This window comes from Argopecten irradians, chromosome 7 (assembly GCF_041381155.1).
Source record: "Argopecten irradians isolate NY chromosome 7, Ai_NY, whole genome shotgun sequence".
NCBI classification, from domain to species: domain Eukaryota; kingdom Metazoa; phylum Mollusca; class Bivalvia; order Pectinida; family Pectinidae; genus Argopecten; species Argopecten irradians.
The window spans coordinates 37,427,437-37,491,373 of NC_091140.1; the positions used below are offsets into that span (position 1 = coordinate 37,427,437).

At 35.2% G+C, this 63,937-nt stretch overlaps 3 protein-coding genes across 3 annotated transcripts; 2 read left to right on the top strand and 1 right to left on the bottom strand.

Annotated features, from left to right (window-relative positions):
• Positions 1-4,517: 4,517 nt before the first annotated feature.
• On the bottom strand, positions 4,518-10,479 carry LOC138328320 (uncharacterized). The gene is made up of 4 exons (XM_069275072.1): positions 8,192-10,479; positions 7,759-7,864; positions 6,292-6,474; positions 4,518-5,677 (listed from the first exon to the last, which is right to left on the bottom strand). Exons 1-4 carry the CDS (start codon positions 10,454-10,456, stop codon positions 5,316-5,318), a joined length of 2,916 nt encoding a protein of 971 aa, XP_069131173.1. The 5' UTR covers positions 10,457-10,479; the 3' UTR covers positions 4,518-5,315.
• Positions 10,480-30,244: 19,765 nt separating this feature from the next.
• On the top strand, positions 30,245-52,715 carry LOC138328321 (piRNA biogenesis protein EXD1-like). Its single transcript, XM_069275073.1, has 11 exons — positions 30,245-30,371; positions 31,390-31,458; positions 32,042-32,111; positions 35,169-35,314; positions 38,440-38,540; positions 39,273-39,464; positions 40,885-40,965; positions 42,241-42,387; positions 44,577-44,768; positions 45,504-45,714; positions 48,034-52,715. The coding sequence occupies exons 1-11, from the start codon at positions 30,260-30,262 to the stop codon at positions 48,801-48,803; spliced, it is 2,091 nt and encodes a 696-aa protein (XP_069131174.1). The 5' UTR covers positions 30,245-30,259; the 3' UTR covers positions 48,804-52,715.
• Positions 52,716-54,716: 2,001 nt separating this feature from the next.
• Positions 54,717-59,395, top strand: LOC138327195 (uncharacterized). Its single transcript, XM_069273176.1, has 4 exons — positions 54,717-54,939; positions 57,669-57,868; positions 58,163-58,246; positions 59,240-59,395. The coding sequence occupies exons 1-4, from the start codon at positions 54,846-54,848 to the stop codon at positions 59,393-59,395; spliced, it is 534 nt and encodes a 177-aa protein (XP_069129277.1). The 5' UTR covers positions 54,717-54,845.
• The last annotated feature ends 4,542 nt before the right edge of the window (positions 59,396-63,937 follow it).

Sequence of the window (63,937 nt, forward strand, 5' to 3'; positions counted from 1 at the left end):
TATTTGTATAAAAAATCAATGTTTGGTTTGATTAGTTTAACGTATATTAAAAGCCAGGGTCATAGAAGGACATCCCGGGTATGTTGGTGGAGAAAAGCCAGAGTACCCGGAGAAATACCAACGACCAGCAGTCAGTACTTGGCAACTGCCCCACATGGGATTCGAGCCCGAATCCATAGGTGGATGGCTTGTGGTAAAGTCAAATCAATATAGCGGTGCTATTGTAGGTCTGATGTTTCCGTTTCACGATCGTAAGAGGTGACCATTTGTGATATTATCTTTTCTCTTCTTCCTATCCGACTTTCCTCTTCCTATCGTATCTCTTTACAACACCTCGCTTTTTGGGCATAAGTTAAGCGCTCGCTCCTGTAAGGAAGACTGTGGGTTCTCTCCTCTAGTCGAGACACAGTCAAAAAAGTGGTAGCTCTTGTTCTTGCGCGTGTCGGCCAATGCTCGATTATAACCGGAACAAGGACGTTAAGCAAAAGTCAACCTGCTTAGCGATCAGTATAAAAAGAGTAGGACGACTAATTTGACGGTTGTCACTTGAATGTGACGGAATGAGGTGTGCTGTTGTCACTAGAATGTGACGGAATGAGGTGTGCTGTTGTCACTAGAATGTGACGGAATGAGGTTGTGCTGTTGTCACTAGAATGTGAGGGAATGAGTGTGCTGTTGTCACTAGAATGTGACGGAAATGTTGTTGTGCTGTTGTCACTAGAATGTGAGGGAATGAGTGTGTGTGTGTTCACTAGAATGTGACGGAATGAGGTGTGCTGTTGTCACTAGAATGTGACGGAATGAGGTGTGCTGTTGTCACTAGAATGTGACGGAATGAGGTGTGCTGTTGTCACTAGAATGTGAGGGAATGAGGTGTGCTGTTGTCACTAGAATGTGAGGGAATGAGGTGTGCTGTTGTCACTAGAATGTGAGGGAATGAGGTGTGCTGTTGTCACTAGAATGTGAGGGAATGAGGTGTGCTGTTGTCACTAGAATGTGAGGGAATGAGGTGTGCTGTTGTCACTAGAATGTGAGGGAATGAGGTGTGCTGTTGTCACTAGAATGTGAGGGAATGAGGTGTGCTGTTGTCACTAGAATGTGAGGGAATGAGGTGTGCTGTTGTCACTAGAATGTGAGGGAATGAGGTGTGCTGTTGTCACTAGAAGATGAGGGAATGAGTGTGTTGTTGTCACTAGAATGTGAGGGAATGAGGTGTGCTGTTTTCACTAGAATGTGAGGGAAAGAGGTGTGCTGTTGTCACTAGAATGTGAGGGAATGAGGTGTGCTGTTGTCACTAGAATGTGAGGGAATGAGGTGTGCTGTTGTCACTAGAATGTGAGGGAATGAGGTGTGCTGTTGTCACTAGAATGTGAGGGAATGAGGTGTGTGTGTGCTGTTTCACTAGAATGTGAGGGAATGAGGTGTGCTGTTGTCACTAGAATGTGAGGGAATGAGGTGTGCTGTTGTCACTAGAATGTGAGGAATGAGGGTAAATGGAATGAGGTGTGCTGTTGTCACTAGAATGTGAGGGAATGAGGTGTGCTGTTGTCACTAGAATGTGAGGGAATGAGGTGTGCTGTTGTCACTAGAATGTGAGGGAATGAGGTGTGCTGTTGTCACTAGAAGTGAGGGAATGAGGTGTGCTGTTGTCACTAGAAAGTGAGGGAATGAGGTGTGCTGTTGTCACTAGAATGTGAGGGAAAATGTGAGTTGTTCACTAGAAAGTGAGGGAATGAGGTGTGTTGTCACTAGAATGTGAGGGAATGTGAGTTGTCACTACAATGTGAGGAATGAGATGTGATGTTGTCACTTGAATGTGAGGGAATGAGGTGTGCTGTTCCCTCTCTTCGGATACATGTTCCAGAGAGATTGCACAATAATAGTTCCAAGGAGATTCGATACTTAAATACTGCAGCCTCCAAAAACGTAGACACTCACACACACCACATATTATATACAGGAGAGACTGTCCTTAAATATCCTTAATTATTGATAGGACGATGAGCCGAATCAATCAACCAACAAACAAACAAGCAAATGCTTAAATAATTAAACGAACAATTTCCATCTGGCACTTTGTATTTTCATTAAAATCCATAAAGAACGGTAGACTCGAAGTAGTTGCTCTCAACGTGAGTTTATCTTGATAATATCGTTCACAAGGGATCTGAGAATTAGTTACAGATTATATAATTATGGGTCCCTCCATGTGGGCCCATACAATATGATTATAATAATGTGTAACTTATTCTCAGATCCCTGTGATTCCGTTTTAGTTTTTAGATTGCTTTCTTTCCTTTAAAGGGACAATTCACTCACGCTAATTCTTTTACATAACCAAGAAGCAAAATAATGGCATAAATGTATTGTTATACATTTCTTATGAAACATATAACATAAGATATTGACGAATTCCACGTCATTGTTTAGTATTTTAATTGATACCGTTTTGTAATTACAAATCGTTGATCAATACGATTAAGCAGGTACAAGTACCAATATCCTGTCACGCACTAACTACTGTGGAGGTGATATAATTATCCTTAATTATTGATAGGACGATGAGCCGAATCAATCAACCAACAAACAAACAATTAAAAAATTCTTAAATAATTAAACGAACAGTTTCCATCTGGCACTTTGTATTTTCATTAAAACCCATAAAGAACGGTAGACTCGAAGTAGTTGCTCTCAACGTGAGTTTATCTTGATAATATCGTTCACAGGGATCTGAGAATTAGTTACAGATTATATAATTATGGGCCCTCCACGGGGGCCCATACAATATGATTATATAATGTGTAACTTATTCTCAGATCCCTGTGATTCCGTTTTCAGTTTTTCTATTGCTTTCTTTCCTTTAATAGTATAATGAAGGTGCAAGACCTTCCTCTGTCTGTGATGTATTGCAAATGATACATGCGTGTGTTTTGGGAGGCTGTTGTATGCTCATTGTCGTGTCATTCTGCATAATAGAGGGAACTCTTATCTATTTTATAGTGCTATCGTACTGAAATATACAGTTAATGGCATTGAACATCACGTCCCGGTCGGTAACATTACATTGATATGGACAATGGGTCTTTGTACAGTGTGTGGATGTTCATTTTCTCCATATACATGTAGAGTTGTAGAGGATATATTCAAAAAAATCTCGGATTAAATTATAGGTGAAATAAAGCTGAAACCACAAGGACAGAATGCGGAGTTAATAAAATCACTGGATTTGATTGGTTTAAACGCAATGTACCAGTTAAACCATTTACATATACATGTGTTAGTGATTTATTGTATACGGATAATTTAAACGTTACGGAAGTAGAACTTGTAAAGTTTACCACAACAGCATCCTCGATACTCCAGGGGTTCCGATCACTTTCGACCCCTGGACTATCTCATAGTAAAATTGAAGGCAGCTCAGCTGAACCAATCACGGGCTAGTGAAGATTTCCTTTGAAGACAACAGAGAGAGCGACGCCCAACATCAAAGCCACACAGTCAACCCTAGTATATCGTTAAACGGTTCAGTTGATGTATATCAAACGACTAAATTATATGTTCTTTTGCTTCCAATTCTACTATGAGATAGTCCAAGGGTGTAGAAATCGTAAGTGTTAGGAACCCCTGGTGTATCGAAGATGCCACAACTGTGGTACATACTGTTGCATCAACAAGAGCTTAAATTGACGGGACTACGTTTTACTTGACCTTAAACTCTTGACGTGAATGCGTAATAACTTCCCTTACATGGTAAAAAGAGAACGAACAATCATATATGGTCATGACCATTGCAAACTTGCAAAAGTGGCGTGGAAATTAATGCCATTTTAATATACGCATTTAAAAAGAATCCAGAATTGTTTTTTTTATTATTATCATTACTGTTCTTGTTTTTATGGCGATCTTGAACTGTAAAATACCACATGGAGCTGGCCCGAATTTTTTACCAAAAGTATACACTTATATATATATATTAGTGATACTATAATATATACATATATACACTGTTGATTAAAAAATCGTGCCAGGTCCCTGTGTAAAATACTAACCACGTATATTCTTTGTATTTTTATCTTCGCTCTATTTATGTTATGCATTGCCCACCTTGGGTTTGTTAAGAAGAGTTGTCCCTCTTTCATAAGGTTTCTTTTCGCAGTTTTAATTTAATTTGTTTACTAATTAAATTTAACTTGTAAAATGCTTATTTCTGTAATCGTGACAAAACTACAAGTACGGCATGGATATTCGGGTTATGTAAGCGTGTAGTATAACTGAATCAAGAACTGATCTTTGCGAAATTAATAAGGCCATGCCATACTCCGCTGGTAAAAGCTGTATTACTTATAAATCTGCAGAATCAGAAACCTTATAAAAGTAAGAGAATACTTGTATCATTAGCAAGTCAGTAAAGTATCTACCATACTGCTATTGAAGCATGACTGGGTCTGCCACCACGACTGATCTCGCTTGTTAACTGTTTAAAATACAAGAATAAAAGACGCATTTTTGTACTGAAAAGTTTAACTTTATTTCAGCAAATGAAAAAATATTTCATGAACAAGAAAAACTAAATCCGTGTAGCACCAGACCGTGAAAAAAATCATATAAAGACGTGGTATGTCACAATACAGAGTATAGGACGTCTGTAACGAAAAATAAAACAAAAAAAAGGGGGGGGGAGAAAACTTATTCCATTTACGAATCTATTTGATTTGCCATTTACTTTGTGAGACGAAATAATACTATTGCACATACAAAAAAAATCTGGGAATCTGAAGGCGATTGAAATATAATTCAATTTCATAGTTACAAAAAACACAAGTCATAAATAGCATATACCCCTTGATGCTTTCAAACAAAGTGAGACAGTTTCGACTTAACATCAAATTATGTATTATAAAGTAATTGGAATGCATAATCTAATTGTTATGTGGGACAAGGTAAGAGAGTAAGAGCGACAAACACAAAAATGGATTGACTAAATTTTTCGAAACAAAAATAACAAAACGTAAAATCATATTATGTATATAACAAAGTTCACAACAGAATAGACATTTATATATTTCCTGGCAAGCTTCAAATCAAATGACTGGACCATGTGTATAGACGGACATTTCTATCTTAACCATAACTCCTAAATCGGAGACATAAATAGCCATATATCGTTTTCACGTTTCTACCAGAAACGATCGCTTTTGTTTCAAAAACAATTGCTTTTGAAACATGATTGTCTAGTTGAGATAAAAGTCATTGTCTTAAAGAAACCTCACTTCCGACTTTTAAACTTAATTATACTTCACACTTTAGAATTAAGTCTATCTCATACTCAAAAATCGTTCAATATGTAACTTCCCTTCATTTCTAGATTCCGGTTTGAGTTCACTTTCACTGCGCGGACGGGATGCAATGTTCATTCGATCGTTCCGGAATTTGAAATGACGTTTGTCATGAGGTTTCGCGAGAACTGGACAGTTTGGATGATTTTGTCGGAGATGGATGTAATACGTCTCGGCTTCGTCTGTAGAGAATCCACACTCTTCACACACATACATCTTGTTTCGACGTTGTTTGTATTCATACTCGTATTCCGTGTTGTGGACTTTCCGACAGTGGGACTCCAGGGAACAGCGTTGAGTGAATGATTTGTCACAGCGGTTACATTTGTAAGGCTTCACTCCTGGAAACAACACAAAAATACTGTTAACTACCACATGAAGCCCAGATAGCAATGTAAATTTATTTTCTTTTTTTCCTACTTCTGTCAACCAACTTTCTTTTTGAGCAATTTATTTTCACGATAAAGCTATATTCGTGGAAGTTTGTCTCCGCTAATATCTTCCAAACTTGCAAAATTCAATTCAAAGGAATTTCCATACTATTAAAATCCTCTAAACTTAATTTTCCGCGAAAATGTTTGAAACGGAAACCATGGGATTTTGAAGCAGCGAAAAAAAGTTGGGCGACAGTAATTTAAACCCACACACGTTGTGTGAGTGAAATTTCATCGAAAGACGAAAATGTTTTTTGGCGGGAAAGAGGTGTATGAAGTTGAATTACGCCCAGTTATTGGAAATACAGTCTATAATTTATGTTATTGTGTTATTAAAAGATTTAAAGAATTTGTGTAGATGAAAAAAAAATATGTGAGTTGTTTGATCATGTAGTGATGGTTTTATTTATTCCATCGATTATTATATTAATTCATTAGTTGATAATTTCGACATTTAGCACAACTGACTAGGAGTTATCCCCCTTAGAACATGTTCCTCCTGGCGCTCTGCATCCTCTTACCTGTGTGAATCCGTGTGTGCCTCTTAAGGTCAAACGTATCGTTGAATCCCTTCCCACAGAATGTACAGAGGTACCTTTTGACGTCACTATGGCATTTAAGATGGCGGTTGAGCAATCTCTGTAGTTTGAACTCCTTCCCACAAACTTTACAGCGACAGGAACCGTTTAATACTGTCGGTACATCTGGAAACACGTAACAACAAAACGTTAACAATATTTTAACGGGCATATCGTTCCGATAGTTTTATGTTAAAAAAAGACTAAATTTTGTACTAAAATTGTATTTACACTTCGTTTTTTATTGCATGTACATTGTAAATACCGGTCCCCAAATCTACGCTAATCTGTTACCGATGATAGATACTGGGACAGTCCACTACAAGTGTTGAGAAATGAACAGCTGTCGTTCAAAGTGCTTCTTAACGTTAAGTAAACAACCGTCAATTGATGTAAGAGCTGTAACGCTTAATACCAAGCCGTGTCGAGAGCAGCTTTCCGATAGGAACAGGTAGAAGTATGTCATTTTAGGCGAGCAGTCATGTTTGTGTAGGACAAACACACTATTGACCTTCTGCATTTCAGAACCCATAATCTACTGAAAGACGGCAGATGTTGTCAAAAATTTCATCATACATTGCAGGAAATAGATCTTAAAATTTAAGTACACACATCGGTTTTTTAACAATCGACCAATAGGAAATTGTTGAACTGTTAAACAATTACCTCGAAATGCCTGCTTCATTGGTTACATAAATAGGGAACTATGTATTTTTTTGATTTCATAAAAAAGTTGAAATATGAAAAGCGGTTAGAATTTTTGAAATAAGCGAATACTTAGTTCCATTTCACTTCGATCAGTGACTATGATCTGAAATGCTCTAGACAGCAGTAACTACAAGTATTCTGATTCTTCTGGGTTTTTTTGTGTCAAAAATATTCTTTCGTACTCTTTACTAAAGTAAAATTAGTGTAATTACCGCAGAAATAACTAATACGCATATTTACCGTCGCCAAAAATATCACTCACAAAAATTACGACATTGACAGTATCCTTTGTTGAAGTTCTCGGATGCTATTGTAGTATCTGAGACATACACTGCAAATAATTTCGTGCTCATGGTTTGATAATTAAGGATTTTTTTTGACAGCTTGCTAACATCAAATAACGGTAATGGTCAGGACGTCCATACAGATAAACCACAGGGCCATGTATAGTTTCTATATAAAAAAAATAGCCAGAAATACGTATTTCTGGCTATTTTTTTCATATAGAAACTATACATGGCCCTGTGGATAAACTGTACATGTACACTAGCTTTTTTCACAAACCAATTTCTGAAACATTTTTTCAAAAAATACAGTGTAGTATATAGTAACTACGGCTTATTTATGTTCTGAAAGTTTGTAATTAGTATATACTAATTAGGACAATGATAATTATGTTGTTATATCCTAATATGGTCATACCTTGATGGGTATTGGTGATGTCGGCCGGCTTAGGAGCGATAAATGACGGATTCTTTATCCCGTTCCCGCCATTGACAAATTCGATGTTCTGCAAGCCATGTTGCCTCTGAAATAATAAAGATGCTTCATTGGTGAACAAAATCAACATTTAAAACCATTATTAATCCAATCTTCATTTGTATTATATGAAAAAAGGCGATATTTGCATAACCTAATTACTACATTTGAAATTGTTCATAGTCGCATGAATGTATTCTCTCGCGGTTATCTCAATCTTGATTCAAAGTAATCTACCCCAGTGCTCATTTCGGTTCCCTGAACGTAAGGACCGCAATGAGTCCTGGGGGAACAGGGATTCAATGAGTTAAAGATTATCAACAACGTATTACACGATAAACTACAAATTATGGTCAAATAAAATATTTAGACTTACCTGCAACATTTTCAAAAACGATGAATTGGCGTAATCCGTATTTGATTCCTCACCGTCTTCCGTTTTACTGTCGCTGGAGTTAGAGTCGTTGACAATCGATTCTTGTCGAATGCTCTCGGAAGTAGGATGGACTGGAACATGCCCAGAGCCTTGCGTATAAGAGTTGTCTTTCAATGTCGGTCCTTGGTCAACACAAACAGATGCTAGTTGTTGTAAAGGGTTAAAGGGAGGAGTCTGTGTGGTGTATGTTGGTTCCGACTTGAATCTTTTCCCAGTGTTAAACAAGGGAGTTGATGGTCTCTTTGCAGACAGGGTTGAGTATTCGTTTTGAGAATCCATCTTTTGATATGTGAATGGATTGGTAGAAAATATTGTCTTTGTTTCCGCCACATTGCATCTCTGTTGCAATGGAAAACTTGGTTTATAGAGGTGCACATTCGATTGCTTGGTGGGATCGAAATTGTCTTTGAAAATTTCTGGGACCGGACTTTGCCTCAGTTCCAACGCCAGCGGATGTCTTGGAGTATGTAAGAGAGGAACTGCTGAATGTGCTGGTGATAAGTTGGAATCTTTTGGCGGAACAGGCGATGCTTGGCGATAATTCTGGACTAAGTATTGCTGTCTTTTATGCGCTAGTGAGCTATCAAACATGGGTTGTGTTTGAAGGTCTGATATTCGACCAGACTCGACAACAGATGGCGTAAGAGGTCGAGATCCCAAAGCAGTAGTAGTCACAGGTGAAATTATATTTGGGAAAAGCTGATCACGTATTGGTGTATCTGGACCTTCTCTGGATTCCACGGGGTTAGTGCATCTAGTAGCAATATCCGGTGTAGATGTTATTTGCGGCGATACTACAACCGGACGCGACGCCAATCTCGGTGAGTTCATTGTGTCTTGCACAAAGGTAAAGGATCGGAATTTCTTGGCATCAAACACGTGGTTCAAGGGATTCCAGATTTTTGGCTTTGGTGTTGAGATGTTTTGTTGATCCTGGGATTCGCCTTTTTCTAGTTTAACTTCCCGATATTCATCCGCCTTAGGGAAACTATCGGCTAACACGTGACACCGTTGTTCTGCCCTTTTCATCTGAAGTTTTACTGGGAGTTTAACTTCCTGTGACTGAAAGTTTGCGCGAGTTGAATCAACATTCTCCTTACCCTGTGGTAACAAAAGAGGAAGACGAAGAGTTGTAGGAGAATTTGAGCCGACATCAGCGAAAGAAGACATGTGGCAGTTTCTATTCTCCGAGTTCAGATGAACTTGTCCGAGTGCTTTCCTTGGTGATGTTTTTCGCGGACTTCTACGTTGTACAGGCGAGACAATGGAATTGATTGAATGCGATAAGCGACAAGCTGATACAGATGGCTTCTTTGGCGAATTACTTTGTTTAAGAGGTCTTGGCGACAGTCCGGAGGACGGATTATTGCTTGTTTCCATCGCTGACTTGCATGGAACATTATGCGTTGTGTTGCTGAAACTTCGGAAAGGTTGGGCCTTTCGGGGCGACTGCCTGGTTAAATTGTTTGACTCCGACACTGATTTAGCAGGAGAAAGAGATATGTTGTTAGCGTTTGAGAACGGCTGAATATTCCCAAGAGGTTGCCGTGTAGTACCTTCACTTAAATGTTTCAGTGGTCCAGACGACATATTTGGAGGAGCGGAAGCACTGGTAGAATCGCGCACCGACGCACATGTCCTTTTCAATGTTGAACTGCCGATTCCGATTGCTGGTGAGTATAGAGGAATTGATGGAAGTTTAACACCATATTCATTGTTCGAGGTAGCATTGGAGTTGGTCTGCATATTAGAAAGACACACACCGAGAGCAAGTGAGGCAAAAGGCGGAAGTGTTTGCTGGGGACGAGATGGACCGGAAGTTGACGATGGTTCCGGTGACTTTAGCACAGAATCGTCAGCACTGGTGTAGGAATCTATGTCTTGGCAAACATCTGATGTGTCTGACACAGAGGAAAGTAAACTGTCGTCCGGCAGTGACGATGAAAATGAAGATGACGATGATTCCTCTTCATTGATCTCAACGTACTGGACACTTCTAATTACACTCATATCAGCTTTTGTAGTGGATACTATTCGGGACTGTTCGAGTTGCGCACATCTTATTTCATTGTCTGATGTACCGGAAGTCACTGGCGCATTCTGGGATGTCACTTTGATAATTTGAGACTCGTTGTCGACTTTCTCCGATAGCTTCGTAGCTGCAACGACGTTCATTTTTCCTGAAATAGAAAACACGCATTTCATTTATTTCAAAACGATTTTAAAAAGAATGACCCGTCAAAGACGTGTTTTATAAGCGTAAATCAGAAATCCAGCCGGGCCGTTTAACCTATATAATTAGTATTTCTATACAACATCTGATAATTAAACTGCTCCTCTATCTGTATGCAAATATTTACACCTCTAATATTTACGACGAGGGATACATCAATAGCAATTAAAGTTTATTGTCAAGATGCATTTCTCATTTTGACTTAGGCGTTACAATGAATAACACGTAGATAATTGACAAATTTCTCCCCCATCTACATCCTTCCATTGCCGAGTCGACTTATTACTTGGATAGCTAATTATTTCCGAAACTGTAGCTTGACGTCTCGTGCTAAGTAACACCAAGCCTCCATATATAAGATACAGATAAAACACACGTCGGTGTTTATTCGGTGTACCAGGTGAACCAATATTCCTCGCCACTGAATTACCATCATACATCAAACTAATGCTATCTACTTTTTTCTTTGCTTTTCGCCGAGAAATGAATTAATTCGGAGACCTAAAAGCAGATTTTGTCTCGCTTCATATATGTTCTCGATACATTTTGACATATCTCACGAGTTTCAAGGCTGAAGCATATGAGAATGTGTTTCGGAGCTGATTAACTTTTAAGTTACAATACCATCTGCCTATCCCCCAGTAGCACCAAGTGATGAGTCACGTCGAGCCAAGTTTTCATAACAAATATATATCAATTACCAACATTTGATCGATTTTCATTCCTTAAATTTTATTCCTCGTTCATACGATGCGATACTATCATTTTTTTTATTTCACTTATTATTTTCGCAATTAAGAGAAAAGAATATCCGATTATTCTTTTATTTGAAACATTTCACATTTAAAACGTGGAGTTGAAATTTGTCAAATACTATTCTATTCAATAGCGCTGAGGTATTTCAATATTAGCCTGCGATTTTATAAATTTTTACAATAAACCATATTATTTCATTTGAAAGAGCATTCCTTAGCGTTTCAAACCATAAACGCGGAATGCAAATTATTCCCAAGGGGTTGCCCGTGTAGTACCTTCACTTAAATGTTTCAGTGGTCCAGACGACATATTTGGAGGAGCGGAAGCACTGGTAGAATCGCGCACCGACGCGCATGTCCTTTTCAATGTTGAACTGCCGATTCCGATTGCTGGTGAGTATAGAGGAATTGATGGAAGTTTAACACCATATTCATTGTTCGAGTTAGCATTGGAGTTGGTCTGCATATTAGAAAGACACACACCGAGAGCAAGTGAGGCAAAAGGCGGAAGTGTTTGCTGGGGACGAGATGGACCGGAAGTTGACGATGGTTCCGGTGACTTTAGCACAGAATCGTCAGCACTGGTGTAGGAATCTATGTCTTGGCAAACATCTGATGTGTCTGACACAGAGGAAAGTAAACTGTCGTCCGGCAGCGACGATGAAAATGAAGATGACGACGATTCCTCTTCATTGATCTCAACGTACTGGACACTTCTAATTACACTCATATCAGCTTTTGTAGTGGATACTATTCGGGACTGTTCGAGTTGCGCACATCTTATTTCATTGTCTGATGTACCGGAAGTCACTGGCGCATTCTGGGATGTCACTTTGATAATTTGAGACTCGTTGTCGACTTTCTCCGATAGCTTCGTAGCTGCAACGACGTTCATTTTTCCTGAAATAGAAAACACGCATTTCATTTATTTCAAAACGATTTTAAAAAGAATGACCCGTCAAAGACGTGTTTTATAAGCGTAAATCAGAAATCCAGCCGGGCCGTTTAACCTATATAATTAGTATTTCTATACAACATCTGATAATTAAACTGCTCCTCTATCTGTATGCAAATATTTACACCTCTAATATTTACGACGAGGGATACATCAATAGCAATTAAAGTTTATTGTCAAGATGCATTTCTCATTTTGACTTAGGCGTTACAATGAATAACACGTAGATAATTGACAAATTTCTCCCCCATCTACATCCTTCCATTGCCGAGTCGACTTATTACTTGGATAGCTAATTATTTCCGAAACTGTAGCTTGACGTCTCGTGCTAAGTAACACCAAGCCTCCATATATAAGATACAGATAAACACACGTCGGTGTTTATTCGGTGTACCAGGTGAACCAATATTCCTCGCCACTGAATTACCATCATACATCAAACTAATGCTATCTACTTTTTTCTTTGCTTTTCGCCGAGAAATGAATTAATTCGGAGACCTAAAAGCAGATTTTGTCTCGCTTCATATATGTTCTCGATACATTTTGACATATCTCACGAGTTTCAAGGCTGAAGCATATGAGAATGTGTTTCGGAGCTGATTAACTTTTAAGTTACAATACCATCTGCCTATCCCCCAGTAGCACCAAGTGATGAGTCACGTCGAGCCAAGTTTTCATAACAAATATATATCAATTACCAACATTTGATCGATTTTCATTCCTTAAATTTTATTCCTCTTTCATACGATGCGATACTATCATTTTTTTATTTCACTTATTATTTTCGCAATTAAGAGAAAAGAATATCCGATTATTCTTTTATTTGAAACATTTCACATTTAAAACGTGGAGTTGAAATTTGTCAAATACTATTCTATTCAATAGCGCTGAGGTATTTCAATATTAGCCTGCGATTTTATAAATTTTTACAATAAACCATATTATTTCATTTGTCACGCATTCCTTTCCGGTTTCAAACCATAAACGCGGAATGCAAATTACGGCGGTTATACAAAGTATTCCGTTCTTGCTCGCAACTCAACTGAAATTATTTTGAATTTCGTTTTATTTCTATGACAAATTACTCTTCAGGTTTTTAAACCAATAGTGCACTTAACTCCAAACTGCCGTTATTAACGGCGAGGCTGACACGAGTGAACGTGTCACAGACTTGTCAGCATGGACATTCATTGTATCCATTCACGATCGGGCCGGACTCTCGCGCTCCGTCCATTGATAATTTTTAGTGTTTTTCATTGATAAAGTTTCCCGTTTTAGGTCAAATCTAGGGCAGTACAGAAATTCCCCAGATTCCGTTACGTTTGAAAAAGTGTTTAAATCTGGGCACAATGGACGCGAGCCGATGGATCCCCTACCTGTATGGGGACGGATTCCTGGCCGACAGGTGCGCGCTACAGGTAGTTTAAATGCCGTCTTAAGTCTACAATCTGTCCTTTTTGTGGACAGGTAGCCGGTTCAAGGACGGGATGACAATATGATTATAGAGGGGAAAGGAAAAGACTACCTGTATCTTCCGGCCTCCGACTCTTATTGTTATGTGACACGGTCCAGGTGAAATCGACCACGAAATCAACACCGTAGTTATTCGGTTAAAAACTTTTGGAAACTTTTAAAACTTTCTCGTGAACTCTGTGACTACGACTGGAATGACGTCATAGTACCTGACAATAAGTACTTCACGTTATCAATAAAAGGATTTGACAGGAATAATTACATCTATTCACATGTACTGTTAAAATAATTACATTCCAGAGAGTTATGATCCCATGACCAACTTTCTGAATAAATAGATATTGAGAAATTAGAAACTGCAATGCAAACTGTAAAATTACAAAAAGCAACAGGCATCGATACTGCACATCCAAGACCGACTTAATTAATGAACATTTCTAAATTATTAAAGCGAAAAAGTAGTTTTAGTTGTGAAATAGCAGGAACTTAAGATTTATTACGTAAATTGCTTTTGTTGTCATTGACGAGTATACATGTATATTTTCTTTAATTAGGTCAACATTCATTTAAAATTCTATAATGATTAATTGATTTTTAAGGTAATAAATTGATATTAAGGTATTGATTTTTCAATTTATTGATTATTTTTAAGGAAGTGCCGTTGTAATATCGTGGGTTTTTTATTGTTATAATTACACATGGAAATGGTGTCCAGTCCTTTACGGGGCGCTAACTACAGTAACTATGTGAAGCCGAGATGTAAGTACCGTCTGGGGTTAATCTAGCGGGCAGTTTTATCTGAGATGACCAATGATTTATACAAACATTCAACAGATGGTGACTTTAACTTTCCCACAACCTTATTTAGATAAAGATATCAGGGATATAAAACAACTCTAAAGTTAACTGATTTATGAATAAATACCATTTCACTTTCATTGCTCCATTTTGTCGTTGATTTGTTATGCTTCAGTTTAACGTGAATATATCAATAATTTATTACTGGTTATAAAACTACCTAATTCAGATATTCTTTTTCAATAACGCGGTGAATGGCTAATGGTTAATCAATTTTAAAAGGTTTTCCAATTTCGGGATTTAAATTGATTGATGATCGTGTGGTGTTGATATGTGCGTTTAATAAATGGAAACATGCTGTTTAAAGTACAAAATTAGAATAATGACTATAAATTTTCATTAAGATATGTCAAACGAGATTAATTACATGAAAATCTTAAATCTAACTTTGAGCAGTTTTTGGATAAGGATAATCTTTTCTGCATCTTATTAAATGGCTTTTCTTTTTTTCTTTTTTTTTTTTATATTTCATTTATTTATTTCATTTTTAACCAATTTAGAAAAATGAAAAGGTTAAAAGAGTAGCCTACTATCAGATAAAGAAAAACCGTTGGAGAAAAACTTTTAAATCTTCGAAATTGAACTTTATTTTGTACGCAACACCTGTCGCGTCCGTCTTCCGGCCCGACAATTAGAATGAGCTACTTCCTGCTATTTCACATTTAAATGCTGACCGCGGCCCCTCGACGGCCCGCACACCCCGAAATCCCTAATACAGACGTGCCCCGAGTATTGATGTCGAGGCCCAACAGCAACTTACTTATGCAGACAGGATATTTATTCAATTTCTTTACCTTTAATTAAAAGTGGTCCCACTGTGAAGCGGTGACATAACTGGAGCAATATCGTAACAAATATACGATAAGGTGCCGTTATAGAATAAACATAGGTCAAGTTTGCGACTTTGAAGTGAAAATAAAGAACAAAAAACATTTCAAAAGTTTCGATTCAGATTGAGAGGCGAATTCAAAGCTTAAAAAATGTTGTCAAAATCAACGTCATTTTGAAATAACAGAATTATAAGTTGGCTGCTATTTTCGTAATAAATGTTCGTGTCTCGCAAAACACTAGTCATCTAATCTATTATAAGTCTATGATAATCTTTGTCTTCTGGTAAATTTATTATAACAAAATTTTAAATAAGCAGTTCGTAAAAAAGGTTTAAGTCTAAGTGGGAAAAAATAATGCCATTCTTGTTTCATCTGCCTCGTAATACTTACGTTAGATGCTACCAAATCGATTTCTTCCTGAGTTATAACCATCAAGTTCAGTAAATTACCCCTATATACTTACTCAGCACAAACACGGAAATACGGGTCTCACAACTTTCGTCACAAAACCCGTGATCCCTGTCACTTTCACTTTCCGTAACAGCATTGTGTGAACAAGTTGTTTTAACCTCGTCTCTCAACCGTCATGTTATCTTTAGCTCAAAAAACATTTTATAATACCCACCCGACGTACATTGCTCTTAGGCATACGATCTAGATATCTTAATTGCCCGTGAAACATCAAAGGCATCCGACAAAGGCCAATTTACCGGTGCCTAATGCCTAAACTTATTGACCCTATGTTTTTTATGAAAGCGATATCAAGCTTTTCGCCGCAAGGGATTAAAAACATACGGCAGATCACGATTTAATGTGTTTTCAATCCGCCAGAGGGCAGTGGATCTTTTACTCTTGACGGATTAATTGTCGAAGTTATAGATACGACATTCAACATTAATTTTTCATTGTTAAATCGATAAGTCCTTTTAAGTACGCTATTACGTCATCATACAAATAAAAATTTGTACTCCTTTTGAATATAAGAGCTCGAAGGCATAAGACGAGTTACGGCGCGTGACTAAAGAAAATGTTTGTCTTGAGAAGGAAATGTGAAATTGATTACCCAACGAAAAGAATCGGCGACAGAGCCGCCGAAATCGATATCATCGATGTGATATCAATATTTATTTAACGATGTCATCGGTGACAATTACGGGTTTGTGATCTTAGATGTGCTTCATTATTAACACATTTGAATTTGAATTTTCTTTATTTCAAATCTTTTTACACACGCTTGTTATTTTTTTCTCTCTTGTTATTTTTTTCTCTCTATAATTAATTACTCAAGGCGCATGTCATGCGTTTATACAAAAAAAAAAAACGTTACGTAAAAATATAAATTTATTAAAATAATTCTTCATTTCAAAATTCATTTTGGACTATTTTGTCTTGAAATCATTCAATCAGAAGCAATTTATATTTTCTTTTTGTAATATTATAAAGAAGTTGATGTTATAAAAAAAACAAAGATATATAACTATTATATATCTCATTTCGAAATGATTTGGCATTCTAATTAAGTTCGTTACAAACTTTGCAATTAGATGTAGGTGCATACATGCAGGTGTATACATGCATTACAAGACATTAAACGACATCCTAATTAATAAATTTATCAGCGATGTCATGTATTTCCAATTGACATTTTAATGTGATGCAATATGATATCGGTCTTATCCACAACATAAAAACATAATGTCTAGATGAAAAGCAGAATGTCAAAAAAATCTTTTACCTTTTTTTATTTAAAAAAAGCAGTGAATATAGCTACCAGTAAAAGAACATTTACATAAACGATTTCTTGTCCGTCACCGTCATTTTCGCGCCAAAATGATATCAATTTGGCGACTTCTCTTCCTTTAACATTAGCCTCCTGCAGAGCTACACATCGTAACACCGCTGTGTGACAAAGCTTTTGTTACCACACGAAATGGCCCACGAAATGTTAATTTAATGTTACGCAATTGTTCTTATTGAAAAGGGAAAATTCGCGGAAAAAATAAATAAAAGAGAAAGACCATTCTGTGTCGATACGGCTGACCTTTTATCGAGCCCGGGGCTTGTGTTGGGTTTTCTTTCCATGGAAGAAACGAAGACTATCTGATCTAGACTCGAATGAAAGTTTTACAATTAATGATCAACGGAGTGTGTCGACGTAGCGGGAGAGATGACGGAATATACCGCTAGGCGTAAGGCTACCGTTAGCAAAGGCCCATTAGTCATTTGACAGGTACCCGGTCAAATAACTGATACTCGTATAGATAATATCTACATAGTGATGGAACATATTGACATTACACATGTGTCTGTTTTCTTAACATGAAAATATTGTCCATCACCACCCTTTCATCATCTCTGTTAAAACAAATATTGATTTTTGCAAGTAATTATCTGTCTTCGTAGCCCATGTGTGGATTTGAAGTGGATGGTGCAATTTTAGATGTCTTTGTTAATTTGTAATATTCGTTTAATTATGAACACTTCAAAGGAAATTTAAAGATCTAATTTTCAAACTCGTAATATTCCATATCTTGAAACTGTATCAAATGCAAGGGTTTCGATTACTTTGTATCCGTTAGATATTTGCAGTAAGACATTATCAAACAGCTACAGATTAAACATGTACACTTATAAAATTGTTTGCCGACGTGTCGCGTCAACTTCATTTAGAAGCATATATTTGCTTTGGAAGGATATATTTGCCTTACATTTATCTCGTCATGGAAGGATATATTTGCCTTACATTTATCTCGTCATATAAAGAGTGTCATCTTTTCACTAATCCAATTTAACTTTGACACAAATCTTTTCTGCAAAAGGTCTCGCGAAATCCGCTAAGAAACTTTACTAAAGAAAGTTTAGTCTGACAGAATACACGTGTTACATGCTCAATGGAGAATCATCGCCTAGTAGACTGATTAATTCCTCCGTACAGTTAACTACAGTTAAACCAGGTACATATATTATCACTAGATCGACAATACAAATCCGCAAGTTTTATCTTAGATAATTCCCCAAACTTTGTTGTGGGATCCCGGAATAAACCTGACAGGAGGGTTCCTATCTCGGGGTCTATGTCCCGGGAAACACTGCTAGTCACTAACAAACACCTATTCAGGCCTCAGACGAAACAGTAGATTAGCACTGTAAATTTGGTCTGTTTATATTTTGTTTGGACAGGGTTTATCTTAATTCAACAAAGTCTCGGCTTTATTTACGATACATATCAAACGATGTACACATCTTTATACGAGAATGGAATGGTGTTTAGCAAACACATTTTGAATGCGAACCAACACCCCCCCCCCTCCCCCATCACAAAATAGACAACCATAGAGGATGTTGTTAATATTGTATTTAACTGTTCGATAGCCCCACACCCCGACCCCACCCTTACCCCTCCCAACCCATCGACTTTTTTTATAGAAACTCTGTTCAACTGTTCAAACGCGACCCCCTCCCCTCTCCCCCTACCTCATAATTCTGTGAGTATCGTGTAACCCCCGTGTTTCAATCAGGTGGTTGTCATCCCCTCCCACTCTTTCTCAATAGGACTTTTATGACAAGTATATAATTATAACTCCAATCTAATTATGGGTATCATTAGATCATGACGTATGTTGTTTACAACACATGTACACAGGTAGTCTATGATTACAAGTTAATTACCTATAATATCATATACATTATACCTATTTATTACTAATTTATGACCGTCGTAAATACCTGCCACTACCCAAAGTCGTAAGAAATCAACCGTCTCACAGTAGTAGTTTCGTCCCCCGGGGTTAACTTACAATATACAAGCCCGCCCAGGGGTCGCTCACTGAAACCGTCACACCTGTTCTTGACTTAGTTCGAATATTTAGAACTCACGACCTCGAGTGTATTGGTTTAGTTGTCTATACACCTGTTGTTATATAGGTTCAATAACACGCCATATGGTCACCCTCCCGGCATTTAACGAGTCTCACTCCGTATCTCTTTGATTACAGGTAAAATTAGGGGTTCAACTAAAATTTTGCTGAGGTTATTTTCTGAGTCATGGCACTTTGAATAACTATGTCATTTATATTTCATAAGAAAATCATTGCACCCATTTTAAAGTTTGTTCAAGCACGGAATATTTAGCAACAGCAGCTGGTTGACGGAAACAAAAGATGGCAACTACTTCGTAAAATACCATTGTAAAACAATATCTGTTGTAAAACGCCTAGCTATGAATTATTCAAGATGTTTCTTCGGTGTATTATCAATTGAAAACATCTAGCCGCTCTTGCAGTTTTAATATTCATATCGAATCGGTTGTTTCCCGCGCACCCCCTCATTATATATTGATTCAGTAATTAAAAATTATCTTTTTTTTAAAAAAAAAAAAACATGAGATTCAGAAGTTGAGAACCTAAATATAGATCTTGCGAAATTCTGTGTTAAGTCTGCCATGATATAAATCATACATAGCTTGTTACATTTATTTACTTATTTATAATTCTCAATTTTGATTACGTTGTGAAATATCGTTCATTATGTAACTTTACATATAAATATTTTGTAAAAAGTACCTCGAAAATTACACGAATGAGTGGAATGAAATTGGAAGACGGCTAAACAAAAGTATTATTAATACAAAAGTACATTTACTACTGTCAACCTGTTTTTATCAAATTTACACCCCGGTATATTGACAGGCGAATTTAACTGATGAATGGGGTGTTATTTTTACATGGAAGTGCAATAACTTCACGTGTGCATGTTAAAACTTTCCAACACTAGACCGGTCCCTTTTCAACACATTTCCCTGTTTAATCAGTCTAGAGGCGACAGCTTCAGACAGGTGAGCTCTCCTTAGGGAGCCAGGTAACCAGATAGACGATCGATCGTCGCCATTAAATTGTTAATTAGGGACTCCGTCCAGGTAGACCAATTGTTCTTTAAAGAAAACGGAGATGTGGTAGTCATGTGACTAGCACCTAATCGAAAAGCCGATTGTGTCTTTAACGGTTTTTTAGCCCGGCTAACACCTCCGCCTATACAACTGTGGACACGGCCGTGGTCGCCGGCATGGTAAATAGTTTTGTGGATTAATATGACGTAATCGTAGGACCCTAACGTACGGGGAAGGGGTTTTCTACAACCCAATTAATGTACAATAGAACAGGTGCCCCGTAGAAGGAACTTATATTCAAACGTACATTTGTTACATGTTGTATACACACAATCATATATGAGAGAAATAGTTAATTAAAAAACATCAAATGTTAAACTATTTTTACATAGTTTAAAAGACAGGAAATATCAAATGTATAAATTAATCAACTAAAAATAAATTATAAGAAATATTTTACATATAGGTACAGTATGCATGGTTATATATTTTTCGTTCATAGAAAAAATATTGAAATCATAACCATTAACGGGTTTTTTTCATAGGATATACTTTACATGATTTAAATAAAATACCGTAAAATATAAAATATAAGAATTTTACCTGGGGATTTTTTAGAATCAAAACCCTTTCAAACTCATACAATATGTGACAGCCGACACATGCCGTTATAGCTTTCTAAATTAGGCGGTTTATCTAAAAAGCTGATTGATTTTTGACTCTGCAGCCTCCCCTAAAATCGATGACACAGCTGTCAAATGTGTGTACTGTACGCGCACGTGTGTATCAAATTCCCACATGTCACTTACTACCGTAAACCCCTACTGTAAATATATGGTATTCATGCAATAAATTGTCATATTACTGAACGTTTTAATTTTCTAAAATGATATATAAAAGTAAATGAAAAACGTATTTCGTAAAATTATGAATTTGGAGATATATGAAAATTATGAGTGGACACATCATATCGATCTGTATCGGCGGCGGGAGCCTGCACAGCTGCTGTACGCATTTGAAAATAGGCACAATGGGCTGTTACAACATATGTATATTTTCATTCAGAAAACTTGTAGAACACGCACATATATCGCCGAATCATACATAAATATCACAAGCACATGTTTCAGTAAGTACCGGTAGAATAAATATACAGGTCACTTTCCACTCCAGTGGCTCGTCTTGTATACACTTACCTGTACAAATGTCATCGATATTTTCTTTGTTGTTGTCTTCTAATACAACTCCGGTATTTGTATCTTCATTTAAAGTGTAGTTCTCTTCTTCAGCTCGACGGACGAGGAATGTCCGAGGCATCTTGACCGGTATCTGACCACAGAGTTGAAGCTCACGCCTTGTCACTGTTTCACGAAAAGCTAACTGTGTTTACGAAAGTGTGCGTTTGTATTCAGCGCCGTTTCGGGCACTGAACAGGCTGCGCATGCGTCACAAGAATCAAACTGTGAACAAACAAATTGCTCGAGCTAATTTAAATAACAATGAAGATAACGTTATAACTGCGATCGTGTAACGACTCCGCTAACTGTCAGATGTTCCGCGTGAAAACCGTTGAAGACACACAAAGCGGAAGACTGATGGGTAAATAGTGAGGCGGGTTTCTAATTGTTACGAATTCACGTTCTATGGAAAAGGATGTTTGGTTTAGGCGATAACAATGTTTATGCCGTCATGACACGGATAGACTTTGGGGAAACAAAGTTAGAAAGTTTGTCAATAAATCTATTGACTTTGTTTACCGTAAATTAGTACGGAAGAGGAAACACGGCTAAAATTAATTGCAGTATCTTCCCTTAGTCAATCTGACACTTGCTGCCATTAACGAAATACGAAGATAAACCAAATTCCAATTAAAGCGCTGGGTTTTCGAGATAGGCTAATTTCATTCTGGCGTTATACTATATCAAAGAGATGCGGAATTGTTTTATGGGATATAATTATGTGATGGACAATTTAATTTTATTTGATTTCAGAGAGTAGTGATATTATTTGTTTTACTATTTTTTGAAAATTGTTCAATTACCATTAATTGTCCGGATATGGCTTACTCTGATGTTTTAAATGAAACACAAAGACAAGAAATAGAATTTATAGTGAATAACCTGAACACATGCGCTAAGGTTAAACGTGACAATTAAGACTAAACCACCAAACTAATGAAGGACTAAAATTCGTAATTAATAATTAAAATAATTGAAAACAATAAATATTAATAATACATTATATGTATGCGATGATGACCTATTATAAAATAAAAGGATATTTCTTCCATGTAAAAATTTATATTTTTATGGTGGATTATCAAAATCGCTGCTGCCGCCATTTTAATTTACATTAATTCGATTTTAATTAACACAATCAAAAAATCAGTAACAAAAATATAATCATCTTATCCCATTAATTGTATATAAAAAAATCTACAGACACAGGCTAGGTCCACACATATATGTAGACTGTTACTAATTTTCATATCTCTGTGGTAAATACGATCATGTTTACAATTTGATGCAAATATTTCATTGCTTTTAGAAAATATTCTTTTAAAAAATGCACGAAATGTTTAACCAATATGAAAAAGTTGATCGTAATATTTTCAGTACCGGTGAAATCTACATGGACTTGGCACGAATTTTTCATATACATATATATATTAACCGTTGATTGGAAATTCGTCCTTGTGGTAAAAACCTCGTCCGGAACTCTTATTTTAAGATTTTAAAGTGTTGCTTTAAAAAAATGTTTGTTGATTTTTGTAAAGTGCCGTGTCTTACAACTTTTAAGCAATGTTTTATACATTTAAGAATCATATGGAAACACAATGTGATGGTGAGATGACGATGACAAAGACGATAATTATGATGATGAGGGGGAAGAGCGTGACGAGAATAGTTGGTAATTTTTAGAGGGTTTATAAGGTATGCTAGATATGCTGATTTTCAACTATTACATGGTTACGTGACGTTCAATGTATAGCATATAAACTCGGTGTTACCATTTTTAGAAATTTTTCTGATAATTTATAGGCACATTAGAGATTGTTTTTGAATTTTTTTAAGAAACGACCTATCTCATATAAAAATGAAGGACCTTGTTTGTTTCGGTTCATATGGTGTTATATCGCTCTTGTATTATTTGAAATAATGACCTCGAGATCGACCTACCCCCTCGGTTATTATTTATCCTACTCGTGCGATATAGCACCATACGAGCTTCCAACAAGTGTCCATAATATGTTATTTTATTAACGTCTCAAACTCCATTACATAAAATACAATGTATCATATCAAAACAGTTACATATAAAAATGAAGGACCTTGTATGTTTCGGTTCATATGGTGTTATATCACCCTTGTATTATTTGAAATAATGACCTCGAGATCGACCTACCCCCTCGGTTATTATTTATTCTCCTCGTGCGATATAGCACCATACGAACTTCCAACAAGTGTCCATAATATTTTGTTTTATTAAACTCTCAAACTCCATTGCATAAAATACAAGGTATCATATCAAAACAGTTACATATCCAAAACCATGCATGTAGATCCTAGAATTTCAATTACAAGAGTCATTTAATAAATGAATTATTAAGAGACGATGAATACAGACTATTAATAAACTGCTTTAAATGCATTAATCAATTTATTTATATAATAATAAAATAAATAATAATAGTATCTATATATGTATATTTATCAATAGTCTACTTAGGATACTAAAATTAGTAAATGAAATCTATTTTGTGACATTAGAAAATATGTACACAATATCTTGTTATAAGAATGAAATATTTTAGAATATATGTAAATAAGCTATACTTTATATCACTATTAATATTTACATTAGGATGACATACATAATTATATACACCAGACATATCAATATAAAAAGGATAGAATGTGCATACAAAGGATGAATAAAATATATTTCATATTTAATTACTTGTTTTTAAAAAAGGATTATCTCTTTTTTTAAATATTAAAACAGTTTTTGGAAGCTAGTATACATAGTTCATTGTCTGATAAAATAAAACAAAGCTTGTCACTATCAGACAAATTTATAAAAACACTGTTGAGGGAGTGAGCTTTGGTAAATAATTAGTTCTGTCCTTGTAAGATTAGTATATTCAGAGTCGATCTGTCATTTAAATATATAGATATACTGTATACTATTGAAGCCAGAGTCGATCATGAATTTGAGCTATCATTTCGGATTTAAATTAAGAGTATATAGTTATCGGTCCACAGTTATCGGCCCATCATATAACGTTACTAATACGCAAAAAAAAAAAAACAAAAAAAACCTCTTTATTTACGTTAGTGTATTTTTTTCATTGTCACTAGATTTTATTTCATATTTTATACTCCCTCTCAGATTTTGAGCTAATACATGTATTATTAGGATTGACCCGAGAGTCACAAAATATAGTAAAACCCGAGGTCACAAAATATAGTAAAACCCGAGGCTTGTCGAGGGTTTTGCAACATTTTGTGATCCCGAGGGTAGAATATCCACTTATGAAAGAGTATTTTTCTTTCATACCTCGACGTTTTATAGCAATTTTACATTTATAATAGTATTGCATGGGTAGCCATGCAATACAGCCTCAGGCGGCATGTGTGTATTGCTCTAGATCAAAGAATATTGTTTACAACAGATTTAAAGAAAACTTGTCACAACGGAACCCATATATAGCTGACACTTGACTATAACATAATTTTCTACAAGTATGCCAAATTTGATTAAAATCCGCGCCTAGTTGAGATCAGGAAAAATCTAAGAAAAAATGTAAGAATACATAGAGTATATAAGGAAAAATAAAATTACGAAGACTTTTGGCACACGGCTGTACCTTTCCATAGTGGATACCCTCATATTATAGCAAATTTCTGTGGTACACAGACCCCACCAGTAGAACTGATATATCTAGCACCTCTATATAGCGGACACTTGTCTACGAGTCAGGTGATTGGCCTAAATGAGAACCTCCGATCATATACCATCAGCGATAAGATTGAAAATTTATGAAGTAGTAAAATATGTACAATTGTGGCATTTTAACCCTTTAAAGTGTCATTTAGGATTTACATGTGGAAAGTAGCGATCATGTTTTCAAAGTCGACCAGAGTAGAGCAAATATATAAAAGATATTACTTGTTTATCAAAATTGATATTTTCACTGGAATGAAGTACGTGTATTTCGCTTTTAGGTTCACCGTAAAACCACAGGGATCTGAGAATTAGTTATATGTTATATAATCATGGACCAACCAGAGTGCCCTAAGACCATTTTTAGACGTTTAAGAGGTCTAGATCATGGTACTATATCGTTTAGTACCATGTAGAGTATGATTTTTATCGTTTTTTAATCTAGACCTCTTAAACGTCTAAAAATGGTCTGAGGGCACTCTGGTGGGTCCATGATTATATAATCTGTAACTAATTCTAATATCCCTGTGCGTAAAACCTTATATTTCACTCCGAAAAATGTAATAAACTGAAATGAAAATGAGATACGAGATTCAAATGGCATGAAAACAATGTGGAACCCAAGACACAATACATATATTTAGACCCCTTCTTCATAAAGTTGACACGCGTCATGCAAATCTTCATGTATATGTCAAAGCCGCGAATATTATCTCTCAGTTAATCGGATCTCTTCTATGGAATCACAAGGCTTGTACGGCAGCACAAAACATTCAACTGATAGGGGCAAAACATTCGCACGAGATGAAGTTGGCAGTTCTTTGATATTCTTTCCCGTCATGTCTATCTTTGAGAGGAAACCAAAGCTCTGGCTGTTGCTAGTATGTCAAATTATCTTGGACTCTGATTACGCCCTAAGTTTTGAAATATATGTACAGGGATGCTACTATCATGAATGGAATTCAATAGTTTCAAAATTCAAACCATCATTGGTCAAAATTCATGCACCCTTCAGCGTGGATTACTGCCCTAGTATGTCAAATTCAGACACTCCTAATTCATGCACGTTCATTAGATCACTGTCCTAGTTTTGTCTCCCCAAATTCACACAATTTAATTAGATAACTGTCCTAGTTTGTCTCCTAAAATCACATCCTCGATACTCCAGGGGTTACTACATAACTTGCGTTTTATCCACAACGTCACTTGAGTATCGATGATTCATAAATTCGCGCAATTTCGTTACTTTACTGTCCTAGTTTGCCACCACAAATTCACGCACTTTCATTAGATTGCTGTCCTAGTTTGTCTCACAAATTCACGCACTTTCATTATATTACTCTCCTAATTTGTCTGCCCAAATTCACACGCTTTCATTATATTGCTGTCCTAGTTTGTCTGTCCAAATTCACGCACTTTCATTACTTTACTGTCCTAGTTTGCCTGCCCAAATTCACGCACTTTCATTACTTTACTGTCCTAGTTTGTCTCACAAATTCACGCACTTTCATTACTTTACTGTCCTAGTTTGTCTCACAAATTCACGCACTTTCATTACTTTACTGTCCTAGTTTGTCAGCCCAAATTCACGCGCTTTCGTTACTTAACTGTCCTAGTTTGTCTGCCCAAATTCACGTACTTTCATTATATTACTGTCCTGGTTTGTCTGCCCAAATTCACACGCTTTCATTATATAACTGTCCTAGTTTGTCAGCCCAAATTCACGCACTTTCATTACTGTCCTGGTTTGTCTGCCCAAATTCACGCACTTTCATTGTATTACTGTCCTGGTTTGTCTGCCCAAATTCACGCACTTTCATTATATTACTGTCCTAGTTTGTCAGCCCAAATTCACGCACTTTCATTATATTACTGTCCTGGTTTGTCTGCCCAAATTCACGCAATTTCGTTACTTTACTGTACTAGTTTGTCTGCCCAAATTCACGCACTTTCATTATATTACTGTCCTGGTTTGTCTGCCCAAATTCACGCAATTTCGTTACTTTACTGTCCTAGTTTGCCTGCCCAAATTCACGCACTTTCGTTACTTAACTGTCTTAGTTTGTCTGCCCAAATTCACGCACTTTCATTATATTACTGTCCTAGTTTGCCTGCCCAAATTCACGTACTTTCATTATATTACTGTCCTGGTTTGTCTGCCCAAATTCACGTACTTTCATTATATTACTGTCCTGGTTTGTCTGCCCAAATTCACGTACTTTCATCATATTACTGTCCTGGTTTGTCTGCCCAAATTCACGCACTTTCGTTACTTAACTGTCCTAGTTTGCCTGCCCAAATTCACGCACTTTCGTTACTTAACTGTCCTAGTTTGTCTGCCCAAATTCACGCACTTTCATTATGTTACTGTCCTAGTTTGTCAGCCCAAATTCACGTACTTTCATTATATTACTGTCCTGGTTTGTCTGCCCAAATTCACGTACTTTCATTATATTACTGTCCTAGTTTGCCTGCCCAAATTCACGTACTTTCATTATATTACTGTCCTAGTTTGTCAGCCCAAATTCACGCACTTTCATTATATTACTGTCCTAGTTTGTCTGCCCAAATTCACGTACTTTCATTATATTACTGTCCTAGTTTGTCAGCCCAAATTCACGTACTTTCATTATATTACTGTCCTGGTTTGTCTGCCCAAATTCACGCACTTTCGTTACTTTACTGTACTAGTTTGTCTGCCCAAATTCACGCACTTTCATTATATTACTGTCCTGGTTTGTCTGCCCAAATTCACGCACTTTCATTACTTTACTGTCCTAGTTTGCCTGCCCAAATTCACGCACTTTCATTATATTACTGTCCTGGTTTGTCTGCCCAAATTCACGCACTTTCATTATATTACTGTCCTAGTTTGTCTGCCCAAATTCACGCACTTTCGTTATATTACTGTCCTAGTTTGTCTGCCCAAATTCACGCACTTTCGTTACTTAACTGTCCTAGTTTGTCTGCCCAAATTCACGCAATTTCGTTATATTACTCTCCTAGTTTGTCTGCCCAAATTCACGCACTTTCGTTACTTAACTGTCCTAGTTTGCCTGCTCAAATTCACGTGAAAAGGCCTTTTCGCATCCTCGATACTCCAGGGGTTCCGATCACTTACGATCTCTACACCCCTGGACTATCTCATAGTGAAATTGAAGGCAGCTCAGCTGAAAATATTTGACCAATCACAGACCAGTAAAGATTTCCTTTGAAGACTACAGAGAGAGCGACTCCCAACTTCAAAGCCACATAGTCAACCACAGTGTACCGTTATACGGCTCTTTTGATGTACATCAAAGGACTAAATTACCTGTTCTGTTCTGTTGCCTCCAGTTTTACGATGAGATAGTCCAGGGGTGTAGAGATCGTAAGTGATCGGAACCCCTGGAGTATCGAGGATGTTCTTTTCGTGAAACTCACACTATAAGTGTATTGTACTTGTTTCCGAATCTAACCTCTCAGTAAATGTGCTTCATTAGCTGCAATATTGTAGCTCAAAAGACTTTTTGATAGAAAATGGTGTCGTCTTTAGACCGGCCGAAAGGTATAGTAGGCCGGGTACGTATATTCGTTCTAGTGCTCCATCGCCAATAACGTGTAAACGATACTCATTATTTAAAGAAAAAATAATGTGTTTGATCGTGTGTATATATGTCTAATTAATACAATAATATAAAATAATTTATCTGCTTGGTGCATGCACAATACACATATATAATAAGTACTTCATTTTATATAGGATAGTGCAATGGATGTTTTTCCGGCGCAATTAATTATTTTTAATATTTTTATCTAGAAGTAAAAATAGAATTTCAACCTTTTCAATGGTGGTAGGCCTATGGTATGAAGTAAGTAACTTTTGTCACTGAAGAAAAATGCTACTCGTCTTCTTTGTCTGGATTGAATAAAAAATCATTTAAACTAAAGGGCGACTTTTATTTAAAAAAAAAAAAAAAAAAAAACAACATTACACGAAAACGACAATATTGCAAAGTTGGATAAAGATTAGAAAGGAATTCACAACTTTTTATTTAAAAGTAGCCTACATCTCTTTATTTTCACAAGATGATACCACAATATGCTCCACTATGATAACTTAGTCTCTTTATTTCTTCCAAAATAAAGATTACATAAAGAATGTCATTTAACTTTAAAACTTTAAAAAGCAAACAGATATTTACAAAATATGTACAAGTTGAAGTCTAATAATAAGTAATTATTTGAAATTTAATCGTAAAAATAAAGAAAAATTCTCCGAAACCGTTATGACTACTGCTTAGTCTTCTCTAATTTAGAAATGATTCGCAAATAAAAAGGGAAAAGCAAAAGAGAAAAACCTTCGTCCAGCAAAACTCCTGAATTAGTTACAAAGAAAAAAGAAGCATTAGTAGATTTTGCCCGTCACATTTCAGTATATGCTAGATACATGGTCATAAAAATAAAAGAATTTAATATCTGGGGTCAATGTTTGAAGAGGAATTAACTTATTGAAAACAATGATATTTACTTTGATGATTTATTTTCTGTTTAGTTGGAAATTTTTAATGCTAATTCTCTGATCAGTATCTGCTAGGAATGTTAGGCTAATAATATTCCGATATTTATCGAGTAAAATGACTTCCAAAAAATAAATGACACATGGGGTTGAACGCAGTCTACATTTTTGTGATGAGTTAGGTCTGGGCCCTGAATGATTAAAAAATCTAACTTATAAATAAGGTGATAGATATTGGAATGAATTGTACAGTAATTATGATTCCGCATTCATTGGAGAGCAGACAGCGCTGTTATAGAAACACTTTAGGTCTTCCAGAGTTACTTCCCTTCCTGTCGTCGTTAAAAACGGGTGCTTCTCCTTTTTATCAATTGCAATTTTCATTAATTGACATGATTATGCAATTAACATAAAACTTATGTTATATCTGCTTTCATAATCGATATAAGGATATAGGCCTAAGCCTGATTGAATATTTTTTTTCTTTAAAGTAGACTATTCAGTACTTTTTCAGAACATGTTTCCTAAGAGTAATATCAGTTATCTCCCTTGACGGAAGCGCACCAAAGAAGAAATGGCCGAGTTCGTAGGCAGACGGGTTAAGATCTTACTCCAGAATGGCACAGATTATGAAGGATTCGTACATTCCATGGACCAGTCATGTGGGAAACTTACTCTCGAGAAAGGTATACACAACCTTACAACCTGCATTGCATCTTTATTTCAATTCGCAAAGTTGAATGCAATTTAACAATTATGGACAGTAGGACCTAACAGTTTTGTTACCCGTTTTCTTCGTAGGCTAGGCCGAATTTTCTAGTCGGTTGCGCCCTACAGTATTCTACTAACAAAAAATAATTTTGACACACTAATTGGCAATATTATATTGCCCTTGGACGAATGTAAAATCGATTGTGTCTATATACATCTTGAACTTACAGTTTGGGGACACTCCCGTACATGCAGGATAATCCTGCATTTGAGTAACCGTCTTGTATTAATTTGAGTGTTAACTTTGTAACACAAATGCAGGATTCTGTTTAATGAAATTTGATAAGTTGTTTAAACATTGCTATCCAAAAAAAGTTAATAATTTCATAATTTTTGCATGGCATCATCACTAATACAACTTTCCACATTATTACTCATAAAAAACAAATTTCATTATCTAAATGTTTGTAAAATCACTTACAAAATCACCTCTATTGCTTAGTATGGGGCTAAAAATAGAACACAGGTAAAAGTCAATCAACCATGACATTTGCACAAAATTTCCCTTACGACTATATACACTCTAGTCTGTGGAGAGCACCTAAATTGTCACTTTATTTACAAAGTGAGATAATAGAATTCAATAGTTCATACACAAAAACATAAAGTCTTCAATCAGTTATATGGCTATAGAAAATTATGAAGCCTTCTTTTATACAAATTTTTAAAACAACTTAATAAATCCATTTGCATTTCACAGAATCCTGCATTTGCGTAACAAAATTATGCCTCAAATACAGGACTGTTACTCAAATGCAGAACTATCCTGCATATACGGGAGTGTCCCAAAGACAAGATTCTTTGGGTATGAATTTGAATGAGTACGTGATCATCATAATTTGTTGAAACCAATACACAATTTTGCCAGCATGTGGTGTTTAATAGTACAGAAAAAGTATTCAAATTATTTCGGTTTGGTAAATTACATTTCAGTGATTATTCCATCAACTGGAAAGAAGTTTCAGGGTCTGAAACATTTTTTTGGGGATGACCTGGTGTCAGGTAAGTTGAATTGAAATCTTTTAAAGTGAAATCTATACATAAAAAATACTAAAAAAGGGAAAGCTTTTATAGCTATATATAATTGAATAAAATAATATATAGTTATATGGCGGCAGGCCATAATGCTTTTAAACTATATAAAGAGGCTTGTTTGGGCTGACAATGCCATATAAGCTTAATTCCCAATAGATGCAGTTAACTTGACACTGTGTTACGAAAGCTTTTCATAAAGTGAGAAAGTTCCTCAATTAAGCCAGAAAAGAACTGAGATTTAATACCAATTCAAAATGCTAGAGTTACCTCCCTTTACATATTTCCTGGTAATCATGAAATAATTAATTTATAGTATTTTTATAGGAAAAAAAGGATGAAGATATTTATATAATAATAAAATAATCCCATAATTTTATTCATTTAGCAGTATATGTGTACATATATACAATCAACAATGGACCTTGCATATCAAATCAACAATGGTATTTTGAGCGTCAGAAAAATGACTTGTTGATCTTGTATATGTTTAGATATATATATATATATATATATTTATATGAAAGTCATTTCGTTAATTTTTTGTGTACAGTTGATGTTCTTGAAGGAAAAATTAAATCCAAGAAAGAGGAGAAAGATGACCGCCTTGTACCAGATAAAAGGTAAGTCGTTGCTTCAGAACAATTGCTTTTAAGTACTATACAGTACCTGAACCGTTTAACGTTCCCAAATTTGCGTTTCGTTTGCGTTTGCGTTATTTCCGTTAGCAATCGTTAACGTTAGCAATCGTTTATCGTTAATCGTTATCGTTTGCGTTAGCAATCGTTAATCGTTAGTTGCGTTTACAATCGTTTGCGTTAGAAATCGTTTGCGTTAATCGTTAGCAGGACCGACTTCCGCTAACGTTAACCACTAAAAATAGAACCAAATGCCGGTGATATGCTTTGACGATCCGGATATAATGTTCATTTTTATCTACTAAGATATTACGTTTACCGCTTCGTGTATCCACCACGACTGATAGATTACACAAGAAAATAGCTAAAACAGATAATAAAAATATAAAAATGTTATTACAGACACGCTGCATAATATTGTTCTTGTTATGTTAAATATTATCAATGTACGAAGAACGCATAAATTCGTGAAATTTAAAAATCATTAATATGACGAGTTTGAACACGAGGAATAGGTGAGATTTGTCATTTACATGTACAAACTTTTAAACGCCATTTATTAGTACTTTTATTTATATGAAAATGGAATAAAATGATGTAAATGTTTGCAATCCTACAACTACATGTAGAACAACGTGTAGATAATTCGAACTGTGTAGGGGTACGTTACATTGTAAGCCTTCACACATACTGTACGCGTGTCAAATCAGCTCATATCAATAAAAACTGGACAGTCACGGGCACCCGTTGTTATTTGTAACTGGAATCTCTTCAATTCCCAGCGTGACGCGCACGGGTATTTTACCTGTACAGGTATATAGGTCACGACTGGTGTTACCTTGTGTCGACCCCCTGTAGCTTGCCACGGGCGGAGTTCACCTGTAATTAACACCTTCTTGGGAGGGAGATTAACTTTATACCCAACTTACCTGTGCCCCGTACACTGTGACAGTACATTTCACGTCCATATATGTACTGTCGTATTTCAAAGTTTTGATGTGTGCAATATGCTTTCATATAGTATAGATTACGCTGGAAAAAATTAACTTACACTTATACATTGTATGAATAATTAATTTGTTTAAACTGTAAATTGAAGAGTTGCTTGATGTGAAATGTGATCAAATAACTATATTTCTTACACCAGTTACAAATATACGTAGAAAATTGTCGCAATGCAATTTTACAGTATATAATATTCAGTGTACATACATGTATGCATGTGCATCACTATCTTCATCGTCGTTGTTATTAATGATTATGCATTATTGACTTAATTTGAATATAAATAACTGGAAGTGAAATATTTTCATTCTTTATATCTTTATTATATGCATGAACTATAAAATGAGAGAACTGCAAATGGTGAAACACGAATCCAAATGTTCAATCTTTATTAGAGTAGCTGTGGCGTATGTACGTGCATTTGTAAATGTACATGTACGACCCTAAAATCGATGCCTAGTAAGCAATGGGCTTTTATGAATGCACACCCTAGTAATATACAGCGTGTAATCCGTTATGAAACAAATATTCCGAGAATACAATTTTCCATGTTAAGCAGAAGAGCCTTTCGACAATCTACAAAAACCCTGAAACTTGTGATTGATGCGGGAAAACACTATAAGATGTTAATTATTACAATTGTTGAGTTATGAAACATCGATAATAGAAATCAAACATATAGATGGAAATTTGATTTTTACTGCATTTTAAATGTGTTTGTGTGAAAATGTTATATTCGTCATTTCAATACCATGATACTATTTAAAGTACCAGTATGTGACGGTAATATTATCAATAAAGTGTTGTTGTAACAATTTGTTTATTATTTCTTAAAAATGTCGGACAAATATGACACTTAGAATAATACAATTCTCTCTTAATACATACGGCTGTACACGTAATTTGTAAACGTACGTGTACGTGTGAAGTGGAAACTTCGTATCGAGTACAGTCGTGTTTGACTTCATTGTGTTATTATCAGTAAAGAGATGTTGTAATAATTTGTTATTTCTTAAAATATCGGGTAAAATGACACTTTAGAATAATACCATTCTTTCTCCATACACACAGTTGCACATGTAATTCATTTTGTAAACGTACATTTTGTACATGTAAAGTGGAAACTGCATTGAGTACTGTCGTCTTTGACTTCATCGTGTCCATATAGTTTTCATAGGCAAATGTTTATATGATATACAGAAACTTTAATCCCGAACATACTCCAGTTTTTCTTGTACTTTCGTTTGTATTTCAGAACGTCAAGATCCGTAATTTATTTACCGTCAAGCCGTGTCCGTGATTATAACAATGGTATTTCCGGTTTATCATAGCCGATCGTTTTGCGTTTTGCGTTAATCGTTAATCGTTAGCCGGTATTGCGTTAATCGTTTATCGTTAATCGTTAATCGTTAGCGTTAGCAATCGTTAGCGTTAGCTAACGGACGATTTTTTTGCGTTGCGTTTGCGTTAGGCTGGGAACGTTAAACGGTTCAGGTACTGTAAGACATCCAAAATGAAAGAACAAAACCGTAAATGTTTTTTTAATTTTCGTTATTAAAAATTATTCCTTTGGCTTGCTTCTTCAATTAATTGTTGAATTTACTAGTACCAGTAAGTTCATAATAAAATAAATTGCTTATGTATATTTCTCAGAAATCTGAAAAGAATCAAAACATATGACAAACAGACATGTGTTTCAAACTTAAGAGTCAAAATTTTAGTCAAATATGGTTTTTGGGAGTCACAAAAATACTTTCAAGGGTCTTGTGGTCACAAAATATGAACTTGAAACACTTTTGAAACCACTTATGATAGTAATAGAGAGGCTTATACAGGGGTTTCATTATCTTACAGGAAAGGCGGTACAATTGCAATTTCAGGGGGTAATTTTCTATACTATCTGTATGCTATTTAATGTAATTTAGCCCAAATCAGGCGGTACCACAGCCAGGTTTAATTGGCAAAAAGTACCGGTTACCGCCTGATAATGAAACCCCTGCTTATATGTACATTTTCTGTAATTGTTCTATTTTATAGAGAGTCTGGCCCGCGAATGGTATTTAACAAGCACAGCCCCACACACCTAAACAGACTTCCGACATACAACTCCAAAAATAAGTTACTGAAACGAATATCATCAAAGGAAGATTTAAAGTCTGATTCGGAACAAACAGAAAACTCAGGTATGTATTAAAGTGAATAGTCGGGCAACGAAAACCAGTCTAAATGCGTTCATTGGCCTTCCAAAAGTTCTCCCATATTGATACGACGGCCAAGTTCTGCTTCGTTTCCCAGTTCTGACCATTAAAGTAAAGAAAATTTGAAAGCATTGAAAGCGAGGCTGCGTGGAAATGTAACCACGGACATAGTGAGCCGGGAGGACGTTTTAGAATTTCCAAACTTTAAATTAATTTCTTCGTAGGCAGACAGATTTTGACGAGAGATCTTATTTTTTCATTTCATAAGAAATTATACTGGATACCGTATTTTCCGGACAATAAGTCGCACCTGTGTACAAGCCGCAGAGGCCTTTTTTACGATTTTTTCAGGTTTTGTACACACATAAGACGCACCGTTACATAAGCCGCAACCAAAAGTTAGGCCCATGCACCCACGCAACCCTCTGTGTATACGATCGATCTCTAATGAAGCACGGTAATGCTTATCGATCGATTAGAATCACGAAAACTGTCTGTAAACTTGTTCTGTAAATGTATAACAAATAAAACTCACAATGATGTAAATATCTTTAGCAAAATTGATTTGGTCATGTTTCTGTTCGTTGTTTACTCTGCCATTACGTAAGACTTCTTGTGTGTAAACAAACATGGCGGCCGTACGAATTCACGCTTAGTCTCTCTCATATTTCAACATGCCGGTTAAAATACTTTCCTCAATATGCATACGATTTTCTTTTATATCTATTTTGATATACTTCGCGTATTAATTATATTGATGTGTATAGGATTACTTTATTATCAAGACTATCATTAACCTAAAATTGACTTCGTTTAGAGTGTTCTCTCTCAACTTGCCATCCCATGATGCAATTCACCGAAGCCTTATTTTTGTAAACTTCCGGATATGATTTCGTGGTGTTTGCCGCTGCAGAGATCGATTAAATCACAGGTGTTCGTTTCTAATATAAACATAAGTATAATACTGGGTCAAGGTCTATAACTCGGCCGGCCATATAACAGTACCCAATTTCAGAAAAAGTATGATTATTAACCAACCGTATAGGATATGATAATAGGAATACTCTCAATCGACAGCCAGATAATTTATCTTTAATTTGGTATATGATACAATATATATCATGCCGTATAAATGTCACTAGGTATCCAGAAACATCGGAAAACAGCCAGATTTCAACTGGTCGGACACTGTGGTGTCCTCCGATAAACACGCCAGGACTCTAATGCGTAGCTCAAAAACCACTGCATGTCAACACTTCAGCGTCATAAGAATGAAAGTTTGGTAGAAAACAAACTTACCGGTTAGTAAACCCATGGATAAATACCATCCATTTGCCTAACGTAGCCCTTTGAAATTTCCGATTGAAAAATTTATGTCTCTAGCCGCCATGTAAGTATGTGTGCAGTAGATTTGTTTTGTCGGCGTTGATTGGCTCTCGAAAATTAATTGACCAATCAACGCCGAGAAAACAAATATACTACACACATATCAACATGACGGCTAGAGACACACATTTTTTCAATCGGAAATTTCAAAAGGCTGTATTGAGCAAATGGATGGTATATAGATAAACACTAACATACCGGTAAGTTTGTTTTTTACCAAACTTTAATTCCTATGAAGCTGAAATGTTGACATGCAGTGGTTTTTGAGCTACCCATTAGAGCCCTGGCATGTTTATCGGAGGACACCACAGTGTCCGACCAGTTGAAATCTGGCTGTTTTCCGATGTTTCTGGATACCTAGTGACATTTATACGGCGTGATTTATATTGTATCATATACCAAATTAAAGATAAATTATCTGGCTGTCGATTGAGAGTATTCCTATTATCATATTCTATACGGTTGGATAATAATCATACTTTTTCTGAAATTGGGTAGTGTTATATGGCCAGCCGAGTTATAGACCTTGACCCAGTATTATACTTATACTTATATTAGAAACGAGCACCTGTGATTAAATGATGTTTTTTACGACTGTTTGGTGCTTTTTAACATCGCTATAATGTTCTATATTACATGTAATTCACACTATAAACTTGACTGCCGATTATTTCATTGAAGTCACAGCGACAGGATTCTGAGAAATACACATGTTGACCGTGTGTAACACGTGTGCAAGTTATATTTAGCAGTCATTCAGAAGATTGTTTTTTCCCTGTCTGCGGGCATTTCTTTCACTCAAATAATATTTAAATAATATATTTAACTTATTGTTTGATATTTGATGGTTTTTGACGTTTTAGTTATTATTTTCTTGGTAACGATCCTGCAGCAAATCGGTAGCGAAATCAGTCCGCCATTGTGTTGTGACTGTAAACAACCACGCTTCAGTCGGCCGATTTTCCATGAATTAAACAATTTTACGATTGAACATGTATCTGGTACGTTATTATTTTTATCTTTATTATATTTTCATCATATATTATATCGTTTAAACACTTTTACAGTGATATTTTCGATGTATAACTTTACTAAACCGCTATTGTGTTGCGCTAGTAAACAAACACGTTTCAGTCGGCGGATTTTCCTTGAATTAAACAATTTTACGAATGAATATGCATCTGATATGTAATCATTTTCATGGTTAATATAATTTCATTGCATATTTTATCTTTTAAACACTTTTACAGTGATTTGTTCGATGTATAACTTTACAAAACTGGCGAGTAAAACTTACGATTTTCACATGTGAATCACGACGTAATAATGCCAAAACATCGTCAGATTTTGGTTTTCGTCCACAGATAAGTCGCACTGGTGTATATGCCGCACTCCCGGGGAAAAAAGTAGCGGCTTATACTCCGGAAAATACGGTACATTCACACCATTTTTACCGACTTTAGCCATCCTTGCCCGACTGTTCACTTTAAATAGAGGATCTTACATGAGTGGCCATGTAATGTGGAATTATTCAAACAATTTCATTAATTTGATATGCCACAAGCCTTGTAATTAATAATTTACACCTGTTTTTGATAAGACAAAATACCATTTGTCAGTGGTGAAGCATGCTTTTTGTCCAATCTTTTCAATGAATATAGAGTATAAAAAAAATCTTGTTAAAATTGAAATTCCAAGTACTTTAAGTTTGATAATGTATTCAGAACCCAGGAGCTCGGACAATGATTCCAGTGACCCAGACAGTGGGATGTCGGACGATCTGTTTGTGGTGATAAACAGGGTCAACAGGAAGTTTGATAAGGCGGTAAGTCTATGAGAGGTGTGACAAAGCGACGTGTCCATACTTACTCAGTTACCAGGTACTTTTAATGTTCATATCAAGCTCACAGGATATGTTTGAGTAAAGAATTACATTTTCTTGGCTATTTCGAAATAAGTAGTGAAACAGTTATAATAAATTCAGATAGATTCCTCAAGGTATTTCTGTGTTTTTCGACAAGGCAGTCTGTTATCCAATCTACCCAACCTTATGACCAGAAGTGACCGTTGCTATCATGTGCGTATACCCAACATACTGACTCTGGTACCATAGATCAATATTAAACTTTTCTTTGTTTTCATACTAAATCTGGCATTCTGATTGGCCAATTTCATTTTTTCATACCATTTTGAAAAAGAAAAATCTTTTTGACAATGGCGAAATCCCGACATTATCTGACGTCGCAATAAAAACATTGACGTTTCTTATTGATTTGGAAAAACAATCCCTTAGAAATTCAATGGAATTGTATGTCACATACGGACATTATATATAAAAAAAAAATTTGTTTGCAAACTTTTGTGAGAATCTGCTACAGGGATTCACACAGTTTGCAAACATAATGTCTTTCATACCTCAATGAAATTAAAAAACAGTGACATCAATGCTTAAAACCCTTACCAACATGGATGTTGGCAATGGTAGGTTGAGTTTTGCTTTATGTCTCATTATCTATAGTACATACATACCGTAATATTTGTAGTTTTTTCCCCACAGATGAGGGAGATCTACACACAAAAGACAATTGGAGTGTCTCTGGAAGGTGTGTGTGTAGGAAGGGCAGGGACCCTGTGCTGGCTGAATGTGGGCACACACAATAGAGTCTTTCTGTTTGATGTGCTGACAATGGGAAAGGAATGCTTCGATGAAGGCTTGAAGGATCTGCTGGAAGATGGCAATGTTTTAAAGGTAAGAAAACCATAAAAATCTCAAAAGTAAGCATATTTAATCGGAAATTGATATCTTAAGAGATATTTCATATTTTACACAATAGGAGAATGATTTAATTGAAAGAAATAAAAAGACTGACATTTCATTCCTGCTCTTACCATATCTTCTAATATTCCTTTCATATCTAGTGTTTTTATCACTTTCCTAATGTACAAACAGAGACCTGATTCTTTCTTTTAATTGTCTTATCTGCAAGAACACTTGTTTACTTGTAGCACTGTAATAAAAGTGGTGGTTGTAGATCAGAAGTCACAATACTAATATATGTACAGCTAAAACAATAGCATTACAAATAAAATTTGCCATTTGAATGGCAGTATGCTGTGCATGCTGTACAATGAATTGTAAAACATGAATTAGAGTACAGTATAACTTGTCTAAACCGGATGTGAACGGGACCAGTCTATTTGTTCGGTTTATACAGGTGTCCGGTTTATAGAGGATAGAACCTTATCATAATATGTTCACATGGAAATCACCAGAAGATTTTTTTATTATAGCACAAACATTTATTCCCACATATGTACAAGGTAGAACACAGAATCCCATCCTACATTTTCTTGGTTTCTGAGGTGTACATGTACGATCCAATTCTCTCGGTGTGCTACATTAATATGAACTCTCAGAAGTTATGTGTATGTTTTATTGTTAGAATTGACCGTGAAAAGTATTCACAAATACAATGTACATGTAACAAAACCGTCGAATGAAAAGTGAAAAGTTGTCACTATCTAGCCCTTAGTATACCGGTACAGGTAAATCTCCTTAGGCGCCTCATGATCAGTCCCATGTTGTGAAAACATTGCTGCTGGTTTGCCCAAGTTAATTTTACAAAGAAAGGTATAGTAACATTACCTAGACAGTTCCGGTTTTCAGAGTAGACAGGTTCCGGATTATGCAGGTTTTGGGTACTATAGTTTATTAAGAAATTTGCCGGGACCAAACAAATTAATCGGTATAGACAAGTTTCCGGTTTATACAGGGTTCAGTTTAGACAAGTTATACTGTATATCAATTTATGTAAAATATAAATAGAGGATATTCCTGTTTCTTGATGAATACCAGTTATATTTCACCAAGTGAGGTGGAAACTTTGATATTTTTCCCGAGTGTAAAGTACTCTAGTTAAAATATGACTTATATTTTCACCATAAAACCTTATATTTCACTGTGAAAAATGTAACAAAATGAGTAAGACAGATTAAAACTTGTTGTGTAAGGAGACTCATTAAAACAAAACATGTGTGACATACCTGTTAACTTTCGGATATTGCAATGTGGGAAAAAGCATGTTCATTTTCAACAGTTCAACTGATACATTACATATTGTATTAATCTGTACATTAATAAGATACAAACACCTTTTTTTTTTTGCCAGGTGATGCATGACTGTCGACTTCCGTCTGATCTCCTTCATCATCAGTTTGGTGTTAATCTCCGAAACATATTCGATACAGAGGTATGTGTACAAATATTCAACACATCAATGCACGGGCATGTTAAGGAATTTAGAAGTTTAGTCAAGTTCATCAGCATAAAATTTGAGATGTCTGTGATCTGTCATTATTAAAGTGAATAGTCGGGCAAAGAAAATCAGTCTAAATGCGTTCATTGGCCTTCCAAAAGTTCTCACATATTAATACGACGGCCAAGTTCTGCTTACGTTTCCCAGTTCTGACCATTAAAGTAAAGGAAAGTTGAAAGCATTGAAAGCGAGGCTGCGTGGAAATGTAACCACGGACATAGTCAGTCGGGAGGACGTTTTAGGATTCCTATACTTTAAATTAATTTCTTCGTACGCAGACAGATTTTGACGAGAGATTTTATTTTTCTATTTCATAAGAAATTATACTGGATACATTCACACCATTTTTACCGACTTCAGCCATTCTGCCCGACTGTTCACTTTAAACCTCATGTTTATAACATTGTCTGATTAGTTGAAATACATCACACAGCACTATAATAGCAGGGAAATAAATATCGCATTTCCCTCGAGCAGAATAAATATTGTATTTCCCAGGGGAGTGTGTCCTTATGGTGACCACTCTTCTTTCACACAGAGTTATCTCCCCTGCCGATCGTACAACAATGACATAAAAACAATTTTTCACACATTCTAGTAACATTTATCCAAAGAATCTTATTCCTCTAGCCTTAATTTAATACTATAGTGTTTTACATACCATAGTCTCCGTAATTAGCAACCAGGACACTTAATTAATTGTAATAAAAAGGGCTCTAATTAATGAACCAAAATGTAAGTTGTGAATGTATAAAGTCAATCATATTTTAAATATTTCTTTACTCATGATGCTTAATCTTTTACAGTAGGCCTTTTATCCTTTGATACAAATTATTATGTTCAATATGTCGTGATTCATATGTAAAAGACTCGCAAGTTCATGTAATATGAGATACAATGCTGATGTTAAAGTCATCACATGTTGTGAATTATTGTTAAATCCATCGGATTGGGGCATTTATACAACTTCAACTCTTCTCCAGAAAAGGGGAGGGGCGCCAATGGGGGAAGGCGAATACAGTAGGTACCAGTTTGGCAAAGAATACTAGCTACAGGTACGATTCAGTGACCCCTGATAAGAAATAATGAAATTTTGCAGTCTATTGTTTAGAATTTAGATCAAATCTACACAATTTTCTCTCTGTCCTCAGTTGGTATAGTAATATATAGCAAGTATTAACTTTAACATGAATATTTATATTTCTGTAGGTGGCAGATGCTTTTGTATATCGTATGTTCCGAGGACATGGAAACTGGCCGCGCTATGTCCAGAGTCTCCAGGCTTCACTTTTGGATCACCTTGACCTTCCGCAGGAACAAATACAAATGATGAAAGTCCGGGCAGCTCACAGAAAGGTTCCATATTTCAGCATAGTTGAATTTAACCATTTTCATGTTGAATATTGATTTCCAAGACATGTTCTTGAGTAATAAGCATATCTTATGAATTGAGATTTACACGGACTGTTACCAGACTTATGCTAGGTTTACACTATGTTCCCGGCGGCCACGGCAGCCCCGTCTCAGGCCACCGTGGACAAAACGTGGTGACCGCGAGACAACGTGAGATAACGCAGAAGGACGTGATAGTCAAACGTGAGCGGTTGTGATTACCGTGGATACCGTGCCAGATTTTTAAACTGTCAAAAAATTTGCCACGGCAGTCACGGTACAGATGGTGAACGCCACAGTACGTAATAAAACGGGAGTGACTTAACAAAACGTAACAGTACGTTCGAGGCCATAACAAAACTTCCAGACGGTCCGTGGTGGAACGGGCAGCAAGCACGTTACCCGGAATCCCACGGTGATTTCAAGTTTTGTGACGTTCTGTTGCGTTTTTTCCACGTTTTATCACGGTTGATGCAGATTGGCTGCACGTTTTGTGCCGTTTTGTTCAGGTTTGTCAAGGTTTTGACGGCAAGCCAAGGTGGATGATAACCGTTTTTATGCGTTCTGTCAAGGCACATCGCGGCTTGGATCGGTTGAAATCCCGACGTGATACTGCGTGTTACGTCCTATTACGGTCTTACGTTGCAAGCAATATAATGGTGGTGGAGCATCATTGTCTGGCCTGGTACATATTTGATACTTCATGGAATTATTTGTAGTAATAAATAGAAATATTCATTATCAAACACATTTAAACCCTCAAATCACACCAAAGCTATCATTGCAAAAGGCAGATTAAGTGAGAATCATTAGAGAAAAAAAAAATTGCGTAGAAACACTTGGCTCTAATAATTATATATTTATACCAAATATAGTTAAGATTTTCTTTTCTTTTTATATATTTTTTTTAAAAAACCTGCTTGAAAAGAGATTTTCGGCAAATATATATTGTTTCATTTGCTCCAAAAAAGCCCGGCATCAGACTTTCATCCCTAGTAAGCCGTTGCGGACCGTGAAAAATGTATCGGAGCTTGATCAAAACGTGTAAAACGTAGCAGACCTCATCAGATCGTAACAGGCCTAGATAGTATCGTTAATCGTTAATCGTTAGCCGTTAGCAATCGTTAGCGTTAGCTAACGGACGATTTTTTTGCGTTACGTTTGCGTTAGGCTGGGAACGTTTAAACGGTTCAGGTCTGTAATAATAGAAAATATTCTATGTATAAACCACATTTAAAACCCTCAAATCACACCAAAGAATGATCATGCAAATGGCAGATTAAGTGAGAATCCTTAGAGAAAAAAAAATTGCGTTAGAAACACTTGGCTCTAATAATTATATATTTACAAATATAGTTAAGATTTCTTTTCTTTTTCATATGTTTCTTTAATTAAAAAACCTGTTGGAAAAGAGATTTTGGCATTAAATATGTTTCATGTTGCTCCGAAAAAAGCCCGGCATCAGACTTTCATCCCTAGTAAGCCGTTGCGGACCGTGAAAAATGTATCGGAGCTTATCAAACGTGTAAAAGTAGCAGACCTCATCAGAATCGTAACAGGCTCCTAGACTAGAACGTAGTGGTATCCTTGATAGACGTGCTAAAGCCGAAGTGTACCTTTAACCTCCGGGAACAGCACTTTCCCCTATATCCACAGTCTACCACGTAATCCGTAAAAGACCGTGGCAAAACTTCACAAGACCTAGCTCAACTTGAATACAGAGACAAAAATAGCCAAAATTCCACGGCGCACCACGTTTCGGGCAAACGGGGCTAACGTGGTTGCCGGGAACATAGTGTAAACCTAGCATAAATCTGTGAAAGTTGTATTGTAATTGTTTATTTTTCAAAACATTTTCTGAATTTGCAAATAAAAAAAAATTGCAACATACTTCACATCACGAAAGTTTATCTCTGCAAAATGTTACTTTCTTTGATAATATTGAAAATCATTTCAATTCAGTTTTTTAATCCACAAAAACTGTATTTCCACAAACTTGATTTGAAACTGAAATCGCAAAATGTATTAGCCGCGAAAGAAAGCTGGTTTACAGTTATATAGTTTTTATGATAAAATTGTGAAATTGGACTAGGCTTCAAAATATTACAATATTATTTTGTAAATGAAGCTCATATCAAATTCTTTGTTGCCAGGAAGACCAACAGGTATGGATGGAGAGACCAGCTGGCCGACCTCTACTAGAGGCTGCCTGTAAAAATGTGATGCATCTGCTTGACCTGCGACTGATCCTAGTGGAGAAAATGATGGCTCAGTTTGTGGCCGGGGTCGACGTTTATCTGGCACACACGAGGGATGCCAACAGTGATGAGGCAAACAAACACCAGGTCTGTATGTATGTAATACTAGGTGGTGTAACAGAATCACATCTTTACTAAAATTGTATCGTGATACCTAAATCATTTCAGTAATCTCCCTTGCTGAAATGGTATTGTGATACCTAAAATAACCTTGCGGTAAAAAAACAATGTAACCATCTCACCAGTATCTCACCAGTCCAACATCAATAGAAAGCGTATTGGTTTGTTGGGATGTATTGTTCTATTTGAGATTGTGATTGCATATATTCAAAATAATGGTACTGCCTAGAACTCAGCATATAATTATAATGTCTGTGTAGGTATACACTGTTTTTATACAGTTGTCCTAGTCAAGGTAGATAGTAGAAACTTCCTGACGTAGTTCTTCCAGTGATAATTTAGTCTATGTTTAAAAATGTTAATATTTCAAGAGTTGAACACATGCGCTGGGAGGGCATTCCATACCTCTTTAATACTGCCAGTGAATAAATTTTTGGTTATATTTAAACAGAATAGTTTATGATGTCTAAATGAATTGTAGTTGTTGTCTTTCTTTGTAAACAAGTAGAGTGTTGTATGTATGTTCAAAGTAGAGGAGAATTTTAAATTTGTTTCTACTCAACTTCTATCATTGACAAGTTTCAACTGTTACATTCCAACTATGCCTACTCAGAAATGCCAAGCTATATATAATCATAAAAAAGTGATTTGCTCTATAAATTGTCTCTGTCAAAAAGATTAATTTTTATTTCTATCTTGCAGTCATCCACTCATCTCCTGCCGACAGCCTTCAAAGATCTGGATCGTATTACCTCTCGCAATTATGAACACTACTGGCGACATACTGTTACGACAGACACCAATGGATTTAATGATAATTGCCAGGGTTTGGCTGACCCCGATGTTATTGACAGCCGGGATTCTATCTGGCGAATGAGCTCGAGGGACAGCCCAAACACCTACAGATTTAAGGGTAATAAAATTTTAATGACAATCCATGATTGTATACCTTTCAGAATGTTCATTTTTAGCCCACTATGATCAGATGGTGGGCTATTCAATTAACCTTTCATCTGAAGTCTGTCATCCATTCGTCCTTCTGGCTTCTGTTCATCCTACTGTCGTCTGACAGACAGCCATCTGGGATTTTGTTTGTAAAGTTTGTTACCACTATTTCTATAAAAGTAGTGAAGGGAGGTGTCTGAAATTTCATTTGTTCAACTTCCTCAAATTAAATATGTAGGGTTATCTTGGTCTTTGGTAATACATTTCCATTTGGAACAAATCCAAACTCAACATGGCTAACAGTGTCCACAATGAATGTGACAACTAAAAATTGTTGCTTTGCAGACTTAACATGTGAGTATCCTTCTCAATATTTTCAAAGGGAAAAGAAACCTCATAAAACACAAAGATTATTCAGTGGGCTGGTGAGCAGGGATCTTTTGTTAACTTTATCTCGTTTGTAGTGGAATTGGACTGGGTCGATCATCGGTGATCAGGTAGCTCAGCGGTAGAGCATTCGGCTAGTGAGTGAGAGGTTCAAATCCTGGTCTGGCTGCTTCATTTTCTCCTCTCCTGCTACGCATCTAAACTAAAGGTCATGATGTTGGACCCTTATAAGGAAGGGTGAATCAGTTCATGTGTTTTTTAGAGCAAGTGTACTCGTGCTATTATTTTCCTTATCGGGTGTAAAGTCTTTGTAAATCCGCTATGCGCAGATTCCAACTGCGCACGCGATACCTAAAGTCAGCGTCTTATAGCGTTGAATAGATTTCGCCATGATTTAGTGACACCAAACTTTCGAAAACATATATTAAGATATACTTGTCAGCAATAATCTACTATAGATTAACAACAGTGACATTTCACTATGCTTAACGCATTTGTTTTGTGTAAACTTCAAGCGACGTATCATACAAACTCTTGCATTGGTCACGATATTCTAAGCATCTGATCGACTTTGGAAACTGGAACAATACAATACAATTCAGGATTATATAGTCAATAAAAGAAAGTGATGAAACGGATAACTTTTAGTACTGGCCACATATTTAATTTATTTCACATCATCCTAGGTCCTAGGTGTACGTTGCACTATTGCCAACTAAACCCTGTGACCATAGACTGCATTTGCTGCAGTTCTAATTAATATTTATAAAATTACACAGCTTTGCGTGAGAGAAACAGAATAAAAAAACACATTTTTAAAATATCAGCCTGGGTGTCTAAGCCCTAGATCTAATGTACCCCAGAAAGGCTTTCAAGCATGACACAGGTAAGTCACCATGCGCACGTGTAAAGAGACTGGATGGTGTTCTAGTGGACGACTATTTTGAACAACGAAACAAGTTTATCGTATCAATATCAATATGATAATAAACACACTTTTATGTAACAAAGAACTTCACAGTAATTTCACATTTAAAGTTCTGTACACCAGTTGAAGAGGATGATTTCATAGCAGAAATTAAAGGGACAATTCAGTGAGGCTAATTCCTTACAAAACCACGAAGCAAAATATGACATAAATGTATTGTTCCACATTCCTTATGAAACATAATACATGAAATAGTGACAAATTCCACAACATTATTAATTATTTTGATTAATACTATTGAAATTCCAATTCGTTGATCAATACGATTAAGCAGGTACAACATGTACGCAGTACCCTTGCCCGAGTCAAACAAATAAACGTTAAACAAATGCAATACATAAACACTGAGGAGTTGGTGAAAATATTTTTAGACAAGAACATGCATCTAATAATGTTAACACAACTGTAACAGCGTTTTGAGTAGTTCAAGACAACAAATTCTTTACTACACAGGCAAGGGTAAGGGTTCGGCATACAAGGCTATGTATAATGGCGATTGAACTTTTCACATACATTTGATTACAGTGGACTTTTCTGACATATCACAGTTAAACCAACTAATCTAATTTCCATTAGAACTGGTTTGTTTCCGAAATATGTGCAAGTTTTAATGTGTTCTTAGACCGAATTGTCCCTTTAAGGTTAGGAAGTATTTAGCAAGCACTGAATGTCTAACAGACATATTTCTAGTTTCCCATTATGTTGCAGAGCTAGAACATGAGTGAATAACTTGTAACAATTATTATAATACTAAAGCATTATTTTGCATAAAAAAAGTATTGGATCTGTCCATCCAAAGGAATTGTGTAAAATTAGAACATCTCTGCAATGCAAGTGTAAAACTAGTCAGTATGAGTAATTGTTCAATTTCGCTAATAGTTTGAAGATTTTTGATTTGATTGATTGTTACAGGAACTACTTACATGAGCAAGCTTGAAGATCTGAGAAGAAAAGGAGCCTTTGGCACTAACACAGACCAACCTGGTGCTATTTTGGAGGAGAAAAAATCATCAGAAGAAGAACCTGTTAAAAAAGTGAAAACACCTGGCCCAATTTTACACAGTAGACAGAGTTCCTCAACAGACAGTCAATCAGAGACAGAATCGTCCAAAGTTCCAGAAAATTCACCAAAAACTTCATCACTTCCAAATAATGACAATAGCCAGACAACGGGTATGCTTATCCGATCTTTAGCTAGCAAAAGTGGGGACACATCTGAGTGTGACTCTCTCGAAAGTTTTTCTATACGGCCTGCTGGAATTGTACAACATAACAAAATAGACCGTCGTAAAAAGTCCAAAAACACGGAAATAAAATCTCCATCATACTATGCTGGCCCACCGGAATTAAGAGCAAATCCAGAAGAAAGTGTTTGTGATTCAGAAAATGAAAGCCAGTTCAATGTGTCTTCTTTACAGTCATCTTTGAGAGATGTGGAGGTTGTGTCGCCCAGATCAAAGATTACATCAAGCAGTGTAAATTATAACGCAGAGCGTAATGAGTATCGTGGACAGGAAATATCAGTGTCGCCCACACCAACATCAGTGTCGCCCACAGCATCAACAGTGTCACCACCAAAGAAACTCTCCCCTCTTCAGAAATTGCAAAACAGTCTGAACGCATCAAGCAGCCGGATAGAAAAACATAGACTCATCTGTAATGCTTTCAAAAATCTTCACTGAAGTTTCACAGAGGTAAATGTTTAAATGTAACATATCATCTTATACATGCCACACTACTGATATGTTATACAGATGTTTATTTTGTCAAGTTGTATTAGAAATATTTTAAATGCATTGAGTTACGTAATTCATGCAACATTTAGTTAAAATGGTTCCTCGTGTAATAGATATAGGATATTCAATGTAGCATTTGTTCCAAAAATAATCCTATTCCAAAATGCATATATTGGACCTTTGATAAATTTATATTGCCTTCAATATGATGAATGTTAAAACAATCAATAGACATTTGAGCTATACATTTGTACCTTATAGTAATAATGAACTAAAAAGGAATAATTTTCCTCGTCTTCAAGATGTCTTCTTTGGCACTGCCTCATTTTTTGCCTTTGAGTGTTTTTGCCCAAATGAGGAAGGTTATTGGTTCTTTTTCATGCAAATGTTGAAGTTCTTGGTTGTTGTTCACCTCAATGAGAAATTAAAGCTTCTTGGTTCTCTTACCCCAGACAGGGATATCCACAGTTTTACCGGTGTGAGATTTTTCTATCCCACCCTAGGGTAAAGACAAGCTACAGGAGATCTTTGCACATGCTCAACAATAGTATGACGTCACAACAACAGTGTCATGACGTTGCGGTAATAGTATAATAAGGTCATGACAATAATGAAACGACGTCATAAAGACGGCGAAAACAGCGACTCTTTGAGGTCACGCCATCCTTGCTTGCATAAGTGACACTTTTATTAGACACAAAGTGGTGCACGGGTAAGAGAAAAAAAATCATTGACCCTCTTTGGGGTGAGACAGGAGATCTTCGGGTAAGATTCTTAAGCTGTCAAACTCAAGAATCTTGCCCCTCGGGTTGAGATTCTCCTGTCTCACCCCAAAAGGGGTGAAAGATTCAATTATTCTTGTTTATCCCAATATTTGGAAGGTTCTGGGGTTTTTTCACCCCAATTTAGAAGGTTTTGGGTTCTGCCCCTTAGCCTAGACACAGGAATATATAGAAGTTTGGTTGCTGCTGCTCCTTCTTCACGCTCTGCATGAAGATATTGGTACAACTGGATTGTCCATTGTCACTATGTGTTCTGTTTTGTTGCCTTCAGTGAGATAGTACTCTGAAGTACTAGGCAAGCATATAAATCATTCCCACTATCACGAAAGGATACAACCGAAATATTTCATAGTCTTCCCAACAAAACATATGTACACACACCCTTACACTCACACACACACCCACACACACACACCACACATAATTGCCCCAGGGAGACTGTTCTGTAATGACTTAAGCTGTTAATGAGACATATTCAAAACAAAATAAAATAGTTGGCACTGATCTTGACCATAGGTCAATGTTTTTTCTCTGGGTACTCCAGCTTTCCTCCACCCCCTAAACTTGTCACATCTGTTAATGATCCTAGCTACTTGTTGATGGATGTTTAAAAACAATCTCATCCTAACAAACAATTAATTGCTAACTATACCAAAGAGTAGAAGGAGTATTTCATTGCAAGAGAGAAGTAGTACGGTGGTATTATTAGTTATTTTTGTGCTTTCATGGAACAATGCTATGATTGCGAAAATTTGATTTATATCATAGAGAAATTATTGAATATGTAGCTTGAAAGCCATATCACAGAATTTTAAAATTGCTTTATAATTAAAGTTTAAATTTCTGGTTTTTAGTCAAATTTGTTAAAAAAATGTACTTGCGTCTGGTTATATGTGGTATATTGTTTATCCTGTTACAAGAATGTAATATATATAGGGTCATGTATTTCGGTTGTATATATTATATATCAATTAGCTCTGTCCTCAACTTTTTTAAAACACAGCGTGCTTGAAATAAAACCACAAAAAACTTGGCTGCTTCAAGGATCAATTGCAAGTACATTAAATTACAAAAGAGAAATATGATACACCAGATCCATATATAGTAGCTATATATAGTCACACACAGTTATGAAATGTACTGGTCTGTTCTGTTGTGGGCTTTCCCACTTTCACAAGCATGTCGACTTTGTTAATGAAGTAACAAGTTCTGATAGAATTTTGTTGTTCTTTTTCTGCCTTTTTTCTTGGTCTTTTTGTCTTTGGCTTGACATCCTTCTGCTTAATGATTATGCTGGCATTTGGAAGGATGTTAAGCCAATTGAAAAAAATATATAAAGTTTTCTATTTATTTAATGAAAAAAAAAAGTGTTACAATGAAAAAATGTAAGTAAAGTATTGGTTGAATAACTTGATTTTAGTAGTTTAATAGAGTTGCTTATAATTTTTACAAAGTTAACCAGATGACATTTTCAATATTCCAGGGGTTACTATTACTGTCATATTATCAACCCTTGGACTGTATCATAGTAAAACTGAAAGCATTACAGGAGAAAAAAGTGACCGTCTACTGCAGGTTTACAGAGACATTCTTTTGTAGAGAACAAACACTCAAATTCAAAGCCACACAGTGTACTGTACATCAAAGAACCAAACTGTATACCTGATCTGTCACACAAAGAGCCTTCAGTTTTGCTGTGAAATAGTCAGTGATAGTAAATCCTGCATTATCAGGGATGACTAGATGATTGCTTTAAATTGAGAAAAGTGATCAGAATTCCTGATCAGCGTCAGCGTTACACAAAATGAATCAACTGTATATGGTTGGGGTGTAGATGTGTTCAATATCGATGAAATTATTTAATAGTTCAAATGCTATTTACTGTATAATTTCATGATGATGTACAATAAAATGATCAAGTTAAAATGTTGTTTGCTAGAATTATATATACGGAAGCCGAATAGCCACCATATAAATTATATATTGCTTGTAAATGGAAAAATAAAGCATTTTTAGGTCACCTGAGACAAAGTTTCAGGTAGTCTCAAGTGGTAAAAAAATCTTCTTTTAAAATTACAGAGGTGGTATCAATAGATATTCTTCACAGACAAAAGGGTCTTATGATCCTTTACAAAAATTGTCAATTAAATGACCCCAGGGTTCAATGTTGCCCACCGGGGAGGGGATCAGCTCTCAGGTGACCGTCGAGGCCTCTTGGGCCTCTTGTTCATTCTCGTTATTACAATATTTGTTCTCTTTTTTTTTTTTTCAAGGATTTCTTTGTTGTTTTTCAAGCTTTTTTTTCTTAATTTTTCGAGAATTTTTTGCTTGTTTTTTAAGTAATTACACATTTAAATGTTTATGTTTTTTGTCTGCAAATCATGGATCAAAATTCCAAGTTAGGTAAAACCCTTGTCTTTATTATTATTGTCTTGATTTTCCTTACTGGAGTATATGCTGACTCAAACTGTTATTATTGTCACAATATTGATTTTACATCAGTAGTAAAAATAAAAATAAAAATTAAACTTAACACCTCTTGTAATAATGAGAGAAAATATTGTTATAACGAAAATATCTCTTATATTAATGACAAAAAATCTTGTTATAACAAGAATAAATCTTGTAATAATGAGAGAAAATATTGTTGTAACGAGAATATCTCTTATATTAATGACAAAAAATCTTGTTATAACAAGAATAAATCTTGTACTGGTGAGAAAATTTTTTGTTATACCGAGAATGAAAATTGCTTTTTTCCCATTTATAAACATTTTTTATGGTAGTCCTATTTGGCTTGGTATAATTAAATAGAATGACAGAAGTTGAATTTATTGTTTTGGATACGTTCCAAAAGTATCATCAACTTATGTTATAAATATAGCGCATAAGACAGTAAAACACGGATTTGTTTGATTTGAAAAAAAAAGTTTTCTTAAACAAAGTGACATTGTAATTTTGGTTTGTTTTATATTTCAGGACAAAGTAGACATTACAAAGCAATATTTGTTATTTTTTATGCATTGTATATTCAGCTTTAATATGAAAATATCCCAATAAAATGAATGCATTTGAATGTGTTTTAGCTTCATTTTTGAGGCCATTGTTAGATGATGTTTAATTCAAACGGCTGTCGATCTTAATGTTCACAATTGATATTGGTAACACAGCTAAATTTATACACATTATATATCTACAGTCAACTCTAGTCTTGTATATAGATTAGATTAAAAATACGACTTGTACTAGTAACCACCCTCGATACTCTAAGGGTTACTATCACTAATGTTATATCCAATCTGGACCATCCTCAATACTTCAGGGGTTACTATCACTGACGTTATACACACCCACCCCCACCTGTTGACTATCTCATAGTAAAAATGAAGGCATGCAGCTCAAAAGAAAAAATCTGAACCAATCACAGGTCTGCAAAGATTTCCTTTGAAGACTACACAGAAAGTGACACCCAAAACCACAGTCAACCACAATGTACCATTATACTAAATTACCTGTTCTGTTCTGTTGCCTCCAGTTTTACTATGGGATAGTCCATGGGTGGATATAACGTCAGTAATAGTAATCCCTGGAGTATCGAGGGTGCCATATAACAATTCCAGGTAGTTTAAGATTCAGATTTAAAAAAATTACATAACAATGAACAGCAACTTCGCTAGCCAAGGGTATTTAGCAGATTCTCTTCCTCGGACTAAATACCCTTGGCTAGCGAAGTTGAATGAATAGGTACCAAGAAGTTTTGCCGATATTTTGTCTAGACTCCGAAAAGATCTGAAAATGATCAATAAACTCTAGCTTTGGTCCAGATATAAATATATGTATACAGATTTTCAAATTTTCCAAGATCAAATAGATTTTATATAATTATAATGCAACAATAATAGGAAATAGACTTTAAAGATACTCCCGGACACGGAACTTGGTTTCAGAAACAAAAAGTAAAGTTAATTAATAAATAAAAATCTATATCGATAACCGATGGTTACAACAAATCAAATACAATGTCCCTAAGTAATCTATATATGTTAGCAATGAAATTCGTTTCGTTTGGGGATACTCGTACCCGTAGACGATTTATCGTGAAGGCACATTATTAGTAAACCCCTAAACTTAACTAACATTTCATCGCGCACGATTGCATTTAATTTATCTCTTTAAATTGTTTACAAATGAAGATAAATGTAATCTCATAACTGTTGGGACTCTACAAAATCACAAAACTCGTTTTACATTTAAAATCTTAAGAATAAAAACAATGCGTTTCGGAAAATGCAGTGGGACTTTAATAGGGTATGTATACCTAATTTAGAGAGAAATAATAAATTAATGTGTTGTTTGAGTTGTCAGTACCTCATTCCACATAGGACATATAGTGTCATGTTTTTTTGGAATGTGATTATTTATTTTGAATAATTAAATTATGAAGTAAAATAAGAAGGTCAAAATTTGAAATGCTAGTAATAAGTGTAAAATAAATTGCTTTTGTAACGGAAAAGAATTTATCATTCGTCTGCTCAGGCTGTTTTTGACATATAAAACTGACATTCGTCGGCGCTGTAACACCGTTTAATATAATATAGATTATAAATATGAATGACCATGTACTGGAAAACAAATACAACGTAAATCCAGGTTCCACTATATACACTAGATTGTTTGATTATCTAATTATTTACATATACAGTTAATGTTATGTTGTAACAATTATAGTCCACAATGACGTGATTGTATTCCAACAATGCGAATTGCTTTTCCCAAACACATTTAACAGACGGAAAAAGATACCCGGAGGCGACATGACACAATTCAATATCAAGATATACTACACGAAAATGGAATATGAGTATTATATAAGTATTTCAGTAATGAACATTCGTCATTATAAGTGAGTATAGTACACTCCTAAATGATGGTATTGACGTTCGACTGCGGTGCCCTTGGGCAAGCAAACCTATAATCCACTCAACTCTTCAAGCGTACATATGTCCATTAGGTAAATACATGGCCAATGGAATATCGCAATAACTGATATTCAATTTAATGATTGGTATAACAAAACAGGACTCCTGCATGTAAGAGACAAACTCTCATTGTTTTTACTTTGCTTGCCGTCTTGGCGTCTTTGTAAAAACTTATTTCGTAAAGTTTGATAGGTAATTGAAATATTACCGCTTTCGCCCCCCTCGACATGATGACGGGATTCATTGTCACAGTTGTTTTCAGCCTATTTGCCAATGTCTTTTCGGAAAGAATTTTTATTCTGGATGAACCCCTGTCTACAGGTAAGTGGATTTTTTTTTTATACATTATTGGTGTGAAATAGTTCGGAGAAATATTTATATATTCTCTAACAATTAGATATCAAAAGAAAAAATGAAAACGGAGAACGAACAAAAATTTACCGCAAATACTCATCAATCCACGTTTCACATTTTGGAGAGAATACATCTTGTTCAGCCACTTGATTATGTACCTGGTATGTAAAATCTTTCGTTTGAAAACTTCAATGATGCGAGTTTTTGTAAAAAAACGAATCTAGGATTGTTTCGATAGTCACACATGTATAATGAACCTTTGCCAGTCAGCCAGTCATTTCTTCGCCAATGTATGTATGTATGTAACAACGTAAATTCCTCCGTTTATTTTTCGAAGCACCCGCCTTTATGACGGTACAACGAAGTCAGATATATATACTTCACAAGGGATAACTGGGTTTAGTGTCTATGGCATCCAACAACCAACTCTACCAACACAAACTAACTACAAGTTATATTCAAACAAGCACAATTTGATACCCATATGATATTTTTTATCGATAGCTAATTGTATAACCGCAGATATCGTCACGAAATCTAGTAAATTTATGCAGAAAAATAATAACCTTCATTCACGTTGAAGAATGTTTTATTTTACTTCAAACCAATTCTATTTACATGGATTAATGAGACCATGAACCAATTAGAAATCACAAAACATTATTTGCATCGTTGTATTACGAAACAAATATTGCCGATTTGTAATCGTTAAAACAAAATCAATATGATTAATTACTTTTATTATAAACCATTTATAACATGCCAAAGTGGGATTTGAAGCACAAACGAAAGATTCATTATCTTTAATTCGCGTTTAATTGGTATATGAAAATATTCCAAGGATAATTATTAGTCTAAAGAATAAAATTTTATTAAAAAGTTTCGTTACGTATACATCATGTATACACGTCAAAATTTACTGATCTTAAATTTAACGATATTCACTTACAAAGAAAATTGGAACTTTCATATGCTTTTTTTTCAAAATTGACTTATTTTTTAAAGGTTTTTGACGTAACACTTTTTGATAATGTCAAAGTGACCCTTGATCCCGGACATGTTTAAACTGGGAACAATAACAGCTATTGGTTTTGACAAATTCATGAATTTAATATCATTAGGTTGTATGTGCCATAATTTCCATATTCACATATCGAAAAGATCTAGAGCTTAATTTGCCACCAAAATTTACCAACATTTTGAGCATAACAATATTTACAATGCATACGGTTTAATGTTAAAAATACAAATGTACAAATAAGAGCTAAAAATAATTTATTTTTGTTTGTTTTCATAGTAAATCCAACTCTCTGATTGGCAGATTCTTTTTATTCATATACTATGAAGAAACAATCCGAGAATGTCGCGAAAATCCGACGTAATCATGATGTCACAATAGAGACGTCGACGTGACGTATTGATTTAAAAAATAATCCATTGGGAAATCAAAATAATCGTACGTTTAAACGTACATTATATTATCAAGTACATGTAATCTGAAAAATTAACTATAAACATTGATGTAACTATTTTTTAACTTCATAGGGCTATGAAATAAATTTTGTTTGCAAACTATTGTGAGAATCCGCTACGCGGATTCACACAATTTGCAAACAAAATTTCTTTCATACCCCTATGAAGTTAAAAATAGCAACATCAATGCTTAAAGATGCTCCACCGCTGACAAATGGTATTTTTTCACTATTAAAAACAGGAGCAGACGATTTAGTATTTTTCTTCAGTTACAAAAGTTACTTACTTTAGACCATTACCACCATTGAAAAGTTTGAGCTTCTAATTTTACTTCAAGTTAAAAATATAAAAAAATAATTAATTGCATCCCGAAAAAAATCCGTGCCACTATATCCTATATATGGAATGAAGTACTGATTGCGCATGCACCAAAGGCGAAGTAAATTATTTTATGTTATTTTTTGTGTTAATTATACATATATATGCATGATTAAACACCAATTATTGTTCAAATGATGAATATCACTTATGCTCTGTCGGCGGTGGAGCATCTTTAAATGATTTTTGTCAGTAATGCGAAAAATCATTATATTTATATCTACAATACAGTGAAATAAGTGCAAATGGTCAGACCATGATGTCAAGTTATGGTCTACAATTTCATTTCACATTTTTACCCAGTGCTATTAATTGTAAAGTGATTTCTGCAAGTATTTTCCAATCTAAACATACATCAGGCATAAAAAAAACCCTGGAAGTTTACAGTGCATTGTTTTTGTGTTGTAAATAATGTTTATAAGTCATCATACATGTTTGTCTGTCGATTTGAATGATTTTCACAAACCTTATGGCCTTTAATAGATTACCGAAGAGAAATCAGCATGTCAAATTTTTCGTCGAGTTATATGGCATTTGGCCAAAAATTATGTCTGTTAAGGGTTACCCGACCCTAATTTTTACGACCATAATTTAATACCACTTTTTTTAACAAAAATAAAAGTCGGGATTTCGATTTCTGACTCCGGTTCTGGCCATAACTTTAGAGTGAAAGACCGAAAAAACCAACAAAAATCCAACCGACCCACCGACCCTAATTGTTTTGCCAATGTAACCCTAAACAGACATATTTTTGGCCTTTTACATAACTTTAATACCAACAGAACATAAATACAGATATATCTCCTGATTGTTACCATTATTTCTACATTTATCTTCATTTTCAGAAACTGTATCTCTCGCCCATCTTCATCCACAATTTCGACAGAAGAGATCTACCGACTCCTTCTCGTTTCCACAGGAAATAGAATTGAAATTTCCATTGGGTGGTAACCATGTCAACATACCCCTTGAGAGGAGACAGTTCCGAGGCATACCTAATGTGATAATAGGAGGCGTTCGAGAGAGTAACTATGGAATCGCCAAGGTGAATAACACAAAGATGTCTACTTTTGCATCTTGAAAAATCACCACTTTCTCGAGTAAAAACGAGAAAATTCAAGTTTAGATTTCTTAGGTTTTTAAAAGTCCACAGGATTATCTATCCCGAGTTAATTTTTATGGGAATTAAATGTTTCGCTAAAACAATGCCCTTCCATTGAATTCTCGTAAGGTGTAATTCCTCGAAAAAAACGTCCATCCTCGTATGACCCTTGTTGCTATGAGAACCCCTGTATTAATATAACTAGCGCTTCATGTATAGCCATATTGAATGTTGCAGACTCATGCATTGTACCAGAACCCTGAACAGGGTGCTGCAATCACAATGCGGTGTAAGGACCTGACGTCGGAATCGTGTGAAATGGTAAGCCTATATAAGTAACTCTTATAATACATACACCTATGACGAGTCAAATTACTCTTTATTCTATGTATTCAGACATTAGAATTGAATTTTCGAAAACGAAAATTCTTATTCCGTTAGCACAAATTTTGATATCAGAAATTGTTATCCTGATAAAGGATATTCTATTTTTGATATCAGGAATTAGCAAACAATTTTCGATATCGGAAATTGTAATCCTGATGACGAAAATTCTATAACCGATATAAAAAAATTGTAATATATATCTCAGACTTTCCTATATCAGTAGTTTAAGACCCCATTTAAACTAGTGATTTTCGTATGCCTATATATCACTTCTTAGGTGTTGTTGAACATATCTCAGTTACTAAAAAGTGTCTATGCATCCATCACAACCTTATATATTACTGTTGACTCGTAGATTGTTGTGTTGTTTGTAAATCGCAAAATATGAAAAAAATGTACATTTCAGTTTTGCAAGTCCACAGAGTTCAGTTCATATTTCTGTCACCAAATAATCAAGCCAATATGTTTACTGGTGAAGTAGTGGGTTATGGGAATACATTTGAGGGTTAAATTGATGGTTTATAGGGCCGATTAATGGGTTATTTGGATCGATCCATGGGTTATTTTGATGGATTAATGAATGATAATTGATTATGTGATTAATTGGTTAACAGTGATGATGTGGTTGTTTAATGGATTATGGGATGGAATGATGACCTTTTAAGGCAGCTTTATTGGTCGTGATGATTTATCAATGGCTTATAGGGATGGTTCCACTATTCACGAGGATAAATTACTGAACTATGAGGATCGATACATTAAAACATGGATTAATGGATTATGAGCTAGATTAATGGGTTTTTCATAATCAGAAGTTTAATTGGATGGATGGATTATGTGATTATGGAAATGGATAAAACAGTTTTAGTGATCAATATTTATGTCTTACTTCAAACTAAACAATTTTTTTTTATTTCTGTATTCCAGTATGGGACTTTTTACCACGAGAAAGGATTATATCAAATTCAGCCGATCAACACCGGAATTTATTCTGAATACGAAGTCAGCCGAATCAAAGGGAAAAATCGACCGTTTTCAGACGTTAGCGTATCACGTAAGTCTCAATGTGTAATATGTCTTTGAAAAAAAATCCAAAAACTCATTCCAATTCCTCACTAGCTTTGTTGGATTTATTTATTCTTCATGACATATACACCATAACAAGTTATACCTTGTGAAATAATAACAATGGGTTAAACAAATTATAGCATGAGAAATAATAACAATTGGCCAAACAAGTTATAGCTTGTGTTATAATAAGGTCAAACAAGGTATAGCTTGTGTTATAATAAGGTCAAACAAGTTATAGCTTGCGTTATAATAACAATTGGCCAAACAAGGTTATAGCTTGTGTAATAATAACAATTGGTCAAACAAGTTATAGCTTGTGTTATAATAAGGTCAAACAAGTTATTGCTTGTGTTATAATAAGGTCAAACAAGTTATAGCTTGTGTTATAATAAGGTCAAACAAGTTATAGCTTGTGTTATAATAAGGTCAAACAAGTTATAGCTTGTGTTATAATAAGGTCAAACAAGTTATAGCTTGTGTTATAATAAGGTCAAACAAGTTATAGCTTGTGTTATAATAAGGCCAAACAAGTTATAGCTTGTGTTTATAATAATGGTCAAACAAGGTATAGCTTGTGTTATAATAAGGTCAAACAAATTATAGCTTGTGTTATAATAAAGTCAAACAAGTTATAGCTTGTGTTATAATAAGGTCAAACAAGTTATAGCTTGTGTTATAATAAGGTCAAACAAGTTATAGCTTGTGTTATAATAAGGTCAAACAAGTTATAGCTTGTGTTATAATAAGGTCAAACAAGTTATAAGTCTGTTTGTTATAATAAGGTCAAACAAGTTATTGCTTGTGTTATAATAAGGTCAAACAAGTTATTGCTTGTGTTTTATAATAAGGTCAAACAAGTTAAGCTTGTGTGTTAAATAATAAGGTCAAACAAGTTATAGCTTGTGTTATAATAAGGTCAAACAATTATAGCTTGTGTTAAATAAGGTCAAACAAGTTATAGCTTGTGTTATAATAAGGTCAAACAAGTTATAGCTTGTGTTATAATAAGGTCAAACAAGTTATAGCTTGTGTTATAATAAGGTCAAACAAGTTATTGCTTGTGTCCTCAACCCTCGGCAAGACTCGTTATTGCTTGTGTTATAATAAGGTCAAAAACTTTCACTCGGGTTAGATATCCCTGTCCACTTGACACACTCATGTTATAATAACCTCGGGGTCAAACAAGTTATTTAGCTTGTGAATATCACCTCCTTATATAAGGTCTTTTCTTTCAAACAAGTTATACACTCACGCCGCTTGCTGTATTGCATGGCTACCCATGCAATAAAGCCCTCGTGACGTCACGGCGTCAACAAAATTTCTATTTCCTCGGTAAAATTTTAACATTTTTTTTCACAAACTTGACTGGTTTTACTATAAAAGATGCAAACAACGGATTTTTTGTTGAAAATGTCACGTAAATGAAAAATTGACTTTCAGCCGTGGATTTCTTTGGGTTTATGTCGAAATGGCGGGATATTATAACTGTAAAATTGCAATAAAACGTCGAGGTATAAAAGAAAATTACTCTTTCATAAGTGGATATGAAGGATAGGAATATTCTTCCCTTGGGATCATAAAATGTTGCAAAACTACATTACTACATTTAGTTACCCTCGGGTAGAATATCCCTATCCTTCATATCCACATATGAAAGAGTCTTATACTATTTTACTTGGAAAGGAGTTTTATATACACAAGCATTTTCAAAAGGAAAATAAGGAAGTTTGGATTTTATGTCATCTTTCAGAAATAAAACTTTTTTTTTTTAATCTTTATTTCAGTATGCCATGCAGAAATGAATTCCATCATGAACAAGATGTCCGTCGATATCCACGGCTGTACAATGTACACAACACACTATCCTTGTTACGGTTGCACAAAGCTCATCATTCAGTCTGGAAGCAAGAAAGTTATCTATTACACCGACAAGGAAGATGAAGCTTCTGAAGCGATGTTGGATGCAGCAGACATACGTGTAAAGTAAGTTACTTGAAATAAACATTCATTAATAAATATCAAGAATTTAAAACCAAATCAGCTGAACACTTGTATTGATAAAGTAATGTACACTTGATCTTTACATAAGGTAAAATAAGAAATGCAATAATAGTTTTAATGAATGAATTATCCCAAAGTGGGTACATCTTATGGTAGTCAATCTACATACGCACGTTTTAACAAAGATATTGTTACCAAAGCATAACGGTCTCCCGATTTAATTAACATACTTTCTTATACTGATATTATATAGGTGTATTGTATATACTACAGACAATGAACACACTTCTGTACCACATGATATATATATTTTTTCTTTTCTTTTCAACGTTTCCTTTAGTACTTACAGTACTTTGATTTGTTTTAGAAAATACAAACCTAAACGCATGACTCCACTAAAGATTGGAAGAGAACCACAGGAGTTCCTTTTGTGATCCTGTTGATGGTTTCATGTGGTGACATCGGAGATGTCGGTTATAAATACTGATTATGATACTTTTTTACTGATTTATTTATGATTTCAAGTTATTACTTACAAAGTAATGTGATAAATTACAATGACTTCGGATGTGGAACTCTCCACTACAATATGTAGTTATATCAGCGTTTATATTTCAATTGTTATTTTTTCCAGTAATTGTCCATCAATATTTGAAATTCTTTCACATTTGTGGTATCAACAACATCTTAGGTTGACTTCTGTCAATCTTACTTTCAAAGTTTTTAGGACTTCAGCATGTGTGGATTGCATGTATAATTCGTAGCCGGTTTCCTAACACAATAGAACCGTTACTGCTTTCTATTACGGTATTCGACCCTATGAGCTCCTCTCCCCTATTTATGCTTTAATTTCACTCACTTCGAATTAAATGCAGACTTAAAATATTAAAACTGTGTTGGCTTCCTTACTGATTTCTTTTGCAAATTGACTTATGGCTACTTTGTAACTTTATGACAGGTTAGTCCAAATTTGCCCCTTATTTGCTTCAATTTTCAAGCGCTTATTGGATCGAATGCAACCTTTTTGAATGGACAGTTTGTATATCTAAATAATTAATTGATAACACTGTTTTTGTAGAGGTTCTGATGTATCGCTAGTACAACGCATTTAGAATAGCCTTCAATCAGTTTGTGACGAATCGTTGCATACATAATACATTAATAAAGCAATCTTATCTGTAATGGTGTTAAAATGAGTAATACTTTAGGTCTGAGTGACTGAATACGTCATAGATGTACTTGAGGTCCTACCCTTGCCATCTAACTGAAGACAAATCAATACGAAAAAGGTGAATTTTGTTGAAGAGACATAATACACACACTAGTGTTAGCTCTAAATAATGATTCTTTTCACGTTTGCTATCTAAATTCTCCAAAAGTCAAAAAAATACGTTTTGGCAAGACAAACATGAAATACTATGGTGAACTATCGTTATAGTATCGGAAATCACTCGATAATAAGTGTGACCTACCCTTCATAGCAAAAAATAAAGAACAATAATTCTGTATATTTATATGATATGGACATAGAGGCTTGAAGCCTACGTCCATCATTATAGTGTTAAATCATATCAAATCGAGCCCTTCTGACATCCGTTGTTATTCTCATTTACATTTATCATTTATTTACTTCAACTTTAATGAATATCTTTCTTCATATAACATGATCTGTATATATGATCTGTTCAACTCTGATTGTTGGTTGTAATGGGTAAACTCAATTCCGACATCATGATATGGGAAAGACGCGATGTGTGAAAACTGCATCACATGGTTGTAAAACGTTTGTTAACATTTACTGCAGCGACATGCATGTTCACTTCTAGTCCGTTGCACTTGCCTATATCATTAGTGTTTTTTACTAATATTAGGCAAAAAATAATTAATTAAAAAAGACTAATGATATATACAGCTTTAGCGGACTAGTTTACTTCCGAAAACAACCGCATTTGATTGTTCTTAAACACGGCACTCTGTCGTCTCCATTTCCTCTATTTTATGCATGGATTTCCTTATCGTTAGTTTTTGAAACGGGTATGTACCGGCATTTATTAATAAAAACAAATAGCGATACTTTGTCGGTATCGAGTAACCGTATCAAACCCTAGGAAATCTGTCCATTTGATGGTTGAACCTTGAATAATTTATGTGTGATAAATCCTTGTGACATTAATTTTATTTCGAACCATGTTTTGAATATCGCCTCACCAAGAGAAATCCCTTACTCCTGTATCAACCCAATACAATCTCGTGACATTAGAAAGGATTTGATACCCTATGTATTAAATCATTGTTATCAATTTATGTCTGTATGTAACAGATATCATATCATAGTCAAATATCCTGGTCATAGTCGAATGTTCTTATCTGTTAAGTAACGTGTGCAACAATTGAGTATTTATTATCTTCATCTACTTGTTAATAGTTATCGTTTATTTTTTCCTGATCTATCTGAGTAACCTCCCTTTGTTTTACTTCGTCAGTATTGATATAATAAATAAACATTAAACAGCGCTAAGAGTATATCTAATGATATCGAAGCTTACTTAATTT

What these genes read in the sequence shown, in the direction of transcription:
- LOC138328320 (XM_069275072.1), bottom strand. Translation starts at nt 10,456, where the DNA reads ATGAAATGCGTGTTTTCTATTTCAGGAAAAATGAACGTCGTTGCAGCT. An exon ending in CGTTTTTGAAAATGTTGCAG is followed by an intron (nt 7,865 to 8,191) that starts GTAAGTCTAAAT and finishes TTATTATTTCAG; the next exon opens with AGGCAACATGGCTTGCAGAA. An exon ending in CATCACCAATACCCATCAAG is followed by an intron (nt 6,475 to 7,758) that starts GTATGACCATAT and finishes ACGTGTTTCCAG; the next exon opens with ATGTACCGACAGTATTAAAC.
- LOC138328321 (XM_069275073.1), top strand. Translation starts at nt 30,260, where the DNA reads ATGGCCGAGTTCGTAGGCAGACGGGTTAAGATCTTACTCCAGAATGGC. An exon ending in ATGAGGCAAACAAACACCAG is followed by an intron (nt 44,769 to 45,503) that starts GTCTGTATGTAT and finishes TCTATCTTGCAG; the next exon opens with TCATCCACTCATCTCCTGCC. An exon ending in AAACACCTACAGATTTAAGG is followed by an intron (nt 45,715 to 48,033) that starts GTAATAAAATTT and finishes TGATTGTTACAG; the next exon opens with GAACTACTTACATGAGCAAG.
- LOC138327195 (XM_069273176.1), top strand. Translation starts at nt 54,846, where the DNA reads ATGATGACGGGATTCATTGTCACAGTTGTTTTCAGCCTATTTGCCAAT. An exon ending in GGATGAACCCCTGTCTACAG is followed by an intron (nt 54,940 to 57,668) that starts GTAAGTGGATTT and finishes CTTCATTTTCAG; the next exon opens with AAACTGTATCTCTCGCCCAT. An exon ending in GTAACTATGGAATCGCCAAG is followed by an intron (nt 57,869 to 58,162) that starts GTGAATAACACA and finishes TGAATGTTGCAG; the next exon opens with ACTCATGCATTGTACCAGAA.